The 72,089-nt window shown below is 45.9% G+C and overlaps 2 protein-coding genes across 2 annotated transcripts; one reads left to right on the top strand and one right to left on the bottom strand.

Moving 5' to 3' along the window:
• Positions 1 to 30,489: 30,489 nt before the first annotated feature.
• On the top strand, positions 30,490 to 35,433 carry LOC123046255 (copper chaperone for superoxide dismutase, chloroplastic). Its single transcript, XM_044469561.1, has 6 exons — positions 30,490 to 30,840; positions 30,933 to 30,956; positions 32,502 to 32,574; positions 32,670 to 32,804; positions 33,244 to 33,464; positions 35,043 to 35,433. The coding sequence occupies exons 1-6, from the start codon at positions 30,601 to 30,603 to the stop codon at positions 35,274 to 35,276; spliced, it is 927 nt and encodes a 308-aa protein (XP_044325496.1). The 5' UTR covers positions 30,490 to 30,600; the 3' UTR covers positions 35,277 to 35,433.
• LOC123046254 (subtilisin-like protease SBT1.3) lies at positions 35,344 to 38,130 on the bottom strand. The gene has a single exon (XM_044469560.1). The coding sequence runs from the start codon at positions 37,920 to 37,922 to the stop codon at positions 35,586 to 35,588; it is 2,337 nt and encodes a 778-aa protein (XP_044325495.1). The 5' UTR covers positions 37,923 to 38,130; the 3' UTR covers positions 35,344 to 35,585.
• Between the last annotated feature and the right edge of the window lie 33,959 nt (positions 38,131 to 72,089).

The following is a 72,089-nucleotide window of genomic DNA, read 5'->3' as shown; positions in this document are numbered from 1 at the left end:
CTAGCTGCAACTTCTTCGTCTTGGGGGCGACATCAGGAGGGAGGAGACCGCCCTCATCTTCAGGGTTCTCGACTACCGCAGCCTGGTAGGCGCGCTCGAGAGAGCACACCGCGTCTTTTTCCTGGCATGCGACCATGATGATGCCGCTGCTCCCTGGCATCTTAAGGACGTTGCAGCCATGGTGCGCCGCTACCATGAACTTGGCTAGTGCTGGGTACCCTAGGATGTCGTTGTATGGCAGGCGAATGTCGGCGACGTCAAAGTCGATGAGCTCGGTGTAGTAGTTGTTGCATTCGCCGAAGGTGACAGGGAGGCGAACATGCCCTATCGGGTGTGTGGAATCGTCAATCACTCCTGAGAATGGCTTGGTTGGCTGAAGCTGGTAGTATGGCACTTGGAGCCTATCGAACGTTTGAACAGAGAGAATGTTCAGTGCCGCTCCACCATCGATGAGAGTCTTGGTGATGGCCACATTGCTGATGACGGCTGAGAAGAGCATGGGGAGCATGCCGGCAGTGGCCGCGCACTTGAGATGATCTGAGGAGCTGAAGGTGATGGCGCATTTGGACCACCTGAGCCTCTCGCATCGAAGAAGCGGCTCCGCCTTTCTCATGATGCCAGCGCAGGACGAGAGGTGACTAGGCCTTGGTAATCGAGGCCTCTGCCTGGCTTCCCCCTTCCCCTGTACGCCCGCGCCCGAGATGAAGACGTGCGCCATCGCGCGGTTCCCAATGATGGAGGACGGGCTGCCATTGCCTTGCCAACCGTGCCATGGACTCACGCTGAGGGAAGCTCATGAGAGTTTGTGGTGTGGGCGGCGATGCTGCCCAATTCTTGGATCCGGCTCCCAAGGTTTTTCGCCAACGAGCTGCCTCCGAGGGGACCACTTGAGTTGTGGCTGCAGCATGCCGGGTGCTGCATCCTGGCCACCAGAGCTGAGGTCGAGGTGGTGCCCTCCGGAGACGTCTTCATGACCCGCAGATGGGGTTAGGTAGCCCGAGCCTGCCGCGCTGAGGGAGCCCTCACGATTCACTTCAAGTACGATGGTGCATCCACCTTGTTCTTCAAGGTCTTCGACGAGTAAGGCCAACGACTGGAGTGTTGCCCCGGAGGAAGCAGCCCATGGTGCAGCCGTGGGTGCTGGACCTGCTTCCTTCCCCTTTGGCGCCTCTTCCAGCGGCAGCGACGACTCCTGGGAATCCAGCGACTCTCCTGAGCCCAGCCAGTCTTTGAAGTCTAGCAACGACAACTACGTGCTGCCAAGCTCCCGCCATGGTCGGAGCGCAGCAGCGGCTGCCGCATGGCATCGTCAGTGACGCTTGATGGCCTGCTAGTAGCCTTCCTTCTTTTGCTTTCCCTGCGTAGAATGAAGACCAGCCCCCGTGGGGTTTGTAAGGAGCAAAGTGTGTTTAATACCAGCATTGTTTTCTTGATTCTATGATGAAGTCACGTATCCTAGTTCGGCACGACTCCCCACTTTTCTTTCCCTTAGACAGCGTGATGCTCTACGCCAGCAGGACCCAGTCCCCAGGTAGGCTTCAACCGTCAGTACACCAGGTCGCGATGCTGTGGTCAAGGCTAGGAGGTGAGCGGCCTGAGGTCCGGTGAGAGCTCATGAGACATGATGCTCACGAGGTCCCCCTTGGCGTGCAAGCAGCCGCCCAAGGAACGGAAAAGGGGAGTGAAGCCGCCAGAGTGGGACTGCGAGGTTGGGGCGAGCGGGATGTGAGACTGGTATCACAGTGCATACGACTTATCTTTCAGTAGTCCTATTGTGATTCGTTAGGGGGTGCCCACTCTTGTGTCTGTGGTGGTGTCATTAGGCGCGGCTCGCAACGACCACCCTCTCGCCTCGCTCGCCTAGGTGCTCTACGTCCTCGAGTCCCGGCCCTCGAGCAAGCTCAGCCGCCGCTGGTATGCCAAGTCGTGATGCCGTGGTCAAGGCCAGGGGGTGAGGGCTGGAGAGCTAGTAGGAGCTCCTGAGACGCGATGCTCGGGACCCCCCCCCCAACATGCAAGCGACTCGCGAGGTAAGCTGGTGATCATACGGACCGGCCCGTGAACTATCATCTGGTGAACCTGCATGTTAGATGACAGGAGAGGTCGCGAACCCCTGCGGAGCGTTCTATCCGCCCTAGGGCTCCTGGCGAAAGACGAAGGCACCAAGGACCTGGTGAGGTGGCGTGCGCGAGGCGGGTCGCGAGCCAGAGCTCGGTCCTTGGGTTTGTCAGCATTGCAGGGACGGACCCGAGCACAAATGCCATGCCGACATGAGTAGCCATGTAGCAAGGCGAGTGAGGGACAAGCCAGCAAATGTAGGGAGACCGCGAGGTGGTGAAGACTCGAGGCCGCAGAGTGATGATTATAGATAAACTCATAAAAGATGGTTAGACAATCCTGGTGAATGCAAATCGATACATGCCGCAGGGACGAACCCACACGGCTTGGTGATGATGCAGCCCGTGGGGCGCCCCCAAACTAAACAAACTAGAGAGATGTCACCTGGTACCGTCGTTGAAGGGATGTCGCGGTAGTAGAACACGTGCGTTGCTGGAGTTGTTCTTCATGAGCCGCCTTCGCCCCAAGCCTCAAGAGGCCCAGGGGCCCGAGAGGCTGCTGAAGATGCACCTCTATTTCCGCCAGGGTCGCCTGGTGCCTAGCGTCGCGAGCCGCCAGGGCGCCCCTTGTGCAGCGCTGGAATGCCTCAGCCACACCCGGTAGGCCGAAAGGCATGCGGACACAGCTGTGGGGTGGACCCTCGCATCGGTCGACACGAGACGGCCAGAAGAGCTGCCGAGATGTGGCCCTGTTGAGCCCTGGGATGTCGATGCATACGCATAACTCCTTACCCTCGCCAGGGCAGTGAGCCGCGCCTCGCGGCAGGCGGCGGTCGCCTTGCAGAACCCTTGCCTCTTGAATCTCCTCGATTATCTTGCTAATGAACTCCTGAACGCATGGCGCCTTCCGCCTGACACCTTCTACTAGGAAGCATGCGCTGAAGCTCGCCTCCACATGGTGCCGGAGTGCCTCCCTTGTGACTCTGGCTAGGTCTGAGGCCCTCCCAAGGAGAGCCCCCGATCCTAGCTTGAGGGGGGCATTGGGCATGCCTTCCTATGCGATAGGTGAAGGCGCCCCATCCGGGGACGCGAGGCTTAGCGCGGCGTCCTCGGGCGATGCTTCCTCGCAAGATCCCTGACCTAGCTGCAACTTCTTCGTCTTGGGGGCAACATCAGGAGGGAGGACACAACCCTCATCTTCAGGGTTCTCGACTACCGCAGCCTGGTAGGCACGCTCGAGAGAGCACACCGTGTCTTTTTCCTGGCATGCGACCATGATGATGCCGCCGCTCCCTGGCATCTTGAGGATGTTGCATCTGTGGTGCGCCGCAGCCATAAACTTGGCCAGTGCTGGGTACCCTAGGATATCGTTGTACGGTAGACGAATGTCGGTGACGTCGAAGTCGATGAGCTCGGTGTGGTAGTTGTTGCGTTTGCCGAAGGTGATAGGGAGGCGGACATGCCCTATCGGGTGTGTGGAACCATCGGTCACTCCTGAGAATGGCCTGGTTGGCTGAAGCTGGTAGTATGGCACTTGGAGCCTGTCGAACGTTTGAACAGAGAGAATGTTCAGTCCCGCTCCACCATCGATGAGAGTCTTGGTGACGGCCACATTGCTGATGACCGGTGAGCAGAGCATGGGGAGCGTGCCGGCAGTGGCCACGCACTTGAGCTGATCTGAGGAGCTGAAGGTGATGGCACATTTGGACCACCTGAGCGGGCGAGTTGCTTCGGGTGTGGGGAGCGCCACATTCACTTCACGCGCGAACTGCTTGAAGATGCGGTGAGAAGCTGGGGCCTGCGAGCCGCCCAGGATGCAGGCAATGGCTCGAGGCTCCTGGAAGCCCCCAGCCCCCTCGTCCTGGTGATGATCTTCGTTCCTTCTTGGTGGTGGAGGCAGTGGAGGAAGACCGGCATTGCCCTGAGGCCGATCCTCGCGAGGCTGCTCCCTCCAGGCGCCCTCGCAAGGTTGGCCCTGCCAACAGTCCTCCCGAGGATGGTCGCGCCACTCCTGGCGATGGTCACGTCCGTCCCAGTGTCCTCCACCTCGTCCACCTCCGTGGTCGTAGCCTCAATCATTGTGCTCGGGGCGTCGACCGAGGCGCCCGTCACGGAGGGCCATAAGCTCATGGCAGTCGTTGGTGTTGTGGTTGTGGACGTTGTGGAAAACGCATAACGGTTAGTTGCTCTTGGACGGCTCGGGGTGGTCGCAGCCACGCTTCATCTCTGGCTCGGCCGCGAGCATGGCCGGCCCCTTGTGCTTCACGTCCTTGGCCTTGGCCTTCTAGTCTTCGGGGTCAGCATTGGGGAGCTCGAGGAGGGAGAGGCGCCCCTCCTCAGCCCCTGCAAACTTGTTCACCATATTGAACATATCCAAGGCTGTGCAGAGGTCCTCGTGGATGGCGAGCTCCTCCTTCATCTTGACATCATGGACGCCATCAGTGAACGCTGAAATGATGGCCTCGTCCAACACCTTGGGGATCTTGAGGCGAACATTGTTGAAGTGATGGATATACTTCTGCAGAGTCTCTCCTTGCTGCTGCTTGATGCGTTGTAGGTCATCCGCGGCTGGCAAACGGTCGTGAGTGCCCTGGAAATTGGCGACGAAGCAGTCGCGCATCTCCTCCTAGGAAGAGACCGACCCGATGGGGAGATCAGGAGCCAAGAACGCACGTCATCCTTGAGAGCCATGGGGAACCAGTTTGCCATGATCTTCTCGTCGCTGTTGCCCGCCTTGATGCTCAGCTCGTAGAGCTGCAGGAACTCGGCGGGGTCGGCGGTGCCGTCGTAGCATGGGGGCAGGTCAGGCTTGAACTTGCTCGGCCAGATGACGTTGTGAAGCTCCGAGGTGAACGCGCGACATCCTGTTGTGGCCAAGGGGGGCCGTCGAGGAGGCGGAGCTTGGTCCTGGTGCACGCGCGCCTCCACCTCTTGTGATGGCACGCGGGCTTGACATGGGGGTGCTGGAAGCACGCGTGCTTCTCTTTGAGGCCGTTGCACCACCTGGCAGCTCACCTCTTCCCGTGCAGGCGCCTGGCGCGGCGGGTCGCGCCGTGGTGCCCCACGCCTTGGCTTGATGATGATGCCCTAGGATGGAGGTGGTGGAGGAGCCCCGTGAGCCACGTCGCCCGTGGCAACTAGCTGCTGAGGCAGTGGGTGGGCTGGTGCAGCGGAGCCCCTAGCCGTGCTCACGAGCTCAGCAATCCGCTCGAGCCACTCCTCGTAGAAGTTGTTGACCAAGCGGTAGCGAAAGAGCTCCCGCGCCATGAGCAAAGCAGCCTGCGCGTTCACCAAGCCATGACGCGCGTGGGTGGATGAAGCAGTCGAGGTCAATGACGGAGTGGCGGTGCGCCTGTCGTGGCGCACCGAAGGCTGCAGCAAAGAAGCTTGTTGCTCGTGGCCGGCAGGGCCCGTGGCGGCGTTGGCCACCGGAGACGGAGCACGACGAGCACAACCATCGCTCGTCGGAGTCGTCAGAGCAACGTAGGCGGCTACTGCGGCCTGGCGCTTGGCGGAGCCCGACATGCGTCAGCCATGAAGGTGTCGGAGTGACGGTGGATCGGTCGACGGAAGAGAAGATCTGGCGCACCCCTACCTGGCGCACCAAATGTCGGATTTTGGGTTCCGCAAACCCTTGAAAGGTTCGAACTCTGGGGTGCGTGCGGAGATCTCAACCTACCCAGCCTGCCTACTCGCAATCCTCCTAAGCCTAGCGCGTTGGGCTCATAGAGACAAGGAGACACGGGAGTTTATCCTGGTTCAGGCCACCTTGCGGTGTAATACCCTACTCCAGCGTTTTGGTGGATTGCCTCGAAGGGCTGAGGATGAACTAGTACAGTGGATGAACTGGCCTCAGGAGGTGAGGTGTTCTTGAGCTCAAGAGAGCTGGTCGAGTGGTTAGGTGAGAATGGATCTCTTCCCCCCCCCCCCCCCCCGATGTCGACTGGATCTGAACCCCTCTCTATCGTGGTGGCTAAGCCCTTTTTGTAGTGGCCTTGGTCCTCTTCCCAAATGTCGGCGGGAAGGGATCCCACACCAGCCAGATTTGAAAGGGGACAAGTAGTACATCCTATCCTGACTAAAGTGGTCTTCGCCTGCGAAAAGCCTCTTGTCGTGATGCTACGGTGGGCTCAGTGATGACCTCCATCCTGCCGTCCTGGCGGTCTTGGTCTTGTTGCACCAGAATGGAAACATTTGGCTGATTCCTCGGGACTCCGCGCCTGTGGCTTGCCTCCCTTGCACCGAAGAGGAAACTGGCACTCTGCGCCCATTAGAACCCTCCTGGCCTTGGTCGTCATGGCTCACGTCAGCTGAGCCTCGTGAGGTGCACCTTGCATAGAACTCTCCGCCCCTCGGGAGCCAGCCTGAGCAGGACGATCCCCTCAGGTGTCTTGGTGTCGTCCGCCTCACGAGGTTTGGCCCCTCGCGAGGGTCTTCAGTCATTGATGCTGAAGCTGGGCCGTACCAGGCCGTTGATGGAGCCACGTGGTGGGCTGCAGGCAGGCAAGTCTGAATACCCCCATATCCAGAACGCTGACAACTCGGCTGCCATGCTTTGAATCTCCTTCCTCCCAACATATTCCCCTTCTCAGGTGGACCCAGCAGGTCTCATACACAGACATATGGGACCAACCACATATCCATTTGTATTTCTTTATTTTGTTCAATCTTTCGTCCTCTTCCTATATAGCGGCTGGCCATCATAGCCTATGATGTTGGCCAGGCCATCCCTCTACTCCCACACATTGTCCAGCGGCGGCAGCTCCACCGGCCACCCTGCACCCGAACAAGTCAACCCTCGTACTCCCCTCCGCCTACGTCTTCCCCCGCTCAGGTTTGTTTGGTCCGCAGTCTCGACGTCGTCCTCCGCCTTGGTGCTCTCGCCATGGCACCGCTGTCAGTCGTTCCCAGCATGGTCAGCAAAACAAGAGGAATCGGGATACAACTGTTCATCGAGAGGCTAACAGTCCCGGGCCTACTAGGTCCATGGCCTAGGTTTTGTTGTTTAACATAGGCAGCTCATGACATGTTTCAACATTTTTTGGATCAAGCGGCCTCTGGGCCTCCCAACCTAGCTTGTCTATAACATCAGCAGCCCAAGTTATGTTTGTTTTTTCAAGACGACGTGCAACTCAGTTCTATTTTTCTATAAGAATGCAAAACTGAATCTATGTTTTCACTTCTATAATAGTGTGTGTGTATATATATAGAAGGGAAACAACTTAAGGTTCCGTTAAACCTGTCATTCATCCAACCATTTTATAGACCTTCCCACTTCCTTTATTTTTCGTTTTCATTAATCATATATCTGAATTTTCTCCCACTTTCTTTTTCGATGTAAACTGAGTTTTCTCCCAGGACTTTTCCCTAGAACCAACTCAACTGTCCCACGTCTAGCCTAAAAAAATACCCACGTCCTATTAACTCATCAAATTAAAATGATATTTTATTTCGTAAATTGAAAGTTCTTACAAAATAATAATACTAATTGTTTATATATAAGTTGGCAAGTTAACTCCTAGTGATTGCGTACATAAGCTTGCAAAGATTTTACTAACCAATGCAGTAATAGACGTGCAATCATGTGTTTATGTTTTTATAACATTTCTTCGTCCAGCCCAACATGATATTTTCACCCAGCCCAGCAAGTCCATGGATTTCGAGAAAATTGCAAATGGGCTTTAAATTCTACCATATATATAAACGGGATGCATAGATTTTACATCATTGTTTCACCCAGCCCACCAAATGGCCTAAAAATGGACTGGTAGACATGTGGGACAGTAGGTCGAAGCCTAAGCCAGGCATTGGATTTACATCCAACGGTCGGCATTCTTCTTCAATCTCTCGTCTTCTTCCCCCAGCGCTGCCGGGACCGCCTGCTCCAGCCTACAGCGTCCAACGGCATTGTTTTGCACGCCTCGCGGCAAAACGCTACCCTGCCGATGGCCAGGCCATCCCTCCACTCCACACCTCATGTTATCCTCTGCCGAGTGCACGCCCACCCCGCACTCAAACCAGTCAAGTTTCCTACTCCTCTCTGTCTGCGACTCCACTACCGCGTCTTCCCCATCTCCGGGTCGTTCTAGTCTGGGGCCTCGCCATCGTCCATCGCCTCGCTGCACTTGGCACAGAGTGGTCAACAAACAAGAGTCATTGGAAGAGGACTATACGTGAGAGCCTGACGACTGCGACCCATGAGGTCCATGGTCGCACGCAAGGAAAGCTCCTCCTTATTAAGTTGTTTCCTCCCCCTGATAGCTAGAACCCATCGTTTGTATCTTCGCATGGAAGGAAGTACCTCCTTGTTATGCAAAAAAAAAACTATTCCTCCCGATGACAGCTGTGACCCGACAGATTTGGTGGCTGACTTGTGGTCCTACAAAGCAGACGTGTACGCAGGGTTTTGTCAACTTAATCAACAAATGATTCTAGCAGCTGGACCGTTGGATGTTAATCCAATAGCCATGCTCCTTCTTCAACCTTAGTTCTTGCTCATGTCTCCCGTGGGCGGCAGTGCTGCCGCGCACCCGAACCAATCAAGTTTCCCACTCCTCTCCATCTGTGACTCCACTGTCGCGTCTTCCCCATCTCTGGGTCATTCCAGTCTGGGGCCTTGTCATCGTCCGTCGGCCTTGGTGCGCTCGGCACGGTGTGGTCAACGTGGTCAACAAACGAGAGTCATTGAAAGATGACTGTACATGAGAGGCTGACAGTGGGGATGCACCACGCCCATGGACGCATGCATGCAACTGCATCCTTTTTACCCTGAAAAATAATGTTTTCTCCCCTTGACTGCTGGGACGCACTAGCTACATCTTCGCACGCAAGGAAGTGCGTCCATATTATGGGAAAAAAATATTGATTCGCCCCTTGACTGCTGGGACCCAGCAGCTACATCTTCGCACGCAAGGAAGTGCCTGACAGTCGGGACCCACCTGGTCGAAGCATACGTAGGGTTGTCATTCTGGTCGCGAACGTGTACGTACATACTAGTCGATATAGAGGCACGCACGTGTCGTAGTAGAGGCGTGCACGTGTCGTAGTAGAGGCGCACACATAGCATGTACACGTATGTACAACGGCCAGGGTGCAAGAAAGTAAATACGGCCACATACATACATACAGGGGGGTCTCGAATGCCTACTCGCGCATACATACGGCCAGGGCTCGTGTACATGGCTGGGTCGAAATGGAGAAACTGCATCATCGTCGTGTTCATGGGGAGCCAACCGGCTGGGTCAAAATGGAATGTATCATGTTCATCAGGAGCCAACCGGCTTGGATGAAACAACCGATGGAAATGAGGCTTGGCGTACCGCAGAACGGAGGAAACAGCCTTGTGTTTGACCGACCACGGTCGAAACGGGATCCTGTTCATCGGGAGAGGTCTGGTGTACCGCAAAACGGAGGAAACATACTTCTCTTGGACCTCCTACGGTCGAAACGGGGTCTTGTTGATCGGGAGGGGTGTGGCGTACCAAAACGGATGAAACGGATTTGTGTTGGAGCGCTATGGTCGAAATGGGGGTCCTGTTCATCAGGAGGGGTGTGGCGTACCGCAAAACAGGACTCCATGGGATACTGTTCATCTCCACCGTCGACCACCTCCAGCCTCCACGGGCTACTGTTCATCCACCGTCGACCTCCTCCAGGCTCCACTTGCGACTGTTCATCCATGGGCTCCTGTTCATCCAGCCTCCACCGCGCGCTGGTCCACCGGCTACTATTCAACCAGCCCTCACCCCTCCACGGGCTACTGTTCATCCAGCCCTCCATCGGCTACTGTTCAACCAACCCTCCACGGGGTCCTGTTCATCCAGCCCTCCACGGGGTCCTGTTCATCCAGCCCTCCACGGGGTCCTGTTCATCCACCCCCAACTAGCTCGATCAATCGGGGGTCCTGTTCATCCAGCGGCAATACCATGGGGTCCTGCTCATCCAACCCCCCACCGGTAACTGTTCATCCAAACCCCCCAACAATGCTCACTGTTCATACAGAGGCGGCATCGATCGGCTTCAGTTAGCAGCAATAAAGAACAATCGCTTGATCGGGTTCAGCTAACAACCATCGATCGATCGCTTGGGTTCAGTAACGCGTAGCCGGCAGTACAATCGCTCGGTTTCAATAGGCGAACGCCTCGCTCGGGTTCAGTTAGGGCCCAACGCCTCACACCCATGTGTGTACGTGTACGAGAGAAACGCGCATCGCTCGGCCCCCGACCACCCACCGTAATCGGGAACTCCCCAATATTTTCCTCGCCCTTGCTTCTACCACGGCTTTTTCCGTCATGGACGACCCAAAGAATGGCATGCAGCTATGTCTCCTGCCCGCCCAGGACGAAAAGCCCATTTTATCTCATGATTTTTTGTCATAGAAGTAGGAGCCCACCACATTGATTTCTACTACGCAACCTTCTCCTTGTAGATGTTGTTGGGCATCCAAGTGCAGAGGTTTGTAGGATAGTAGCAAATTTCCTTCAAGTGGATGACCTAAGGTTTATCAATCCGTGGGAGGCGTAGGATGAAGATGGTCTCTCTCAAACAACCCTGCAACCAAATAACAAAGTGTCTCTTGTGCCCCCAACACACCCAATACAATGGTAAATTATATAGGTGCACTAGTTCGGCGGAGAGATGGTGATACAAGTGCAATATGGATGGTAGATATGAGTATTTGTAATCTGAAAATATAAAAACAGCAAGGTAACTAATGATAAAAGTGAGCACAAATGGTATTGCAATGCTAGGAAACAAGGCCTAGGGTTCATACTTTCACTAGTGCAAGTTCTCTCAACAAAAATAACATAATTGGATCATATAACTATCCCTCAACATGCAACAAAGAGTCACTCCAAAGTCACTAATAGCAGAGAACAAACGAAAAGATTATGGTAGGGTAACAAACCACCTCAAAGTTATCCTTTCTGATCGATCTATTCAAGAGTCCGTAGTAAAATAACACGAAGCTATTCTTTCCGTTCGATCTATCAGAGTTTGTACTAGAATAACAACTTAAGACACAAATCAACCAAAAGCCTAATGTCATCTAGATACTCCGATGTCACCTCAAGTATCCGTGGGCATGATTATATGATATGCATCACACAATCTCAGATTCATCTATTCAACCAACACAAAGAACTTCAAAGAGTGCCCCAAAGTTTCTACCGGAGAGTCAAGACGAAAATGTGTGCCAACCCCTATGCATAAGTCCACAAGGTCACTTGAACCCGCAAGTTGATCACCAAAACATACATCAAGTGAATCACGTGATATCCCATTGTCACCATAGATAAGCACATGCAAGACATACATCAAGTGTTCTCAAATCCTTAAAGACTCAATCCGACAAGACAACTTCAAGGGGAAAACTCAATTCATCACAAGAGAGTAGAGGGGGAGAAACATCATAAGATCCAACTATAATAGCAAAGCTCGCGATACATCAAGATCGTATCACCTCAAGAACACGAGAGAGAGAGAGAGAGAGAGAGAGAGAGAGAGAGAGATCAAACACATAGCTACTGGTACATACCCTCAGCCCCGAGGGTGAACTACTCCCTCCTCGTCATGGAGAGCGCCGGGATGATGAAGATGGCCACCGGTGAGGGATCCCCCCTCCGGCAAGGTGCCGGAACAGGGTCCCGATTGGTTTTTGGTGGCTGCAGAGGCTTGCGGCGGTGGAACTCCCGATCTATTATGCTCCTGGAAGTTTTTGGGGTATATGGATATATATAGGCGAAAGAAGTCGGTCAGGGGAGCCATGAGGGGCCCACGAGGGTGGGGGCGTGCCCAGGGGGTAGGGCGCGCCTCCCTGCCTCGTGGCTTCCTCGAAGCTTCCCTGACGTCTACTCTAAGTCTCCTGGATTGCTTTTGTTCCAAAAATAACTCTCCCGAAGGTTTCATTCCGTTTGGACTCTGTTTGATATTCTTTTTCTCCGAAACACTAAAATAGGCAAAAAAAAATAGCAATATGGGCTGGGCCTCCGGTTAATAGGTTAGTCCCAAAAATAATATAAAAGTGTATAGTAAAGCCCATAAACATCCAAAACAGGTAATATAATAGCATGGAACAATCAAAATTTATAGATACGTTAGAGACGTATCAAGCATCCCCAAGCTTAATTCCTGCTCGTCCTCGAGTAGGTAAATGATAAAAACAGAATTTTCGATGTGGAATGCTACCTAGCATATTTCTCAATGTAATTTTATTTATTGTGGCATGAATGTTAAGATCCAAATGATTCAAAATAAAAGTTTATATTGACATAAAAATAGTAATACTTCAAGCATACTAACAAGTAATCATGTCTTCTCAAAATAACATGGCCAAAGAAAGTTTATCCCTAAAAAATCATATAGTTAGGCTATGCTTCATTTTTGTCACACAAAATACTCCCATCATGCACAACCCCGGTTTCAGCCAAGCAATTGGTTCATACTTTTTAATGCGCTTCAGCTTTTTTCACTCTCACGCAATACATGAGTGTAAGCCATGGATATAGCACTATGGGTGGAATAGAATATGATGATGGAGGTTGTGTGGAGAAGACAAAAAAGGAGAAAGTCTCACATTGACGAGGCTAATCAACGGGCTATGGAGATGCCCATCAATTGATGTCAACATGAGGAGTAGGGATTACCATGCAACGGATGCACTAGAGCTATAAATATATGAAAGCTCAACAAAAGAAACTAAGTGGGTGTGCATCCAACTTGCTTGCTCACAAGACCTAGGACATTTTTAGGAAGCCCATCGTTAGAATATACAAGCCAAGTTCTATAATGAAAAAATCCCACTAGTATATGAAAGTGACAAAATAAGAGACTCTCTGTCATAAAGGTCATGGTGCTACTTTGAAGCACAAGTGTGGAAAAGGATGGGCAATGAATCAAGAGTGACATGTATGAAAAATTATGCATGGTGTCTTTGCCACAAATACGATGTCAACTACATGATCATGCAAGGCAATATGACAATGATGAAACATGTCATAATAAATGGAACGGTGGAAAGTTGCATGTCAATATATCTCGGAATGACTATGGAAATGCCATAATAGGTAGGTATGGTGGCTGTTTTGAGGAAGATATAAGGAGGTTTATGTGTGATAGAGCGTATCGTATCACGGGGTTTGGATGCACCGGCGAAGTTTGCACCAACTCTCAAGGTGAGAAAGGGCAATGCACGGTACCATAGAGGCTAGCAATGATGGAAGGGTAAGAGTGTGTATAATCCATGGACTCATATTAGTCATAAAGAACTCATATACTTATTGCAAAAGTTTATTAGCCCTCGAAGAAAAGTACTACTACGCATGCTCCTAGGGGAAGGGTTGGTAGGAGTTAACCATCGCGCGATCCCGACCTCCACTCATAAGGAAGGCAATCAAAAGAGCACTCCGTGCTACAAATTTGTTACACAACTTTTACCGTGCGTGCATGCTACAGGACTTGCCAACTTCAACACAAGTATTTCTCAATTTCATAATTACCCAACTAGCATGACTCTAACATTACCGCCTCTATATCTCAAAACAATCATCAAGCATCAAATTGATCATAGCGTTCAATGCACTCTATATGATAGTTTTTATTATAACCAACTTGGATGCCCATCATATTAGGACCAATTTTATAACCAAATCAAATACCATGTTGTTCTAAAAGACTCTCAAAATAATATAAGTGAAGCACTAGAGCAAATGACAAACTACTCCGAAAGATATAAGATAGATCAATGAGTAGTCAAATAATTGTGCAACTATGTGAAGACTCTCTAACATTTAAGAATTTCAGATCTTGGTATTTTATTCAAACATCAAGCCAAAATAAAACAAAATAAAATGACGCTCCAAGCAAAACACATATCATGTGGTGAATAAAAATATAGCTCCAAGTAAAGTTACCGATGGATGAAGACGAAAGAGGGGATGCCATCTGGGGCATCCCCAAGATTAGGCTCTTAGTTGTCCTTGAATATTACCTTGGGGTGCCTTGGGCATCCCCAAGCTTAGGCTCTTGCCACTCCTTATTCCATAGTCCATCGAATCTTTACCCAAAACTTGAAAACTTCACAACAGAAAACTCGTAAAGTCCGTTAGTATAAGAAAATAAATCACCACTTAGGTACTGTTGTGAACTCATTCTAAATTCATATTGGTGTAATATCTACTGTATTCCAACTTTTCTATGGTTCATACCCTCCGATACTACTCATAGATTCGTCAAAATAAGCAAACAACACATAGAAAACAGAATTTGTCAAAAACAGAATAGTCTGTAGTAATCTGTATCAAACGAATACTTATGTAACTCCAAAAATTCTGAATAAATTGGTGGACCTGAGGAATTTGTCTATTAATCATATGCAAAAATAATCAACCTAAAAGCACTCTCCAGTAAAAAAAATGGCAGCTAATCTTGTGAGCGCAAAAGTTTCTGTTTTTTACAGCAAGATCACAAAGACTTCACCCAAGTCTTCCAAAAGGTTCTACTTGGCACAAACACTAATTAAAACATAAAACCATATCTAAACAGAGGCTAGATGAATTATTTATTACTAAACAGTAGCAAAAAGCAAAGAACAAAAGTAAAATTGGGTTGCCTCCCAACAAGCGCTATCGTTTAACGCCCCTAGCTAGGCATGATGATTTCAATGATGCTCACATAAAAGATAAGAATTGAAACATAAAGAGAGCATCATGAAGAATATGAATAGAACATTTAAGTCTAACCCACTTCCTATGCATAGGGATTTTTTGAGCAAACAACTTAGGGGAACAATAATCAACTAGCATAGGAAGGCAAAACAAGCATAACTTTAAAACTTTAAGCACATAGAGAGGAAAGTTGATATTATTGCAATTCCTACAAGCATATATTCCTCCCTCGTAATAATTTTCAGTAGCATCATGAATTAATTCAACAATATAACTATCACATAAAGCATTCTTTTCATGATCTACAATCATATAAATTTTATTACTCTCCACATAAGCAAAATTCTTCTCATTCAGAATAGTGGGAGTATCATAAGAGACTTGAATACTATAAATTGTTTCCACATTAAAAGAGCAATGTTCAGAAAAAGGGTAATCATGATCATGACAAGTTTTATAAATATAATCATCACTACTTTTTATAGCATAAGTTTCATCAGAATAATCATCATAAGTAGCAACTTTGTTCTCATCATAATCAATTGAAACCTCTTCCAAAATAGTGGATTCATCACTAAATAAAGTCATGACCTTTCCAAATACACTTTCGTAAATATTATAAGATTCAACACCCTCCGAAATAGTGGGATCATTACTTCCTAAAGTTGACACTCTTCCAAACCCACTTTCATCCATATAACCATCATAAATAGGAGGCATGCTATCATCATAATAAATTTGCTCATCAAAACTTGGGAGGCTAAAAATATCATCTTCATTAAACGTAACATCCCCAAGCTTAGGACAAACATTAATTGCAGCAAATATATTCTCAAACATGTCATTATCATCAAACATAGCATCCCCAAGCTTGGGCCTTTTCATATCATAAGCATAATCACTCTCATCATTAATAGTATGGATAGCACCAATAGTATAGCAATTATCATCATCACAATGAGTAATAGGAGAAAAATCATTTGGGAGGGATACCTTTCTACCTTTGTTTCTCCGTCTTTTCTTTTTCTTCTTCACATCATGTGTGGGTTTAACCCTCTTTTTTAAGCTCCTTATTAATGAGATTGGTTGAATAGAAAGCTCCTCCTCGTTAGCTAATTCATCATAAGAAATAATAGGAGGATATTGGGAAGTCTCTTCCCTTTCATTAGTATTCTCTTCATCTTCTATTTGCTTTCTTTTCTTTATGTAATCAGCAATATAAGGATTTTCAATGCAATTCACCGCACAATACATATAAATTTCCTCTAGATCAATATCAAGGAATTTCTCAAGGTTATATTCTGGAATATGCTTAGTTATACGTTTCATTTCTTCATAACCCAAAAGCAAACTAAGTTCATTATGATGTATAAGGGAAATCAAGTCATCACAATTTTTGGATACAATTCGATCATGAAACAATTTACATTGGAGATTTAAATGACCATGTTCATTGCAAAGTTCACAAGTATGGCAAAGAAATTTTAAATTTTCAGCACAAAAATCTAGCCTTTCTTGTAACCATTTAGTTTCTAAATGCTTATGCCTCTTGCAAAATCGATCTTCCCTATGTGGTGTGTACTTGCAGACTCTATGCACTCCACAAAAGTTGACATGTTTATAAGAGACATTTTCATCATGACTAGTGCAATCATCATTAGTACTATGGATATTCAAAGAGTTCATACTAACAACATTGCAATCATGTTCATCATTCAAAGATTTTGTGCCAAACATTTTATAGACTTCTTCTTCTAGCACTTGAGCACAATTTTCCTTTCCATCATCTCACGAAAGATATTAAAAAGATGAAGCGTATGAGGCAAAATCAATTCCATTTTTTTAATTTTCTTTTATAGACTAAACTAGTGATAAAACAAAAAACTACAAGATTCGATTGCAAGATCAAAAGATATACCTTCAAGCACTCACCTCCCCGGCAACGGTGCCAGAAAAGAGCTTGATTTCTACTACGCAACCTTCTCCTTGTAGACGTTGTTGGGCCTCCAAGTGCAGAGGTTTGTAGGACAGTAGCAAATTTTCCTCAAGTGGATGACCTAAGGTTTATCAATCCGTGGGAGGCGTAGGATGAAGATGGTCTCTCTCAAACAACCCTGCAACCAAATAACAAAGTGTCTCTTGTGTCCCCAACACACCCAATACAATGGTAAATTGTATAGGTGCACTAGTTCGGCGAAGAGATGGTGATACAAGTGCAATATGGATGGTAGATATGAGTATTTGTAATCTAAAAATATAAAAACAGCAAGGTAACTAATGATAAAAGTGAGCACAAATGGTATTGCAATGCTAGGAAACAAGGCCTAGGGTTCATACTTTCACTAGTGCAAGTTCTCTCAACAAAAATAACATAATTGGATCATATAACTATCCCTCAACATGCAACAAAGAGTCACTCCAAAGTCACTAATAGCAGAGAACAAACGAAAAGATTATGGTAGGGTAACAAACCACCTCAAAGTTATCCTTTCTGATCGATCTATTCAAGAGTCCGTGGTAAAATAACACGAAGCTATTCTTTCCGTTCGATCTATCAGAGTTTGTACTAGAATAACAACTTAAGACACAAATCAACCAAAACCCTAATGTCATCTAGATACTCCGATGTCACCTCAAGTATCCGTGGGCATGATTATATGATATGCATCACACAATCTCAGATTCATCTATTCAACCAACACAAAGAACTTCAAAGAGTGCCCCAAAGTTTCTACCAGAGAGTCAAGACGAAAATGTGTGCCAACCCCTATGCATAAGTCCACAAGGTCACTTGAACCCGCAAGTTGATCACCAAAACATACATCAACTGAATCACGTGATATCCCATTGTCACCATAGATAAGCACATGCAAGACATACATCAAGTGTTCTCAAATCCTTAAAGACTCAATCCGACAAGACAACTACAAGGGGAAAACTCAATTCATCACAAGAGAGTAGAGGGGGAGAAACATCATAAGATCCAACTATAATAGCAAAGCTCGCGATACATCAAGATCGTATCACCTCAAGAACACGAGAGAGAGAGAGAGATCAAACACATAGCTACTGGTACATACCCTCAGCCCCGAGGGTGAACTACTCCGTCCTCGTCATGGAGAGCGCCGGGATGATGAAGATGGCCACCGGTGAGGGATCCCCCCTCCGGCAGGGTGTTGGAACAGGGTCCCGATTGGTTTTTGGTGGCTACAGAGGCTTGCCGCGACGGAACTCCCAATCTATTGTGCTCCTGGAAGTTTTTGGGGTATATGGATATATATAGGCAAAAGAAGTCGGTCAGGGGAGCCACGAGGGGCCCACAAGGGTGGGGGGTGCGCCCAGGGGGGTAGGGCGCGCCTCCCTGCCTCGTGGCTTCCTCGAAGCTTCCCTGACGTCTACTCTAAGTCTCCTGGATTGCTTTCGTTCCAAAAGTAACTCTCCCGAAGGTATCATTCCATTTGGACTCCGTTTGGTATTACTTTTCCGCGAAACACTGAAATAGGCAAAAAAACAGCAATATGGGCTAGGCCTCCGGTTAATAGGTTAGTCCCAAAAATAATATAAAAGTGTATAGTAAAGCCCATAAACATCCAAAACATGTAATATAATAGCATGGAACAATCAAAAATTATAGATACGTTGGAGACGTATCACACATCTATGATGATACTGGGTTTTGTCATAATTATCGTCATAGAAGTGTCATAAGTATGACAGGAAAAAAATTTGTTTGGCCCAAAATGCCATGGATGTGTCTTTTTTGTAGTGAATCAACACTACTAGCAACCCACAGGTACCAATCTGAGGTTTTGAGACCAAGATCGGAAACAAGAGATGAACTAGGGTTTGAGAGGAGATGGTGTTGGTGAAGATATTGATGGATATTGACCCCCTCTTGATGAGAGGATCGATGGTGATGATGATGGTGACAATTTCCCCCTCCCAGAGGGATATTTCCCCGGCAGAACAGCTCCGCCAGAGCCCTAGATTTGTTCCGCCTAGGTTCCGCCTCAAGACGGCGGCGCTTCATCCCGAAAGCTTGCTTATGATTTTTTTCCAAGGCAAAAGACACCATATAGCAGAAGATGGGCATCAGGGGCCTGCCAGGTGGCCCACGAGGCAAGGGGCGCGCCCGGGGGTAGGGCGCGCCCTCCACCCTCGTGGCTGCTGGGTGCCCCCCCTCTGGTGCTTTCTCCGCCCAATATTTTCAATATATTCCAAAACTGACTTTCGTGGAGTTTCAGGACTTTTGGAGTTGTGCAGAATAGGTCTCTAATATTTGCTCCTTTTCCAGCCCAGAGTTCCAGCTGCTGGCATTCTCCCTCTTCATGTAAACCTTATAAAATAAGAGAGAAAAGGCATAAGTATTGTGACATAATGTGTAGTAACAGCCCATAATGCAATAAATATCAATATAAAAGCATGATGCAAAATGGACGTATCAGAACATTACTCATTCATTTCTAGTATTGAACCTATGAAGGTTGAAGATGCTCTTGATGGTCTGGATTGGGTGAACTCCATGCATGAAGAGCTACACAATTTCAAGAGGAACCAAGTGTGGACGTTGATTGAAAAGCCCGATGAGAAGCACAATGTCATTGGAACCAAATGGGTGTTTCGGAATTAGCTAGATGAAGATGGACAAGTTGTACGCAACAAGGCTCATCTCGTCGCTCAAGGCTACACTCAAGTCGAAGGTATGGACTATATGGTGAGACATATGCCCCCGTTGCTAGACTTGAATCCATTCGCATCTTACTTGCTTATGCCAATCACCATGATATCACTTTATATCAAATGGACATTAAAAGTGCATTCTTAATGGTGAAATTGAGGAAGAAGTTTATGTTAAACAACCTCCCGGCTTTGTTAATCCCAAGAAACCCGATCATGTATACAAACTTCACAAAGCTCTTTATGGCCTTAAACAAGCTCCTAGAGCGTGGTACAAATGCTTAACTAAGTTCCTTATTGAAAAAGGCTTTGAGATTGGAAAAATTGATTCTACACTTTTTACTAAAAAGGTTAATGGTGAATCATTTGTGTGCCAAATTTATGTGGACACTACTGGAATCCACTTCTTTGTCGTCCGCCATGGTGGACGGCAAAGGCATGGATCACAGACGGCAAACTCCTTTGCCGTCCACCAGCAGACGGCAAACCGTCCGTCTGAACACGTGCCAGCAAGGCCTTCTTTGTCGTCCGCTTCCTAGAAACGGACGGCAAAGGATTGTGCCATCCGCCGTTGGTGGCCAGCAGACGGCAATGATTGTGGATGGCAGTGAGGTGGGGTGAGAGCCGTTAGGGGTTAACAGTGTGCTTTGCGATCAGCCAACGGACGACAAAGAGGCTACGGTCTTTGCCGTCCGCTGGCAGACGGAAAAGTGCTCAAACATGCCAGTCCCAGGAATCACAGGTGTCTACCATGTGGCATGTTTGCCGTCAGCTAGCTGATGGCAAAGAGCCTGTACAGCCCTATTTTTAATTTAATTCATTCAATTTGACAACAATTCACAGATATACACAGATATACATATATACACAACAAGCATATCCAACACACAAGTTTCATCATATATACATACATAACCAACACATATATAGTTCCATGCATCCTTACATATTACAAAAGTTTCACATTGTTCATCCAACACCGTTATCCATCCATCCATATATATAACAAGTTCCAACCATGCAAGTTCATTGATACAAAATAAAAGCACAAATGGAAAAGAAGCACTCCATCCATGCAAGCTTCCATGAATTAAATCAAATCTGCAAAATGATAAACAAGATGTTAGAAGAAGAAGAAGAAAATGAAGAAGAAGAAGAAGACTATAAGAAGTAAGCATACTTAAGTAAAATGGAGCTAACCTAGAATAAAATGAAGAAGAAGAAGAAGAAGAAGAAGAAGACTAGAAGAATACTAGAAGAATAAGAAGAAGAAGACTATAAGCTTATTATGTAAACTTGGTCATTTTGAGCTAACATAAGTAATTTTGGAGTTAACCTATAGGAAACTAAGTATATTAGAGCTAACTTATGTCATTTCGGAGAAGAAGAAGAAGAAGAAGAAGAAGAAGAAGAAGAAGAAGAAGAAGAAGAAGAAGAAGAAGAAGAAGAAGAAGAAGAACAAGAAGAAGAAGAAGAAGACTATAAGCTTATCGTGTAAACTTGGTCATTTTGTGCTAACATAAGTAATTTTGGAGCTAACCTATAGGAAACTAAGCATAATAGAGATAACTTAGCATATTAGAGCCAACTTAGGTAAAATGGAGCCAACCTAGCTAATTATGCCATCTTTGAGTGAACTAAGCATATTAGAGCTAACTTAGAGCTAACTTATGTCGTTTTGGAGAAGAAGAAGAAGAAGAAGAAGAAGAAGAAGAAGAAGAAGAAGAAGAAGAAGAAGAAGAAGAAGAAGAAGAAGAAGAAGACTATAAGCTTATTATGTAAACTTGGTCATTCTGTGCTAACATAAGTAATTTTGGAGCTAACCTATAGGAAACTAAGCATAGTAGAGATAACTTAGCATATTAGAGCTAACATATGTAACTAAGCATACTAGAGCTAAAATAGGTAACTAAGCATATTAGAGCTAACTTAGAGCTAACTTATGTCATTTCGGAGGAAACAAACCTAAGTATATATAGATCATTTTGGAGATTTGACATACCTCACATAGTTCAGTTCTCATTGTTCTTCTCCTTCTCCTTCCTCAGCCTGATGCACCAAGAGCGGCGAGGCGGTGGAGGCAGTGGGATGTAGTATTCTACCACAATTGGCATGGTCATGTCGCCCAGCTGTGAGACCGCCAGTGCCACCACCGGCGCGAGGTCATTGTCAGGCACCACCACCATCACGAGGCCATCTTTAGGAAGGACAGGCGCGACCATCTCTAGGTCATCCTCAGCCACCACCAACTCTTGCCCATGGTCAGCCACCACCATCTCTTGCCCTTGGTCAGCCACCACCATTTCTAGGTCATCCTCAACCTAATGCTCACTCTGCTCCTCTTCTTCCCCGCCACTCCAATTCAGATCATCCTCCTTGTTGTCTTTACTGCAGCCAGAATCCCTGCTGCTTTGGCTGTAGCAAGCGTTGCTGCTACTTTGGCTGTAGCCAATGTCACTGCTGCTGCTCTCATTACCTATCCAAATGCAACAATGACCGTTAATAATCGATGCGAGACAAATCTAAATGTAGAGGAATAAGAAGAGGCAAAACATACTGGCATCATCGTCGTCAGCGTAGCGCATGCGACACATAGTCGCGTTGAACACCTTCATGATGAGCATGGTGGCGTCGTCGTCGTACCTGAAGAGAAGGAAGTACCCCAGCCGCAGGTCCTAGGCACAGTAGAACTTCTCCCAGCCATGACACAAGTACATGTGGCCCTCCTTGATCACCAACTCCACGTCCCACAACCTGCGAAACCCGTTGCCGGCTTGTCACAGCTTCACATTATTTGGCGGATCTTCACCCAGCATGTTCATAAAAGTGTCAGGCAGCCTCTGCAGTTTGGTACAATGAGTGATGTAGCAAATAACAGAGTTATCATAATGAGATGGGTGAAGGGGAGATCTCTCCTTTTATATACCTGCCTCATGGATGATACTGAAGTCCCAAGTATGATACCAAAGAACTCGGAAGCATCCAACTCGTACTGCAGTGTGGCAGAGCAGAGCCTGCGGTGGCGGCTTCCCCCCATCTCTGATAAGCAGCAGAAGAGACCAATTAGTACCCTTACAACATTATCATACAACATTATAACATAAGAAATTTTGAGCAGAAGATAATCAACTACACCGAGTTATCATTTCTCATTCAAAAAACAATGCACTTGTGGACATATGATGGCTCTAGTTGATTTTATTAGTAGCACTAGTCGTCAAAAATGTTGAATTTAGTTGAATTTCATATAATAACTAATTTAACTTCTTTTGTTCAGCAAACTAGGCAACTAGCTAGCAGTATAAAAACATTCAACTAAAGAAAAGAAAGAAACTGCAAAACGTGGCGGAACCCTAAATAAGAAAGTATAAAAATGTGTCTTTTTGTTCTTCTTCCCCTCTTCTTCTTTTTTCCTCCTTTTCCTTTTCTTCTTATTCCTCTTCTTCCTTTTTTTTCTTCTTCTTCTCCTTCTTCTTCTTCTTCTTCTTCTTCTTCTTCTTCTTCTTCTTCTTCTTCTTCTTCTTCTTCTTCTTCTTCTTCTTCTTCTTCTTCTTCTCCTCCTCCTCTTCTTCTTCCTTTCCCTTTTTTATTTTCCCTTTTTTTCCTTCTTCTTTTCTAATATGTAAACTATCTAAAACTATTTATTATCTAAAACTATATCTAATATCTAAAACAGAAAAGAAAGAAACTGCAAAATGTGTCGGAACCCTAAATAAGAAACTATCTTCTTCTTCTTCTTCTTCTTCTTCTTCTTCTTCTTCTTCTTCTTCTTCTTCTTCTTCTTCTTCTTCTTCTTCTTCTTCTTCTTCTTTTCTTTCTTCTTCTTCTTCTTCTTCTTCTTCTTCTTCTTCTTCTTCTTCTTCTTCTTTCTTCTTCTTCTCCCTCCTCCTCTTCCTCCCTCCTCCTCCTCCTTCTACTCTTCTTCTTCTTCTAAATTAAAACTAAAACAAATCTAAAATAAACTAAACTAAAAATAAAACTAAAACTAAAATGGAACCAAAACTAAAGTAAAACTATAACTAAAATGAAAACTAAATTAACTTAAAAAATCTAAAATAAACTAAACTAAAAAAGGGGGGAAAGATTACTCACCGGTGGGTCGGGGTGGCCGGTGGAGGGGGAGGCCGCGGCGGTTGGGGCGGCGGCGGCCCATGAAGGGGGAGGCCGCGGCGGGTGGGGACGGCGGTGGCCCGGTGGAGGGGGGCGACGGTGGCGGATGGGGGGGCGGCGACCCGGTGAAGGGGGGCCGTGGCGGCCCGGTGGAGGGGGCAGCCGCTGCAAGCGACGGACGAGGGGCGAGGGGACGGCGGCGGTAGGTGGGGCGACGGGGCCAAGGGCGGCGGGTGGTGAGGCAACGGGGCGAGGGGCGGCGGCGGGCGATGGGGCGACGGGGCAAGAGGGCGGCGGGTGGTGGGGACGGCGGTGGTCTCGTCGGGGAGGCGCGCAGACAGAAAGAGAGAGAGAGAGAGAGAGAGAGAGAGAGAGAGAGAGAGAGAGAGAGAGAGAGAGAGAGAGGAAGGGACGGGGTGGGGGCAGCCGTTAGTTAGGTTAATCCCTTTGTCGTCCGCCCCCTTTGTGGTCCGCTAGCGGACGATAAAGAGTTGGCCTTTAGTTTTTTTAGGTGCTCGTTAGTGGGGCCCACCTCCCTCTTTTCCATCCGCTAGCCGACGGCAAAGAATCTTTGCCGTCAGCCAGCTGACGACAGAGATTTGGCCGATGGCAAATACCTTCTTTGCCATCAGCCAGTTCTTTGTCGTCCGTTTTATGTAAGCGGATGGCAAAGACCTTCTTTGTCGTCAGCCAGCTGACGACACAGAACTGGCAGACGGCAAATAACTGGATTCCAGTAGTGGGATGATATTATATTTGTTTCAACTAACCCTCATTTTAGTGAAAAGTTTGGAAGGATAATGTCGAAGAAGTTTGAGATGTCTATGATGAGTGAACTCAAGTTCTTTCTTGGTTTGCAAATCAAGCAAACTAAGGAGGGTACCTTTCTTTCCCAAACAAAGTATACCAAGGACTTATTCAAGAAGTTTAACATGCAAGAATGCAAAGGTATGAATACACCCATGCCTACTAGTGGACATCTTGACCTGACAAAGGATGGTGAACCGGTTGACCAAAAGGTTTACCACTCTATGATTGGTTCACTGTTATATCTATGTGCCTCCCGTCCCGATATTATGCTAAGTGTGTGCATGTGTGCACGATATCAAGCGCCCCCCAAAGAATGTCATCTTAAGGATGTGAAAAGGACAGTGAGATACTTAATTCACACACCAAAATTTGGCATTTGGTACTATAAAAGGTCTTCTTTTGATTTTGTTGGCTACTCCAATTCGGACTATGCCGGTGACAAGGTTGATAGAAAGTCTACTTCGGGAACTTGCCAATTTCTTGGTAGATCTCTTGTGTCTTGGTCCTCCAAGAAACAAAACTCGGTATCCTTATCTACCGCTGAAGTGGAATACATTACCGCCGGGTCATGTTGTGCTCAGTTACTTTGGATGATCCAAACTCTTAAAGATTATGGGATACATGTGAAACATGTTCCATTGCTTTGTGACAATGGAAGTGCTATTAATATTGTTCATAATCTCGTGCAACATTCTCGAACTAAGCATATTGAAGTTCGACATCATTTCATTCGAGATCATGTTGCTAAAGGAGATATTGATCTTAAACATGCTCGTACCGATAAACAATTGGCAGATATATTTACCAAACCGCTTGATGAGAAAGTATTTTGCCGTTTGAGAGGTGAATTGAACATCATTGATGCCTCAAACTTGGATTAGAAACTCCATTTGGATGCATGCAAGGCATGAGCCTATCTATGACTATTCCTTGATATTTCTCTTATGATGACGATCATATTTCTTGGATCTATACTTGTACCCTTGCATGTTATCTAACCCTTGTAGGTACTTGGATAAGCCCAATTCTATGAAATTGCAACTCACTCACATCCTAAGCAATCTCTACATCACCAAATCTCTACAGTATGGTGGTTGAAGACAAGGACGCATGAATCCTTTCAACATATCCTTTGGCAATTTCTATATATCAAATCTCACTTGATATCAAATTTCATGATTGTCATTTTGGATACACAAGTGCTCTTCCTTGCAAAACTAACCCATGTAGGTAGATGAACTCAAACTACAAGCGGTGCTCCAACTCTTGATGAACTACATCAACCTTGAGCATCCTACACAAGTTCAACTACATGATCAAGATCAACACCACCACCAAGGTATGTTATTCCATCTTAGAGAAGCTTTACCCCAAGTCATGGGTCAAAGCAACTCAAAAAGATGTGAATACATCAAAGTGCTTAAACGAAAAATGGCAAACCCATTTTGAGCTTAAACGATGAGTATGACCTATGATCAAGTGACTTCACTTGACTCCTAAGTCAATATACTCTAACATAGGTGACTTTGTCGCCGACCAATTCTAGATGAAGTTCTCTAGTGTTTCTCTGTGTTCTTGCATTCGTCTCTTGCATGTTTTTTCCCCTTTCAAAAAAAACTTCATCAGATTTCCTTTATTTTCTCTGTTATTTTCTACCTTTCCTGCATCTAATTCATTGCAAATTCTTTAGATAATTCCTTGCAAATCTTTGTGAGATCTTATTTTCCTAGTGAGCTGAGATGACAAAAAATTTCCTCTGTGTTGAACTCGGCCTCACTGATCTTTGCCTATCGGCTAGACCGAACCAACTCGGTGTCATTGATGTAAAAGAATCGGCGTTACCGATTTCACTACTGAGAAAACATTTTGCCATTGCAATTGTCATTTCATCTCCAGCTCCACTCGATGATTCTTATCCTCTACCCACATCACAATCTACATGATGCTTTGTCGTGTGACTCAAGGACCAAACCTGTTTGACTCATGCTCTAGAAGATCCCTTCTTGGAAATTGATGTCAAAGGGGGGGAGAGAGATCACATCAAAGCTTACCTTGTGGGAAAAAGAGACCCTATGGGAGAGAGAGACATCTTAGCTTTCCCAGATGCTTGGTGTCCAAAGAGGAGAGAGTCACATGTCTTTAAGAGGGGAAAGACATGTCAGGAGATGTTTCTTTGTGTCTTTGCTCTGATTTTCTATTACCCTATCTTCTCCCATTATCCAATATCAGATTCAGGGGGAGAAAGAGTTCATACCTTAGGGAATAAAATCTTTGGAATTCATTGCATATCTTTATTACTTGGGGACATGTCTATATCCAAATAGAGTACTAAGTACTCACTCACTACATGTCATCCCAGTCTTGGTACTCTTGTGGTTTCCTGTTCTTGCTCTGATTAATAGATGTTCTTGTGTTATCTAACCCTGTTTTCTCAGGTTCATCTCTTCCAAAGTCAGCTCAAGACCACAAGGTAAGTATATGCATCACACTCATGTGCATGATGATCTCTTGCTGATGTACATATTGTTTGCAAGAAGGACTCATGAACATGAAGGTACATTTTTGCATTTCACATCATTTTCTCTGATGCATATAAAAAAAGATACATGTAACTCATTGCTTGCTCTGACATGCTTATGCATCCACATGCTTTCATAATCTATCTTCACATGATTACATACATGTAGGGGGAGCTAATGCATGTTACATGTCTTTCCAAAGCTTTACTTGTTACTCTTCATATCTTTATCTAAAGCTTTGATGTATGTTGTCATCAATTACCAAAAAGGGGGAGATTGAAAGCACAAGTGATACATGTGTGATTTTGGTAATTAATGTCAACATATCTCTTGTTGGACTAATACTTTTATCTAGTATATTTCAGATGAGTTCAACATTGGAGTGGCAGGACAAGAGGATGTGGAACCCCTTCTAGATGCTAAGGACAAACATTGGCAAAAGCTAAAGACTCTTCTTTTCATTTTAGTGATCCAAGATCACATTGAGTCCATAGGAAAAGCCAATACTATTAAAAGTGAATGAGGTGTTGCTTAATGGCTTGCTTGCTCAAAGTGCTTAGTGATATGCTCCAAAGCCCTAAATCACTTTCTCATTTCCACATATGTCCAAAACCTAAAGTCAAACTCGGCCCCACCAATTTGATTCATCCGGAGCCACCGAGTTCATTGACATAGCCACTGCCAAAAACCCTAATCAGTTCGGTCTCACCGATGGGTTCTCGGTCTCACCGAGATGGCCCTGCAAACTCTCTGTTGCCTATTGCAATTATTTCAGTCTCATCGAGATATGTAGTAGGTCCCACCGAGTTTGCTTGACCAAGTCTCTATTTTTTTATTATTGAAATCGGTCTCGCCGAGTTCATGCAATCGGTCTCATCGAGATGAGGTTTTGCCCTAACCCTAGCACATCGGTCCCATCGAGTTGACCTTGTCGGTCCCATCGAAAGCTATAACATTCACATTTTGAACCAGATCGGTCTGACCGAGTTTCACTATTCGGTCCCACCGAGTTTGGTAAATTGTGTGTAACGACTAGATTTTGTGTGGAGGCTATATATACCCTCCACCCCCTTCTCCATTCATGAGAGAACCATCAGAACGTGCCTACACTTCCACTACTCATTTTCTGAGAGAGAACCACCTACTCATGTGTTGAGCCCTGTAACACCCCGGATGTAACTTTCCATAACTACAACTCCAACTCTTGCCTTTTCCGGAGATGCGTTATGATATCTCCTTCATGGTTGGGTTTTTGTCTTCTGTTTTGCATTTTGTTCATGTCAGGCATTTCATCTCATAGCATCATGGCATTGCATCAGCATTGTTTTCTTAAAACTCGCACCCGTTCGTAGTTACCGCGTTCCCCTTGCCTCCTTTGACCGTTCTGAGACCAACCACCCCCTTGCACATGATCGGCTTATTTCTCTGCACAGCGCATAGACCCCTCGCGCGCGTCCGAAACCATCTTCTGAACCCGACCCGCTCAGTCATCACCGTTGGATTCGTATCATCCCCAAACATCCGAAAAACATCTGCGTTTATTTGTTGGACTCCCCTAAGCCATTTATCTTCGACCGTCCGATTACGATCGGAGGGTAGAGATAATCCCTAACCTAACCTAACCCACTCACTATATATATTTGTCTAACCTGAGACCAAATCCCCAATTTCTAGGGATCCTCCTAGCTGCTGCCGCCACTCCTCTTGTCTCCTCCCACCTCGGGTTCTTCCCCGATCCAAATCCTCCCTCAAATTTCCAACCGGACCAACCACTCGTCGCCGCCCAAATTCCACCCGTAGGCAGCCAGCCACATCCTCATCGGGATCCCTCCCGATCCGCCCAACCAAATCAGCTGCCTTGCGGCGCCCTTGCCCTCAAGCTCCAACGGGATCCGCGCCCCTGGATCCCCTGCTTCGAGCACCTCCTCGAGCCCGACCATGCGCGCCCTCAAGCCCCTGCCACGGGCACCCGCGCAAGAAGCAGCAGTTCCCGCGTCTCCGGCGAGTCGGCGACCACGAGATAAGCCCCGCCGCCCTTCTCCTCCTCCTGTGGTTTCTCGGCCTTCCTCGTCCTCCTCCCTTTATTGTCTCTCCTAGCCACTCACCCTCTTGTTCCTCGCTGTCAGGAGACGCCATGGCCGCCCCTTGGTGCTTCACGTCACGCCCGGCCATCATCCCCAACGCCGGCGAGTTCCTGTTGCTTCCAGTACACCTCTTAATGATTCTTTATTTTATTTTTGAGAAATCTTAACAGTCTTGCTAAGTATCAGTCGGCTGAGACTTCGCTAAGTCACACTCGGTGTTATAATCGTGAGATCTTACATTAGGATCCGTGTAAAATTTTCTGTTCAGTGTTTTCTTTTTCTCTCTTGCATGTTATGTCACTTGATTGAGACTTGGTTAAATCTCAGTCGAATGAGATCTAGAAGAGCAACTAATTAACGAGCGCTCCTTTGGGAGCCTCGCAACCATCAGCTCCACTTGGCGCGCTCTCAGTCATTCGCCACGCGTCGCGCTCTGGACACTCCCTCTGAATTTTGTTTTTTATTTTTACGCACACGTTTTCGGATTTTTAAACGATTTTTTTTCGGTTTTCCACAGCCTTCATTAGGTTTTCGACCAAAAAAGTTTTTGAAAAAAAAATTGCACAAAAACACATTTTTTTTTCTTTTGCGAGAGTCACGGTTTTGCTTCCGCAAGAGGCACGGTTTTGCTTTCGCGAGAGTCATGGCCGTGCCTCTCGGAAATAAAAAAAATGCATTTCTACTTTTTTTTCCTTTCGCGAGAGTCATGGTTTTGCTTCCGCGAGAGGCACGCTTGTGCTTTCGCGAGAGTCATGGTTGTGCCTCTCGGAAACGAAAAAAACGTGTTTTCTAGGTTTTTTTCGTGAGAGTCACGGTTTTGCTTCCACGAGAGGCACGGTCGCGAGAGTCACGGCCGTGCCTCCTCAGAAATGAAAAAACGCGTTTTCTGTTTTTTTTCTTTCGCTAGAGTCACGGTTTTGCTTCCGTGAGAGGCTTTTGCGAGAGTCACGGCCGTGCCTCCTCGGAAACGAAAAAAACACGTTTTTTTCCTTTCGCGAGAGTCACGGGTTTGCTTCTGCGAGAGGCACGATTGTGATTTCGTCAGAGGCAGGAAAAAACCCGTGCTTTCGATTCGGTTTTTTCGTCCTTTTTTTCGTGAAAAAAAGTTCGTCAAAACCTATCAACATGGGATCTAGTTTTGAAGATCTCGACTCGAGGAATACGACGGCGAAAGCGATTCGAGATTTGGACGCACGATTTAAGAGATAAAACGTGTTGAATAAGCGGATCTACGTAAAAAAGAGAAACTCCCAGGTTGTGACAAGTGGCGCACATGCAGCGCGCCACTTGTCGCAACCTGAGAAAGTTGAAGTGATCTTCGTAATAAGTACTCCTTAACTAGTGATTTGGGAGACACATCCAAATCTTAGTTGTTCGTTAATGAAATTGGGGAGGAATCGTTTCCTTACAAAACCAACTGATTTTAAAGCCCAAGCTAGCCCAACTAAACCATATTCAAGCCAGGCCATGCTGAAGCAGTGGACAGGCTAGCCCAGCCCGGGAAGTTTCCCGAGGCCGCTGGAGCCTGGAGCGAGCAAAACCGAACGCAACCTGCTGTTCTGAATTCTACTGGAACAGCCGTCAAGTTCAGAAAAACTTGCAAAAGGAAAGAAGGTTCTCAATCCGAACCGGAGCTGTGGAAGCGAAGACTTGGAGAGTACAAAAGGCAGAGGCACAAATGGTGGGCTTCCTCCGGGCCTTCACCGCCGCATCCGCCGTGCCAGCAGCAGCCGTCGCCGCGGTCGCCCTCTCCTCCTCCTCCCCCTCTCGCTCCCCCTCTTCCAGGCTCCGCTTCCCCCTGCCTCCCTCCCTCTCCGCGTTCGCCGCCTCCTCGGCCTCCTCTTCCCCCGTGCGCGCGCCGACCGCCGCCCCTCCGATGGCCGCCGCCGCCACTGCCGATCTCTCTGCTCCCGACAAGGTTGGGCCGTGTCCTTATTCGATTTCCCTATGTGCTTGCCTCGCCTAGGGTCTTGCCTTTTGGTCTTATGTCTGCTTCCTCGTGTTTTGCAGGGCACCGCGCTTCCGGAGCTCACGGTAAGCTCCCCAAACAACTCAGGACATCATTTTGTTTTCCTTATTAGTCTGGCTGTGATTCTACTAGGGCAGGAAGGTAATTGGGAGGGCCGTACTAGTTATTGAGAGATTGCGTAACCGATTCAGTTGGTGCTTGAGATGTAGGCAATTCAGTTTAAAGAACATCGCTCTGGCCTCTAGGTCTAAATTATTTCGCCCCACGGTAAGCTGCTCGATGACGAGTGCTTGCAGTTGGTTTCCCAAGGATGCGTTGAACTCGCTTTCCCCTTTCTAGTATCCTTAGTAGTTTCAGTATGGGAACTTTGTATTTCCGTTATGTCAAAGTAATGGAAAGGGGTTATGCCCGGTTCAAAAAAAAAAAGCTTTATTGCCTGGGTAAACTGTTGTTGTCATTGGTTGGTGCTTTGCAGTTCTTCCTGGGCTGCTTATATATGACCATATTGGGAATTACAGCTATCAAGCAATTATTTAGCTTTTAGTGTGTTTGCATCAAAAAATAGCTTTTAGCATGTTGAATGTAATGGTTTTCCTTGTGGTGGAGGCTTGCTGTATTAGTTAATCAAAAGACTGTTGTGTTCACTTCTGTTTCATTGTTGACATCTTGCTCCTTAATTGTAGGGTACAGTGGTAGGGAATTTTAAATGGACAAATATTTCTTAATTGTACATGACCTGTAAAGATTGGATATAATTAATGGCAAATGTTAAAACTCTGATGTCATATTTTTAGCATTTGCCAGCTAACGTCCAGATTTGCCATGTGAAAACAGATAAATTTGCCATGCTGTTTGTGTAAGATTTGCCATACTCTAAAGTGAAAATTGCCATGTAGCGTGAAAATTTGCCATGCTACAGCGAGTAATTGGCTAATTGCCATGCTGCAGTGGAGTACCTGAGGGTGTCAGATCTTTACCCCTAAAAATCTGACGTCAGATGTATACTGAAATCCATAAATTTTGACCTAATTATCAAAATGCAGCAAATGCTGACATGATGATTCTTGAACTAGACATACGAACTATACAGAACCCGATCCCCAAGGTTTCCGTTTTGAATTTCTTGAGATGAGGTGCTATACTGCTACACCATATTTCTGAAGATCAATGTTTTTAGCAGTCATGACTTCATAACATACTGTAATTTCATCAAGCCAAGTTTTATTGTGCGACTGTAAGTTCTGTTACAAAATGAACATTTCGTAAGTCAGGAAATAAGGTGCATTGTCTAGAAAATTGCTGCCACATGGTTTTTTTCTCTCTCACAAAACTGGGGTTGTTTCGTTCTAATAAGACTCGTGTGTTTGAGGTTGACTCAGGAAATAAGTTGCACTGTTTGAAAACTCACTCTAGATAAAACCACAGAAGTTATTGTTTTGGAACTAATATTGAAATGGTCTCCCTGAAACTATACTTTTCACTTTAGCAACAAGCTTCCTTATACATTACCAAGGGAAAAGTAACAAGGCCTGCACATTTCTTCAAGATGTCAGTTTGATTTCTCAGTGCAAACACTTATTTAACAGTCTAATCTTTTTGTATGGCTGAAGACCGAATTCATGGTGGACATGAAATGTGAGGGCTGTGTCACAGCAGTGAAAAATAAGCTTCAAACACTTGAAGGTACAAATTTCTTAGTGCTCTATTGTATATGATCATGTGCATGCCTTCTCTTTCAACCATTTCCTGTTGGTTTTAAAAACTGTCTCTTACTACAGGAATACAGAACATCGAAGTGGATTTCAATAACCAGGTAGTTAGAGTTCGTGGGTCTCTCCCAGTGAAGCTAATGTTGGATGCTCTGCGTCAAACAGGACGAGATGCACGTCTGATTGGGCAAGGGAACCCAGATGGTTTGTGTTAATTTCTTTATCATTAGCATGATTTCCCCTCTAAAATCTTTCATATCAGCCTACTAACACAGATATTACTGTAAAATCTCTAATGCTCTGTCGTGGAGTGTAGAAATCAGTGCTTTTTAAATTTCGATACTAGGCTTTCATTCCTACAACTGTGTAGCCATTTGTAGCTTTGGTCCTTAAATAACTAACAGATGTGTAGAATTCTGAAGATCTTCACTTTTATTGTGATGCTATTCTAGATACATCTTGAAAATGCTTTTAAGCTGCAACATGCGCTGCTGAACTCATTCTGTTATCTGGCAAAGCATTAATTAAACTTTTGCATTGGCAAATGCTATTGTAGATCAATCGTCTGATTGCTGGCATGTTTAGTTTGTGTTCTGCACATCTGCTTTATATGCGAACTAATTGTTTGCCTTAACATTTGCAGATTTCCTAGTTTCTGCTGCCGTGGCTGAGTTCAAAGGGCCAGTTATATTTGGTGTTGTTCGTCTAGCCCAAGTTAACATGGAATTGGCTAGAGTTGAGGCTACTTTTAGTGGTCTATCACCTGGTAAACATGGATGGTCAATAAATGAATTTGGGGATTTGACAAAAGGTGCAGAAAGTACTGGCAAAGTATACAATCCACAGGATTATCTATCTGATAAGGTAATATTCCAACGCTTAGTCACTGCAGCGGTTGATAAATTATGTACCTATGACATGGGATGAATGGATATGCCTTGGGGTCCTCACCTGTTATTTCAACTTCCAAAGCAAAAGATTATAACAGAAAGCTAATCCTTGGGGTCCATTCTTTTTTATATTGTAGTATTACTACCTCCGTCCTGGTTTATTGGTCCTCATTGTATTCCGTGCTAAATTTTGACCATAAATTTATCTAACAAAATGTCCATGCATGTCATAAAAATTATATCATTAAAAACTATGATCAAATACGAATCCAACAATATAATTTTTGTTGACATGCATTAACATTTTGTTAGTCAACTTTTTGGTCAAAATTTGGCACAGAATACAATGGGGACCAATAAACCAGGACGGAGGTAGTACAATTTAGAAAGTCATGCGTTCTCAGAGAAGATAGTGGTGTCCATACTCCATAGCTTCTTACATCCACATTACGTCTTCTCTGACAGTTCTATCCCATATCTCATGCAGTTGCTTTCAACAAAATAAAATCTTCTAGGTCGGGCACAGTTGTATACTGTAATCTTTTAGGTGTCTATTATTCAAAACGTTTATTAATACGCCAGACAAATTGAATAAACTGAGTTAGTTTCTCATTGTAAGGCATATTGTTTTGCAGTTGTAATGCAGTTCTTCATACTTGCTCAGTTTGTATACCATCCTGCTATAGTAATGCAGTACGAGTCTGGAAATAAATTATTGAAAAATATTTTCAACTTCGGGTTGCACAAACAAGATAAATGTGTTGGTCTAAAACAGCAAACAGCAGCCACACTATTCAGCTCCACTTTTTGTTTTGTGCAACTCACAAATGAAAGCACTTTCCCATGAAAATCTGCAGATTCGTAGTGTATTCCACATGATTTTTTTTTGGTTGCGATTCTTTTGAAACCTGTATCACTTTTGTTTAGTAATAAAGAGATCACTTGGGCTCTGGAGCCAAAATCACCTATCGCTAGACTAGACCTGTTACTTATGTTTCCTTTTACAGGTCCACTTGGGCTCCACAGCCAAAATCACCTATTGCTAGACTAGATCTGTTATGTTTCCTTTTACAGGTCCTTTTGATCTAGTATGCAGAAAGCATTCATTGCATCTTCAATACAATGACCAGATTCACCAAACTAAATAGCTGCAAATATTGACACACTGGCGTTCCTGCCTTCTTCTGTATATATGCTGTAGCGCACATATGCTGTCAGAACATAACAGATCAGAATTGAACAACTGTAGCTCACCTCACTTCTTTCGTTAGATCTGTTGTATGATTTTACAGTGCATATATACCTGGTGAAAATGACAATTGATTGCAAAGTGAAGGCCAGGGTATGTGTAGCTGAGATTTGATGAATTTGAGCACTGGTGGGTAGTAACCATCCTGTTTTTGCCGAGTGTTCGATCCTTTAAATTGTTCTCTAAAATCGTTGGTAAAACTGAAAGACCGACTTCACTTAATATTGATTTCGACAGTACTGTTGTTTTGAACAATAGAGGTTCAGCAGCAAGTTAAGATGGCATGCACTTTTTATGAAACAGCTCCTTGGTGACCTGGGAACACTAGAAGCTGGAGAAAGAGAAGCCCAGTTTTCAGGATCAAAAGAGAAACTGAAAGTTGTCGACTTGATCGGTCGCTCTATTGCGCTGTATGCAACCGAGGACAGATCAGACGCGGGCCTTGCAGCTGCCGTTGTCGCGAGAAGTGCGGGTGTTGGGGAGAACTACAAGAAACTCTGCACATGCGACGGTGTCACCATTTGGGAATCGAGCTAAATTCGCCGCGATGGAGTTTTCCGCACCGCTGGGTCACCCCCAATATGTTGTACACACACAAATTATGTAAAAACAATCAACCATTTACTGAACATTTGGAATAAGCGTGAATACATTTGTGGAATAAAAGCTTGTTTTGAGTTGGAGCTTCACAACATCTTTCTTCCGGCAAGTGCTGCTCCTGTGCTGCTGGCTGCTGCTACGCAACTGATTCATCAACCTCGCTTACCAAGGGGCCAGGGCACAGCTGCTTCTGCTCCCAGACCCTCTGACTAATGCGGAACAACGATACAGTACTAGGGGAAAAGCTCACATTGGCGGCAGCCATGTGAGGACCAGGGGGCTCCGGACTACGTGAACGCCGTCGCTCCATGACAGGGCACCGTACTCGGGTGTCTTCTGAGCGGCCTTGGTCCTCACTGTAACCTTGTATGCGAGCTTCTGGTTTGCGCTGCTGAAGTGCAGGGTGCTCGGCTCGACGATGACGTCCGCGCCTTTGAACTTTGTGACCTTGACATGGTACGTCGATGACGGAGGACCGACGTTTGTCACGGTGCGGTGCACTGCCAGCGGGGTGGACGGCTGATCGGTGAAGACGGCGGAGATGGCCGGGTAGTTGAGGTCGCCGGGCGAACTGAAGCTGCCCTTGCATGTCATGTTGGAGTTCTTGGTGAAGCCCTTGAGCTGCGTCGGCGTCAGGTTCTGCGTGCAGAGGAACTCCAGGTACTCGTTCTGGCCAATGTCGTAGACCAGGCCTGGGTTGAGCGCTCGCACCGGGTGTATGTGGCCGGCCCCGTGCTCGAACGGCGTGGACGCATCGCCAGTCGCCGCGTCCTTGAGCACGTGGTAGGTGTTGTCGTGGACGTACGCGGTGGTCATCAGCGCCGACTTGATCTGCGCTGGGCTCCAGTCCGGGTGGCTTGCCTTGAGCAGCGCGGCCACGCCGGCGACGTGCGGGCAGGACATGGACGTCCCTGAGAGGATGTTGAACCCGACCCGGCGGCGGTCGCTGGCCAGGCTCGACGGGCTGGCGTCGCCGCTCCATGCAGCCAGGATGTTCACGCCGGGCGCGATGAGGTCCGGCTTGAGGATCTCCAGAGTCAGGTAGTTTGGCCCCCGGGAGGAGAACGCGGCGACCACCGGCGACGGCCGGATCCCGAGCTTGGTTCCGGCGAAGCTGAGTGTCGCCGTCGGCTTTGGGGCCGTCATGGTGTACTTCTTTGCCGCCACGCCTTCAGATTCCCCAACGGCCACGGCTGGCAGGAGGTGGCTGTCGGCGACGAGCTCCTCGCCGTTGGCTGCAGTGTTGGCGAGGATCATGCCGATGCCACCCGCTTCCTTGACAACCTGGCCCTTCTGCACCCGAGGACTGATGCCGCGGTCGCATATCACGATCTTTCCGGCCACGGCGTTGGGCTCCAGTGTCCCCTCGAGGCACATGGACCTGGGGTTCGGGATGCTCGAGTTGCCGCCCATGTAGACCACCGGGTACTGCTGCCGAGGCGAAAGGTTCTGCCTGCCCTTGTAAAGCGAGACGCCTGTGATGTTGGCGCCGTTGCCGAACGTCACTGTTGCCGGGAAGTCACGGTCCATGGTGCTCGCGCCCACCGTGGTGATCCACGGCGACAGGTTCGTCAGGCTTATCGGGTCCGGGCCGGCGTTGCCGGCCGAGCAGGCGATGAACACGCCCATCTGCATGGCCCCAAACGACGCAATTGACAGGCTGTCGCGGTAGTAGGGGGAGGCCCCGCCGCCGAGGGAGATGGAGAGCACATCGACGCCGTCCGACACGGCGCGGTCGACGGCCGCGAGGATGTCGGAGCTGAAGCAGCCGCCGGTCCAGCACACCTTGTACGCCGCGACGCGTGCGCGGGGCGCCATGCCACGGGCGACGCCGCGCGCGTAGCCGAAGAGGCCGGCGTCAGGCACGGGCGAGCCCGCGGCGGTGGCGGCGGTGTGCGTGCCGTGGCCGTCCTGGTCGCGCGGGGACTTGAGCTCGGTGGTCTCGTTGATGGGGCCCGAGGAGGCCTCGTAGCCGTTGTAGAAGATGCGCGCGCCGATGATCTTGCGGTTGCAGTCGGCCGTGGTGAAGCCGCGGCCGGTCTGGCACAGGCCTTTCCACTTGGCCGGCACGGGGCCGAGCCCCTTGTCGCTGAAGCTGGGGCTCTCGGGCCATATGCCGGTGTCGAGCACGCCGACGACGACGTCGTGGTCGGCGAGGCCGGAGGCCCAGATTCTGTTGCTGACCTCCGGGCCAATGCCCAAGAAGTCGGGGCTCCTGGTGGTGTGCAGCTGCAGGACCGTCTCCGGGAGCACGGCCAGCACGCCGGCCGCCTCGGCCATCCGCTCGGCCTCGTCCTCGTCGAGGCGAGCCGCGAAGCCATGGAAGGCCGTCTCGTAGTTGTAGACGATCCTCGCGTAAGCATCCTCCTCCTCCTCAGCTTCGATCTGCGCAGAGCTCACGGACTTGACCGTGGAGGCGTACCACTCGTGATGAAAATCGAACGAGCTCGGCTTCTCCGACGCGGCCATGTGGACGATGTAAGTCTTGGGGCCTCCCGCGCACGCAGAAATGCTCGCTTGGAGTAGAAGCACGAGCACCAGGCACAGCGACGGAGCCGTCCATCTCGCGCCGCGAGGATCCATGGCGAAGAGGCGAGGCCGAGGGTGAGAGGAGAGCGAGTATGGCGAGCTCTGCTTGCTGCTTATGAACGCTCCAGCAGCCCAGCTTTCGTGTTCGGGGTGGTGAGCTGTGGGGTTGAACCGTTGAACAGTGAGACTGAAGAGCGGTAATAAAATGCGGTGGCTGCTTCTGCCCGCATTGAAGCGAATTCATTTGGCTGCGCGGTGACCCTGCGAGGAGAGCTGTTGGAGTAGGTTTGCTTGTCACACACCACATTCTTCCATTTCTCGGAGATATTTAAGGAGGGGCCCCTTGACACCCGTGTCTTCTTCCTCTGCCCCAGCTGCAAGGCGTCTCTCTGTTCCTCAAAGGAAGACATTAACGCGGCGGATCTACTACCGGCCAGCGGCAACGGGCAGTAGGTTAGCGCATTGATTCGTCTCAGTGGACGGTTGCTCGGGTTCATGGGAGCGATTCATGTGCCACGTCTTTATGGCGCCACTGCTAACGGCAGGCAGTGGCACTGTATGCTTTGTACTGAGGGGAAAATTTGGTAATGACAAAATTGACAATGACACCACCTCCTTCAAGGAAAGGGATGCGACGCTTCTAATTATGTAGTATGTAAAAAGTTTCATCGGGAGCGTCGGATGAAGTATCTGACTTGACGGTACGGGCCATAAATTATTGGATGATGGACACTGGATCGTAGTGTCACATGAAAATCTGGCAGAAGTACAGAGCAGGATTTAGGTGTGCCTTAGATTGCACACGACACAGAATGTTTACAATCGTTCTCCAAACACAAAGTAAGGAAGCTAGGAATAAAGTTAATCCACATGAATCTTCTCTTAGTAAGACTAGCTTGGCCGGCATAAAGACGTGCCAATTGATTGGCTTCGCGCCATACATGAACCAAATCAAAACTCTGAAAACCACCAGAGATAGCTTCAATTTCCGTCAGGATGGAAGCAATTTCAGATCTTCCTTCACCCATGTTTTTCTGTTGAGAAATGCAATGCATAATTGGAAAGCTCTAGAGATATGAAGAACACTTCAAGAAACTTCTAGAATATCATGGAGTATTTCATGAGAAAGGATAAATATCCTGAAGAAGGTTCTAGAAGCTACATGAAAAACCATGTAGTGTGAAATATCTAGAAACTAGATTCTTGACATGAACACTCTAGAATAAACATTGGACATGCTTCATGGCAAACAACAGAGAAATCTAGAAATAAGATATTTGTATGGAGTTCTCTAGAATTGTGTTGTAGGGCTTGGATGGATGCCACTTGGCAAACATCTAACAGTGTTGTAATCCTATAAATAGGGGTGTCACCCCTCCCATGTGTGTAAGCAAGAAAGCAAGCAAGCTATGAAGTAAGAGCTACCAAGTGCGAGAGGTAAAGATTTCATAGTAGGTAGAGGTAGCCACAACTAAAGAGTTGTACAAGGTTTATAGTTATGATTATGAATAATAAAGGGTTGAGTTACCTTATCACAAGAGTGTGATATCCCAAATCTGTGAAGGTCCTCGAGAGTGCGGGTACTAGAGCCACCACACGCCGGGTTCTTACAGTTCATCTCAGAGCTGAGGTAGCCCTCAGATTTTAACAATTGGTATCGAGCAGGCGGTCATGGATCAAAGAGAAGAGTAAGAGGGAGTGTTGGGCACTTACATTGGTCGGTGAAGTCTCCGGTAAGGAGCGGGTGCTTACATTGATTGGAGTCACTAAGAGGCGCTGATGGGAGACTCTGTCAGAGCATAGTATGGGACTGTGAAGATTGCTAGTCTAGGACTAAGCGAAGGGCACAAGGCGTCAGTTGAGTTGGCAGATCTCATGAGCACAGAAGTTGCTTGAAGAGACTCAATAGCCACAACTATGGCTAGACAGACCCGCATGGAGTTGTATCTACAGGGCCATGACCTATGGGAGGTCATTGCAGGCACCGAAACTACTCCTCTAGAGAGTGCAGAAGCCTTGTGGAAGTGGCGCATCGAAGAAGGAAATACTATGTTCGGATTAAAGACCACCATTGAGGACCTAGTGGAGCATATTCGAGATGCGGAGACACCAAAGGTGGCTTGGGATACTTTGGCAAAGTTGTTCTCAAGAAAGAATGAGGTGCGACTACAGCTCTTAGAAAATGAGCTCATTGGTATCTCACAAGGCACTCTAAGCATTAGCCAGTACTTCACAAAAGTAAAGAATATTTGTCATGAGATATCCCAGCTTGATCCTGAAGAGAAGATAAGTGAGGCAAGGATGAGAAGGATCATTATCCATGACCTACTACCAGAGTACATGGGTTTATGGCCGCAATGAGAGGATGGACTACACAACCATCTTTGGTTGAGTTGGAGAATTTGTTGGCTAATCAGGAGGCGTTAGCTAAGGAGATGGGCGGGATCATCTTGAAAGAGGCAGATGAAGAGGAGGAGCTCTTTGTCAAAAGAAAGAAGAGTCCACTAAGAGGTCGAGAAGATGTGAAGGAGAAGTGGAAAATAAGTTAAAGGTGGTGCCCAAAGGAGAGCAACTACTCAGGGGGGGGGGGCTCAAAGAAGAAGATGAACATGACTTTAATAAAAGAAAGAAGATGAGGAAAGAAAGGCCATCTTGCTAGGGATTGTTGGCGTCCAAAGAAGCTCGGAAGAAAATGTGGCTACTACCATGAATGACGTCGTGGAGGAATGTCCATGTGAGGAAGAGTAGGATGCCGAGGAAGCAATTTGCATCGAGGATGAAGAAGTTTACTTCATGGAATACCTCACATCGTGTGGGCATCCATCAACTGGTGACGTGACCTATGAATAAACCAAAGGAAAATAAGAAGGGTGGGATGCATAAGGTCGCTTCTCCATAGAGGTGAACAATCAAGAACTCATTAGTGAATCTCTGGTCTTTGGTCATGATAGTGAAGAATACCCAGAAGTTCTCGCCAGTGGGAAAGAGGATACTAAGTTAAATGAGACAGAGCATGTACCCTCTAATGGTAACAAGTCACAAGAGCTAAAGCACAACAGACCTACAAATGGAGCATTGATTGATCAAAGAGATACACCGGTGCACGTCGAGGAGGAGGAGGAGGAGAACCTACAAGGTATGGATCCTCAATTCCTCATACACTCAAGGAGCTTGATATGATCAACATGGATTATATAGAGCATAAGGAGGAATTTTGGAGATCAAGGCCACCGAATATCAGGTACACTAATGTTGCACTTGCTCAAGTTATTTTACCATATGAAAATGAGTCAACAAATAAGCAAGTGTGGACAAAGGCGAAGAAGAAAAGTAAGTTGACAGGAAGTTGCATGACAGAAAACAATGGTGCAAACTAGTTGAAAGGAGAGTCCTATCCATGGCATCTAGAAAGTAACAAACTACGAAATGGCAGAGCCCATAAGATCCATGGACATTAACAAGGAGATGATCCACCAGACAAGTATTCATTGAGGGAAGTGTTGAGAAATGCAATGCATGCTTGGAAAGCTCTAGAAATATAACGAACACTTCAAGAAGCTTCTACAATATTATGGAGTATTTCATGAGAAAGGAGAAATATTTTGAAGAAGGTTTGACAAGGTACATGAATAACCATGATGGAGATATTTAGAGAAAACTCTAGAATTATGGAAATTCTAGAGTAAGATATTTTAGTGTAGTAGGAAATATCTAGAAACTAGATACTTGCCATGAACAATCTAGAATAAATATTGGGCATGGTTCATGGCAAATAGTAGAGAAATCTAGAAATAAGATATTTGTATGGAGTTCCCTAGAATTGTGGTGTAGGGCTTGGATGGATGCCACTTGGCAAACATCCAACGGTGTTGTAATCCAATAAATGGGGGTGCCACCCCTCCCATGTCTGTAAGCAAGAAAGCAAGCAATATATCATGAAGTAAGAGCTACCAAGAGAGAGGTAGAGATGTGATAGTAGGTTGTGACGCCCGGATAATTAAGCTACAGTAACCATCTACTAAGGATGCCACGTCACCATGATTACTGTTGTTAGTTTCGCGTTAGTTCGAACCGTTTCAAATTTAAAATTCTAAACAAGTCAAATGACAAAAGTTTTCAAAGGTCAAAACAAAAATGTTCGGGGGTTGCCAAATATTGCATAAGTAATTATGGTGTAGTGGGCACAATATTACAAAATACCTAAATGCCCTAAAATGAAATAAAACAGAAAGAAAATAAATAAAAGAAAGAAAATACAAAAGGGAAAAGCAAGCAGAAAAAAAAGAGAAAGACCCCCGGCTTCCCCTGGGCTTCGGCCCATTCCATCGCACCCGGCCGACCCAGGTGGCCCAGCTGCCACCTCCCCACCGTTGTCACCTTCTCCCCACGCCCCCCACTGTTCGTCCGACCACGCCCGCTGTCGCCGACGGACCAGCTCGCCGCCCCGCGCCGCTACAGGCCCCGGAGAGGATAAGGGCGCCGACGCTGCGCCCCCTCGGGCTCCCCTCCCCACTTGCCCCTCGCTCTCCCACTCACTCTCTTCCCCCCTTCCAGATCTGCGGCGCCCGAGCGCGCCCATGGCTGCGCCGCCGTGCTAACCACAGCCGTCGTCCTCCCCGCACCGCGCCAACGTGTCGCCGGTCTCCCTCGTCGCCCCCCTCGTCATCCCCGACCGACGATTCGAGCTCCGCGACGTCGCAGCGTCGTGGACGAGGTCGTCGTCTTCCTCCGCCTCGCCGCCGCTCCTCCCCAACTCCGGCGACGCCCTCTGCAGCTACTAAGCCGCCAAGGGCCACCGTGTTGCCGCTCGGTGAGCCCCCGCTCCCTTCCCTCTCTCTCTCGTCGCCGTTCGCTAGTTGGACGCGCCGCCCCCAACTTGCCCGAGCGCATCGCCGCACGCGCTCGTCGCCGGTAGCCATCCGGTGACCATTTGGTCCCGGGCTTGTGGCCGTTGTACTTGCACGCGTCCGTAGAAGCCTCCTGGCCGTTTAGGGTACTTGCTGCCGTGCCGCAGCGCCGTTTCCCTCTCGCGGCCGAACGCCGGCGTTCGCCCCGCTCACCGCCGGCGACGCTGCGGCCCTCCTCCGACCAAGCCACCACCTCCATTGAATGCGCCGCGGCGCGGGCCTTGGCATGGGCATAGCCCCGCTCCTCCCCGAGCCCCGTAGCGCGATTCCGGCCAACCCCGACGAGGGGGGCCGCCTCTGTTTGGGTCGCCGAAGTCGCTCCGGCGCCGACGCCGACGTGGCGCAGTGGCCCCTGCCTCTGTGTCGTTGACCAGCGGGTCCCGAGGGCCCCGTTGACTGGGTTGACCCAGTCAACGTGTTGACGTGGCAGCTACTGCCACTGACATGCGGGCCCCATGCCATAAAACAAATAAAAACAAATATATAAACTGCTAATTAATTAAGTTAATTAACTAAAACCTAGTTAGACACTGACTGTTGGGGCCCACCCACTAATTAACCCATTTAGTTAGACTAAACCCCTGTTAGTGACCCTGACAATGACATGTGGGTCCCACTGGACCCACCTGTCTGGTTTGACTGGTCAACCGACCAGTTGACCTGCTGACATCACTTTGATGTCATGCCTACGTCATCAGTCACTGTTTTGGATAATGTTAGAATTAAATAACTAATTAAAATCAGAAAATGATTTAAATCTTTAGAAAATCATATCTTTTAATCCGTAACTCGGATGAAAAAACTGTGTACATGAAAGTTGCTCAGAACGGCAAGGCGAATCCGGATACGTAACCTGTTCGTCCGCCACATACCCCTAACATATCAAACTCGCAACTTTCCCCCTCCGGCTCCTCTGCCCGAAAACGCGGAACACCGGGGATACTTTCCCGGTTGTTCCCCCCCTTCACCGGTATCACCTCATACCGTGTTAGGGCACCCCTAGCACCGTTACTTGTCATGTCATGCATCGCTATGCATCTGTTTGCTTAAGTATTTATTGTTTCTTCCCCCTCTTCTCTCGCTAGACACCGAGACCGACGCCGCTGCTACCCAGTACGACTACGGTGTTGACGACCCCACTCTCTTGCCAGAGCAACCAGGCAAGCCCCCCCTTGATCACCAGATATCGCCTATTCTCCCCTATACTGCTTGCATTAGAGTAGTGTAGCATGTTACTGCTTTCCGTTAATCCTATTCTGATGCATAGCCTGACATTGTTGCTACATCTGTTGATACCCTACCTGCAATCCTAAATACTTAGTATAGGATGCTAGTTTATCATCATTGGCCCTACATTCTTGTCAGTCTGCCTTGCTATACTATTGGGCCGTGATCACTCGGGAGGTGATCACGGGTATATACTATACATATATACATACTACAGATGGTGACTAAAGTCGGGTCAGCTCGTTGAGTACCCGCAAGTGATTCGGATAAGGGGGCTGAAAGGACAGGTGGCTCCATCCCGGTAGAGGTGGGCCTGGGTTCCCGGCGGCCCCCGACTGTTGCTATGTGGCGGAGCGACGGGGCAGGTTGAGACCACCTAGGCGAGAGGTGGGCCTGGCCCTGGTCGGCAATCACGGTTGCTTCATAATAACACGCTTAACGAGATCTTGGTATTTTATCTGAGTCTGGCCACTGGCCTATACGCACTAACCAACTACGCGGGAACAGTTATGGGCACTCGACGTCGTGGTGTCAGCCGAAGCCTTCTTGACATCAGCGACGAAGCGGCGCGCGCCGGATTGGACTGGAATGCCTACTCTTGTATAAGAGAGGCTAGGTCTGCTTTCGGCCGCCCTCACAACGTGCAGGTGTGCAATGGGCGATGGGCCCAGACCCCTGCGCGCATAGGATTTAGACCGACGTGCTGACCTCTCAGTTGTGCCTAGGTGGGGCTGCGACATGTTGATCTTCCGAGGCCGGGCATGACCCAGGAAAGTGTGTCCGGCCAAATGGGATCGAGCGTATTGGGTTATGTGGTGCACCCCTGCAGGGAAGTTAATCTATTCGAATAGCCGTGATCTTCGGTAACAGGACGACTTGGAGTTGTACCTTGACCTTATGACAACTAGAACCGGATACTTAATAAAACACACCCTTCCAAGTTCCACAGACAACCCGGTGATCGCTTTTCCACATGGCGACAAGGGGAGGATCGCCGGGTAGGATTATTCTATGCGATGCTACTGGAGATGCTACTTGGAGATGCTACTTGGAGGACTTCAATCTACTCTCTTCTACATGCTGCAAGACGGAGGCTGCCAGAAGCGTAGTCTTCGATAGGACTAGCTATCCCCCTCTTATTCTGGCATTCTGCAGTTCAGTCCACTGATATGGCCTCCTTACACATATACCCATGCATATGTAGTGTAGTTCCTTGCTTGCGAGTACTTTGGATGAGTACTCACGGTTGCTTTCTCCCCCCCTTTTCCCCCCTTTCCTTTCTCTCTGGTTGTCGCAACCAGATGCTGGAGTCCAGGAGCCAGACGCCACCTTCGACGATGACTCCTACTACCTGGAGGTGCCTACTACTACGTGCAGCCCGCTGATGACGACCAGGAGTAGTTAGGAGGATCCCAGGCAGGAGGCCTGCGCCTCTTTCGATCTGTATCCCAGTTTGTGCTAGCCATCTTATGGCAAACTTGTTTAACTTATGTCTGTACTCAGATATTGTTGCTTCCGCTGACTCGTCTATGATCGAGCACTTGTATTCGAGCCCTCGAGGCCCCTGGCTTGTATTATGATGCTTGTATGACTTATTTATGTTTTAGAGTTGTGTTGTGATATCTTCCCGTGAGTCCCTGATCTTGATCGTACACATTTGCGTGCATGATTAGTGTACGATTGAATCGGGGGCGTCACAAGTTGGTATCAGAGCCGACTGCCTGTAGGAATCCCCCTTCCAACTCCTTGGCCGAAGTCGAGTCTAGACATTGCAAAACTTTTACTAACATGGCTGTGTGCCTTATGGGCCCACGTCGCCATTGGGTGGTATTAGGATCTTTTACTCCTCGACTTTACTCTCGGACTCTTATCTCTCTTCTATTCGGGTTAAATGATTTTGCTAAAAACAAAACTAACTTTAGGTTCTCGAAAATACTATCTCCCGGAGAGCCCCTCACTCCCGATGATCGTTTGCTACACCAGAAGATTCCGAAGATACTCGCTGAAGTTCTCTCGAGACTTTGTGCCCACTTCTTTGGCAATTCCCTACCACCAATAAATCCTTATGGATAACTTATTACCCTTGCCATTCTTACATTCATCCCTAGATGCTCTTGTTATTACAAGATGCATCGAATTGTTCTTCAACTTTTAAGAATCTTTTGAGCCATTGCATTGCAGATCTTTGCCACATGAATACCCCCTATGGATAATTCCTCACACTTACCGAGTATCCGTTCTTTCACCGTTGTTCATGTGTTCCACAATGGTCTTTGAAATACTATTCGATCCTCCAAAAATCCTTAGTAGCTTATTGCTCTGCAATACTTGTCTGCTTGCATTGTGGATGCTTTCCATATGTCTGGCAATATTCGTTAGTATCCTTAGGCACCGTCATTTTGATCCTAGTGATTCAACATGAGTGCGAATGCACGCAATCATCAATTAATCCTTTTAAATTATCTTTCCGACTCAGACGTCACTTTAAATATGAGTTTGATCTCGACCTATCAAATTGTTGTCGACTTTACCCCTAAGCTTACTCAACTCATCCATCCTTAATCAGAGCGTTTGCTTCTAATTCTTTGATTTGGTAATCATAATTCCTTTATATGTGAGCTTTGAATTAGTCAGTTGCTTCTATAATCCAATGCCTTCGCATTGTTTCTTCCTCTGGTTGTGTGCCGATACTCACATCAGTTTCACTAAGGACCGTCGGATCCTTTGTTGAAATATCATCCGACAGTGTCCTTCGTATACAAAAACCTCGAGAAGTTCTTTCCCTAATACATAATGCCTTAGGTAAATTGTATCCTCTATTTTTGTCAACCATGCTCTACTATCGAGCTTGTGTTATTTACTATTGAAGCTTGTGGTATATGTTTCCACGATACCCTGACGGGTTGAATCTATGCCTTCCTTAATATGTGTGAACTCAAAAGTTTTCACGAGTCATACTCATCTGGTATTACACCAGGTAAAACTTTCAACACTAATGCCTTTATCAAAGCGAGAAGTGAATGGGAGGTTATACATTAAAGAAGTGGGAGTCGACCTTGAACCTTGCGTTCATGCCCATGGACACGATGTATAACTTATCATGGAAGCTGCTCGTAAAAATAGTTACCCCCTTGTTATAAGTTCATCCTGTATCCGTGGTTCGATCATTTATGATCGAGGTTTTTGACCATGTTCTCCTTTAAATACCATTTCTCGTGCAAGTTTAAGCACTTGTCTTCTGTAGAGTAATACCCCAGTCCAACCTCTACTTTGATTTTTCCTCGAGTATTACCCCCTGGTATCTCAAGATTATCACGGAACTGCATAACTTCTTATGAGTTGTTCATCAAGTGCTACATTCTCATTGATTCCAATTTTTCACGGGCTCTGAGTTATTTAACACTCAAAGACACCGATAACTGACCCGAGTCCACATCGCGATTAAGAAACTCTTGGTGACCTTCATTACTTACGAGTTTGAACTCAATCACGTCATTCCTAGCCTGCTTGGCTATATCCTTGTCGTGCCGATTTTAACTGTGCTACCTGGTCCTCTTCCCAGAGCATAATTTTTGACGATGAGCTATGCTTACGTCGATCTTTCCTCATCATATCATTTCGCTTTGGACAACAAGCTTGCTTTGGAGTTTGTGTCCTAACCGTGGTTCCAATAACCTTTTGCTTCATCATTCATTTGACTTGATGTCATCGTTGATCAATTACATCTTCGTGTAACCTCTCAACAAATGTGTCGTGATCATCATCAACCTGATGAGCTCTTCCAGGATATCAATCGGATTCATGATGATAAATACCATCCTTGCCTCGATGATTTGTGTTATCATCAACCACTTTACTGCCTTCCCTCCAACACAAACTTGTTCGTGTTTTGTGTTATACCTTGAGTTCCTTGCTACCCAGCATTGTTCTTCTTTACCTTGGAATATTACCACCTTTTATGTCAAGAATGTCGTGGGAATTTCACCACCTCTTAAGAATTCTTGGTATGGTGATACTTCTCACCATCACCATTCTTTCTTGGGTCCTCGTGTTGATTCCAACCAGGGTACCAACAAGTGAGCGGTGCTGTTTGGATTCCGCCCTTCTAGCAACCCTATTACTTTGAAGTTAATGGTCGACCGTTCATTCTTAGACTATTGATTATTGAATCACCATTCCAATGTTGGCCGTGCAACCCAGCCCATATTTCGGGTGCACCTTCCAGTCAATGTTTAATTGTGTATGTTTTCCTCCAGCATACATCATTAAGTCATTTGATCTGGCTAATGTTATCTCCTTGTTCACATAGTTGTGGAAATCCATCTTGTTGGAATTCTTGATGAATTGTCGCTGAGTCTATCAGCTAACTCCTCACTCTCTCCTTGGTTTATTGATGAACTCTTATTTCGGAACTCGCTTCCATAGTTCATTTCTCGAGAATCTGCAATGTCATCTCGTCTAAATTGCGTTGCACCTCTTTTCTCAGGCATCCTAAGTCTGAGGTATCCTAATAATAGTCATATCTGAATCTCGGTCAGATATGATGGGTGGAACATATTTTCAAGAGTTATAACATTGGTCCTTATATGACCCGGTAAGGTGATATCATGCCTAGCACCCCTGGCCGGAGGACCTATTGTTATAGTTTCCTTTTAGCAAGGTTAGCCATTCTTCCATGAGGAAATTGTAAGACTTATTCTATGAGTTGTTCCTGATGGATCCTTTGTGTATCCAAAGTCTTACCTTTACTTGACAACCATGTCCAGGCTATCCCGAAGCATGACTATGGTACTTGGAACATCCTTAAGAACCTTTGAAGCCCAATGCTAAATGTTTCTTGCTCAATTATCCAAACACCGTTGTATGGGTAATGTCATGAAATTTCTCTCCCCTACCTAAAGAGTTTTCTACATTATATCCCGCCAAGGATATCATGCTCTGCTTGTCCTTGGGAAGGGTATACCCCTGATATATGTGTTTAAACACATTTTCCATTCCATTGTTTGGTTTATCCTTTCTTGTGATCTATATGATCTAAGCAGTAATATTCTCCTACTTATGTATATACCTCGGTGTACAATTCTGTCAGCAAGACCCTGTTACTATTGTTGATGACATTTCGGTAGCCACCGATGGACGAGAACCTTGCCTATTGGCCCGCCTTGTTCAACGAGCAGGAAAATGGTTCTCTTCGTCCCTCGCCCTTGGTATCGATGTTGTTGCCGACATAATTAACAGGCTACCCTCTGACACGCCTTACTATCGTGACCGTGCAAGATGTCGGCCCCCTTCCTGCTTTCAACCACATGGTGGGCCCATAACCCACAGTTCCACAGGATCGAAACCTGACTCTCCTGTACACCCCCTGTTCTCAAGGTTGTTCCTCGCACGTGACATCGTATGTAATTCACGAGCCGCCTTCCTAGTGACCTATTCTGGTATCAGACGCAATACTTATTCTCGTTGCTCTGAACACCTTTCACGCCCTGTTTCAGGCATCAAACGATTGCCTGCCCGCTTGAAACTTCTCTTGGTACCTTCTTACTTGCTCTCGATTTCTTCTTAAGTTCAATCCGAGAGTTACTTTCCGCAACCTTCCCCGATGTTATCTACCAGATAGTCAACCTGGTAAGGCCCACCCTTCTCGAGCCTTCCCCCATATCCTTCCGTAAGTACGATGAAGATCCCGAAGACAGGATGACGACTTCATCATTTTGACCTGAAGCAGAAGTATGAAGGCATCAATATATTGGATTGACCTCTTCGAGAAGAGCAACCAACATCGAGAAGATCCGTTAGAATTTCGTAACCAATCTCTTCCCCTTACTCCCCTCCTAAATCTCGGGACGAGATTTCTTGTAGTGGAGGAGAATTGTGACGCCCGGATAATTAAGCTACAGTAACCATCTACTAAGGATGCCACGTCACCACGATTACTGTTGTTAGTTTCGCGTTAGTTCGAACCGTTTGAAATTTAAAATTCTAAACAAGTCAAACGACAAAAGTTTTCAAAGGTCAAAACAAAAATGTTCGGGGGTTGCCAAATATTGCATAAGTAATTATGGTGTAGTGGGCACAATTTTACAAAATACCTAAATGCCCTAAAATGAAATAAAATAGAAAGAAAATAAATAAAAGAAAGAAAATACAAAAGGGAAAAGCAAGCAGAAAAAAGAAGAAGAAGAGAAAGACCCCCGGCTTCCCCTGGGCTTCGGCCCATTCCATCGCACCCGGCCGACCCAGGTGGCCCAGCTGCCACCTCCCCACCGTTGTCACCTTCTCCCCACGCCCCCACTGTTCATCCGACCGCGCCCGCTATCGCCGACGGACCAGCTCGCCGCCCCGCGCCGCTACAGGCCCCGGAGAGGATAAGGGCGCCGACGCTGCGCCCCCTCGGGCTCCCCTCCCCACTTGCCCCTCGCTCTCCCACTCACTCTCTTCCCCCCTTCCAGATCTGCGGCGCCCGAGCGCGCCCATGGCTGCGCCGCCGTGCTAACCACGACCGTCGTCCTCCCCGCACCGCGCCAACGTGTCGCTGGTCTCCCTCGTCGCCCGCCTCGTCGTCCCCGACCGTCGATTCGAGCTCCGCGACGTCGCATCGTCGTGGACGAGGTCATCGTCTTCCTCCGCCTCGCCGTCACTCCTCCCCAACTCCGGCGACGCCCTCTGCAGCTACTAAGCCGCCAAGGGCCACCGTGTTGCCGCCCGGTGAGCCCCCGCTCCCTTCCCTCTCTCTCTCGACGCCGTTCGCTAGTTGGACGCGCCGCCCCCAACTTGCCCGAGCGCATCGCCGCACGCGCTCGTCGCCGGTAGCCATCTGGTGATCATTTGGTCCCGGGCACGTGGCCGTGTACTCGCACGCGTCCGTAGAAGCCTCCTGGCCGTTTAGGGTACTTGCTGCCGTGCCGCAGCGCCTTTTCCCTCTCGCGGCCGAACGCCGACGTCCGCCCCGCTCACCACCGGCGACGCTGCGGCCCTCCTCCAACCAAGCCACCACCTCCATTGAATGCGCCACGGCGCGGGCCTTGGAATGTGCCTAGCCCCGCTCCTCCCCGAGCCCCGTAGCGTGATTCCGGCCAACCCCGGCGAGGGGGCCGCCTCTGTTTGGGTCGCCGGAGTCGCTCCGGCACTGACGCCGATGTGGCGCAGTGGCCCCCGCCTCTGTGTTGCTGACCAGTGGGTCCTGGGGGCCCCGTTGACTGGGTTGACCCAGTCAACGTGTTGACGTGGCAGCTACTGCCACTGACATGCGGGCCCCATGCCATAAAACAAATAAAAACAAATATACAAACTACTAATTAATTAAGTTAATTAACTAAAACCTAGTTAGACACTGACTGTTGGGGCCCACCCACTAATTAACCCATTTAGTTAGACTAAACCCCCTGTTAGCGACCCTGACAATGACATGTGGGTCCCACTAGACCCACCTGTCTAGTTTGACTGGTCAACCGACCAGTTGACCTGCTGACATCACTCTGATGTCATGTCTGCGTCATCAGTCACTGTTTTGGATAATGTTAGAATTAAATAACTAATTAAAATCAGAAAATGATTTAAATCTTTAGAAAATCATATTATTTAATCCGTAACTCGGATGAAAAAACTTTGTGTATGAAAGTTGCTCAGAACGACGAGAAGAATCCGGATACGGAACCTGTTCGTCCGCCGCATACCCCTAACATATGAAACTCACAACTTTCCCCCTCCGGCTCCTCTGCCTGAAAACGCGGAACACCGGGGATACTTTCCCGGTTGTCCCCCCCTTCATCGGTATCACCTCATACCGTGTTAGGGCACCCCTAGCACCGTTACTTGTCATGTCATGCATCGCTATGCATCTGTTTGCTTAAGTATTTATTGTTTCTTCCCCCTCTTCTCTCGCTAGACACCGAGACCGACGCCGCTGCTACCCAGTACGACTACGGTGTTGACGACCCCACTCTCTTGCCAGAGCAACCAGGCAAGCCCCCCCCCTTGATCACCAGATATCGCCTATTCTCCTCTATACTGCTTGCATTAGAGTAGTGTAGCATGTTACTGCTTTCCGTTAATCCTATTCTGATGCATAGCCTGTCATTGTTGCTACAGTCTGTTGATACCTTACCCGCAATCCTAAATGCTTAGTATAGGATGCTAGTTTATCATCATTGGCCCTACATTCTTGTCAGTCTGCCTTGCTATACTATTGGGCCGTGATCACTCAGGAGGTGATCACGGGTGTATACTATACATATATACATACTACAGATGGTGACTAAAGTCGGGTCAGCTCGTTGAGTACCCGCAAGTGATTCGGATAAGGGGGCTGAAAGGACAGGTGGCTCCATCCCGGTAGAGGTGGGCCTGGGTTCCCGATGGCCCCCGACTGTTGCTATGTGGCGGAGCGACAGGGCAGGTTGAGACCACCTAGGAGAGAGGTGGGCCTGGCCCTGGTAGGCGTTCGCGGTTGCTTCATAATAACACGCTTAACGAGATCTTGGTATTTTATCTGAGTCTGGCCACTGGCCTATACGCACTAACCAACTACGCGGGAACAGTTATGGGCACTCGACGTCGTGGTATCAGTCGAAGCCTTCTTGACGTCAGCGATGGAGCGGCGCGCGCCGGATTGTACTGGAACGCCTACTCTTGTATAAGAGAGGCTATGTCTGCTTCCGGCTGCCCTCGCAACGTGCAGGTGTGCAATGGGCGATGGGCCCAGACCCTGCGCACATAGGATTTAGACCGGCGTGCTGACCTGTCAGTTGTGCCTAGGTGGGGCTGCGACGTGTTGATCTTCCGAGGCCGGGCATGACCCAGGAAAGTGTGTCCGGCCAAATGGGATCGAGCGTGTTGGGTTATGTGGTGCACCCCTGCAGGGAAGTTAATCTATTCGAATAGCCGTGATCTTCGGTAACAGGACGACTTGGAGTTGTACCTTGACCTTATGACAACTAGAATCGGATACTTAATAAAACACACCCTTCCAAGTTCCACAGACAACCCGGTGATCGCTTTTCCACAGGGCGACGAGGGGAGGATCGTCGGGTAGGATTATGCTATGCGATGCTACTGGAGATGCTACTTGGAGATGCTACTTGGAGGACTTCAATCTACTCTCTTCTACATGCTGCAAGACGGAGGCTGCCAGAAGCGTAGTCTTCGATAAGACTAGCTATCCCCCTCTTATTCTGGCATTCTGCAATTCAGTCCACTGATATGGCCTCCTTACACATATACCCATGCATATGTAGTGTAGTTCCTTGCTTGCGAGTACTTTGGATGAGTACTCACGGTTGCTTTCTCCCCCCTTTTCCCCCCTTCCTTTCTTTCTGGTTGTCGCAACCAGATGCTGGAGTCCAGGAGCCAGACGCCACCTTCGACGACGACTCCTACTACCTGGAGGTGCCTACTACTACGTGCAGCCCGCTGACGATGACTAGGAGTAGTTAGGAGGATCCCAGGCAGGAGGCCTGCGCCTCTTTTGATTGTATCCCAGTTTGTGCTAGCCATCTTATGGCAAACTTGTTTAACTTATGTCTATACTCAGATATTGTTGCTTCCGCTGACTCGTCTATGATCGAGCACTTGTATTCGAGCCCTCAAGGCCCCTGGCTTGTATTATGATGCTTGTATGACTTTTTTATGTTTTAGAGTTGTGTTGTGATATCTTCCCGTGAGTCCCTGATCTTGATCGTACACATTTGCGTGCATGATTAGTGTATGATTGAATCGGGGGCGTCACATAGGTAGAGGTATCCACCACAAAAGAGTTGTACCAAGTTTATAGTTATGAATGATAAAGGGCTGAGTTACCCCATCACAAGAGTGATTTCCCAAGTATGTGAAGGTCCTCAAGAGTGTGGGTACTAGAGCCACCACATGACATGTTCCTATAGTTCATCTTGAAGCTGAGGCAGCCCTCAGATTTTCAACATTTTTCATAGGTCAACAACACCTTTAGTGTTCATTTCAATCGCCGAATTCTGAATCCTTATATCACAAGCTAGACTTACTCCATCCCTCACTACATAGGCCTCCAGCGTCAGTGCACTTGGTGCTTGCTGAACCCAAAGATCTTGGGCAAGGACCAAGGCTCCATCATGCCACGAACACCCGCTCATGTACCAACAGTACGATCTGTTTCAAGGAACCTTGCATCAACATTAACCATCATCATATTCAAATAGTGGTCTCTAGTGAGCACGTGAACCGACAACTGTAGTAATTTTCTCCTTTCCAGTAATTGAAAGATCCATTGTGACATCAATGATCTTTGTACGCTTCTCATGCGGTGACCAAGGTGGAGCAGCATGCCATCTACAGCATCAACGTCGATGAGTCTTGGCAGCTAGGTGCAACAGGGTCTCGACGCTGGATACCGCTTGATAGGCGTGAGCAGGAGACTAGTGCTATCCGGCGTCGTGGTGGCGTCGACGGCATAAGGGTCTTGCAAGATTAGTTCATTGCTTGCTCCTGAAGATGGAACTGCGAAAGAAGGCAATGAAGATTCTACAACATGCACACATGCACGTGCGATGCATGTTGAGGGTTTGCTAGACCGGTTGATGCTCCTGGGTAGCCAGCGGGAGGCTTGGTGAGGCATCGGATTTCTTGGTGTGTGTAATGTGTGGTTAGGCAAATCATCAATCTTGTAGGTAGGGCAACAATTTTCACCAGGAAGGTGTCTTTGGGTTTATCTATGCATTTTTTTGTAAGGCCTTGTTGAATAATGCAATAAAAATGAACGTGTGCATCGCTCGATGAAGAGGCCAGGGGTAATCCTCCTTTTCAAAAAAAAACTTGACTGAGCTAGCAACCAATGGTTCCCTTTCGCCATGTTCAACTGCGTTCTGGGAAGACCAAAATGACCAGGATCCACATAGAATGAAGGGTGCCTTCTTTGTTTTAACCAAATCATCATGATGCATATCAATAGCCCAGGCAGGTCCCACCTGTGGCAGTTTTACCACTGTCATATACATAATTTGATCCTAGAAAACCTTTGCCCAGGTGCATTCGAATAGTGTGTGGGCAATGGTCTCTGCTCTTCCACAAGAATGATAGAACTCGGTAGGCTTGATATGTTTACTATGAAGGAAAAAATGACATGGGATAAATTTCTTGATTACCCTCCACAAAAAATTATGAACCTTAGGTGGAACCAACATTTTCCATAGTCGTTTCTAGTGACTATTACTAGCTGCAGACAAACTAGATGCAATTGAGTTCGGTTTCCTTGCCAAGATGGCACGATAAGCATATCTGGCAGTAAAATTGCCATGTCTTCCCTATTGTCGTGCCCACATATCCTCCTCTAATCTTCCCAATGGAATAAGTTTGATCATCACACTGCCAACAGGAAGGAAATTTGATTCAAGGGCTTCGGTATTCCAATCACCTGATATAGGATCAATGAGCTCCTCAATTACAACCTTGTGGTCGACAGTAATCTGACAAGGGATAAGTAATTTTCTGCCCCTAGTTGGGTCACACTCGGTAGTTTTACCCCTAGGTTCCAAAACCCCCTGGTTTTGTCCAAGCCGCTTCCCTCCTCTTATGCTTTTGTTCTTTGACCGTTTGACCATCACTTTGAAAACTTCATAAAAGATTCATACTAACTCAGAAAAACTTCAAATAAGATATGAAAATGTTCGAAAAAAATCACCTATATGTGAATGTTATTTGCATTCATGAAAAAAGTGTTGCAAAGTCCCCATCTCAGTTTGAGCTCGTATGATCTCAGCCTGAACTGTAGAAACTAAAAAAATGAAAAAAAAATCTAATTTTCTTGTGGCAAACATTAAAAAAAATTGAGTTCTTGTAGAGTTTCATCGGGGTTGACATTCATGGAAATCGTGGCAAAAACAAAATCAACACTCCAGAATGCTTTTGTTTTGGATCATTGATTTTGCTTTCTTCCACGGCTTCCACGAATGTCATTCCGTGATGAAACTTGGCAAGAGCTCAAAACATCATACCATAAAAAATATAGAAGTTTTTGATTTTTTTCTTCAAAAAATTAGATTTTACTGTTTATGCTAAGATCATATGAGCTTGAACTAACATGGGGACTTTCCAACACTTTTTTCATGAATGCAATAACATGCACATATAGGTAATGTTTTTTTTGAACAATTCGATATCTTATTTGCACTTTTCTAAGTTATTATGAAGTTTTCAAAGTGATGGTCAAATGGTCAAAGAGGAAAAGCATAAGAGGAGTGAAGTGGCTTGGGCAAAACCAAGGGTTTTTGCAAACTAGGGGTAAAATTGTCGAGTGTGACCCAACTAGGGGCTTAAAATTAATTATCCCATCTGACAATGTGTCGGTGTACTAAAGTAGGAGCACTCCTTTGTACCCCTCTACCTGTGCACGGGCAGTCAGAGGCACGCCTACAGCCATACTTAAAGCAGGGCAGGGGCAGGGAAACAAAGACACAAGGTGGCCAAAGCAGCGCCAAGACAGAGACATGGAGAGCAAGAGGGTGAGGTGGGTTCCCCAGCAAGACCTTTGCCGGGGCGGCCTCCACGGCCCCGACAAGGACCTTGCCGGGGCAGCTTGCCCATCCCCGACGGGGCGCACCACCCTCGAGCCTGAAGCTTCCAATACCAACAACCACATTGGAACCAAGGCCCGGGAGGCGCCTCCATGATGGCATGTAGATCTTTGTGAAGACAAGAAGCACACAGAGTTGGATGAGGGTTAGAAGACGATGATACCTCTCCAACGTATCTGTAATTTTTGATTGTTCCATGCTATTATATTACCCGTATTGGATGTTTATGGGCTTTATTTTACACATTTATATCATTTTTGGGACTAACCTACTAACCGGAGGCCCAGCCCGTATTGCTGTTTTTTGCCTATTTTAGTATTTCGAAAAAAGGAATATCAAACGGAGTCCAAACGGAATGGAACCTTCGGGAGCATGATTTTTGGAACGAACGTGATCCAGAGAACTTGGAGTGCAAGTCAAGAAGCAATCGAGGCAGCCAGGAGATAGCAGGGCGCGCCCACCCCTCCTGGGCGCGCCCCCTGTCTCCTGGGCCCCACGAGCGGCCACCGACGTACTTCTTCCTCCTATATATACCTACGTACCCCGAAAACATCCAGGGAGCCACCGAAACATAATTTCCACCGCCGTAACCTTCTGTATCCGCGAGATCCCATCTTGGAGCCTTCGCCGACGCTCCGCCGGAGGGGGAATCGACCACGGAGGGCTTCTACATCAACACCATAGCCCCTCCGATGAGTGTTGAGTAGTTTACCACAGACCTTCGGGTCCATAGTTATTAGCTAGATGGCTTCTTCTCTCTTTTTGGATCTCAATACAATGTTCTCCCCCTCTCTTGTGGAGATCTATTTGATGTAAACTCTTTTTGCGGTGTGTTTGTCGAGATCCGATGAATTGTGGGTTTATGATCAAGTTTATCTATGAGAAATATTTGAATCTTCTTTGAATTCTTTTTATGTATGATTGAGTTATCTTTGCAAGTCTCTTCGAATTATCAGTTTGGTTTGGCCTACTAGATTGATCTTTCTTGCCATGGGAGAAGTGCTTAGCTTTGGGTTCAATCTTGCGGTGTCCTTACCTAGTGAAAGAAAGGGTTGCAATGCACGTATTGTATTGTTGCCATCGAGGATAAAAAGATGGGGTTTATATCATATTGCTTGAGTTTATCCCTCTACATCATGTCATCTTTCTTAATGCGTTACTCTGTTCTTATGAACTTAATACTCTAGATGCATGCTGGATAGCGGTCGATGTGTGAAGTAATAGTAGTAGATGTAGGCAGGAGTCGGTCTACTTGTCGCGGACGTGATGCCTATATACATGATCATGCCTAGATAATCTCATAATTATTCGCTTTTCTATCAATTGCTCGACAATAATTTGTTCACCCACCGTAATACTTATGCTATCTTGAGAGAAGCCTCTAGTGAAACCTATGGCCCCCGGGTCTATCTTTTATCATATAAGCTTCCAATCTACTTTTATTTGCATCTATCTTATAAAATACCAGAAATATATTTATCTTATCATACTATCTCTATCAGATCTCACTTTTGCAAGTGGTCGTGAAGGGATTGACAACCCCTTTATTGTGTTGGTTGCGAGTTCTTTGTTTGTTTGTGTAGGTGCGTGGGACTTTTGAGGAGCCTCCTACTGGATTGATACCTTGGTTCTCAAAAACTGAGGGAAATACTTACGCTACTATTGCTGCATCACCCTTTCCTCTTCAAGGAAAACCAACGCAAGCTCAATACGTAGCAAGAAGGATTTCTGGCGCCGTTGCCGAGGAGGCTTCCACCAAGTCAAGTCAAGATTCGACCTCCCGCCAACGTGCGATTTCTGGCGCCGTTGCCGGGAAGGTCTTCGCTCAAGTCAATACATACCAAGTACCCATCACAAACTCATCTCCCTCACATTTACATTATTTGCCATTTGCCTCTCGTTTTCCTCTCCCCCACTTCACCCTTGCCATTTTATTTGCCCTCTCTTTCCCAATCTCTCTCTCTCTCTCTCTCTCTCTCTCTCTCTCTCTCTTTTGCTTGCCTTTTTTTCTGTTTGCTTGTGTGTTGGATTACTTGTTGACATGGCGCAAGATAATACCAAATTGTTTGATTTCTCCAATACCAATAATAATGATTTCCTTAGTACTCCGATTGCTCCTCTTAATGATGTTGAGTCTTGTGAATCAATACTGCTTTGCTGAATCTTGTTATGAAAGATCAATTCGCCGGCCTTCCTAGTGAAGATCTCGCTACTCATCTAAACAACTTTGTTGATTTGTGTGATATGCAAAAGAAGAAAGATACGGATAATGATATTGTTAAATTGAAGTTATTTCCGTTTTCACTTAGAGATCGTGCTAAAGTTTGGTTTTCGTCTTTGCCTAAAAATAGTATTAATTCTTGGAACAAGTGCAAAGATGATTTTATCTCTAAGTATTTCCCTCCCGCTAAGATTATCACTCTTAGGAACGATATTATGAATTTTAAACAACTTGATCATGAGCATGTTGCCCAATCTTGGGAAAGAATGAAATTGATGATTCACAATTGCCCTACTCATGGTTTGAATTTATGGATGATCATACAAATTTTTTATGCCGGCTTGTACTTTGCTTCTAGAAATCTTTTAGATTCGGCCGCGGGAGGCACGTTTATGGAAATCACGTTAGGAGATGCTACAAAACTTCTTGATGATATTATGGCTAATTATTCTCAATGGCACATCGAAATATCTTCTAGTAAAAAAGTGCATGCTATAGAAGAAATCAATGTTTTGAGTGGAAAGATGGATGAACTTATGAAGTTGTTTGCTATTAAAAATACTCCTCTTGATCCCAATGATATGTCTTTGTCTACTTTGATTGAGAGTAACAATGAATCTATGGATGTGAATTTTGTTGGTAGGAATAGTTTTGGAAACAATGCTTATAGAGGAAACTTTAATCCTAGACTGTTCCCTAGTAATTCCTCTAATAATTATGAAAATTCCTACAATAATTCTTATGGCAATTTTAATAAGATGCCCTCTGATTTTGAGAATAGTGTGAAAGAATTTATGATGTCTCAAAAGAATTTTAATGCTTTACCTGAAGAAAAATTGCTCAAAGTTGATGATTTTGCTAGGAACGTTGATAGACTTTCGCTTGATGTTAATTCTCTTAAACTTAGATCTACTCCTCCTAAGCATGATATCAATGAGTCTCTCAAAGCCATGAGAAATTCCATTGATGAGTGCAAGGAAATAACCGCTAGATTGCGTGCTAAGAAAGATTGCTTTTGTAAAGGCGTGTTCTTCTAGTTTCCATGAAAATAATGATGAATATATTAAAGTTATTAATGTGTCTCCTATTAGATCTTTGTTTTGCAATATGAATCTTGATAATAATGGGACTGGAGATGAGTCAACCTTAGTTAGAAGGCGTCCCAAGAATTCAGAGTTTTTAGATCTTGATGCTAAATTTGGTAAAAGTGGGATTAGAGAGGTCATGACTTTAAATAGTATTGAACCCACTATCTCGGATTTCAAGGAATTTGATTATGATAATTGTTCTTTAGAAAGTTGTATTTCCTTGTTGCAATCCGTTGTTAATTCTCCTCATGCTTATAGTCAAAATAAAGCTTTTACCAAACATATCATTGATGTCTTGATGCAATCTTTTGATGAAAAACTTAATTTGGAAGTTTCAATACCTAGAAAACTTAATGATGAGTGGAAACTACTATAAATATTAAAATTAAAGATCATGAGTGTTTTGCTTTGTGTGACTTGGGTGCTAGTGTTTCCACGATTCTGAAAACTTTATGTGATATTCTAGGTTTCCATGATCTTGATGATTGCTCTTTAAATTTGCACCTTGCGAATTCCACCATTAAAAAGCCAATGGGAAGGATCAATGATGCCCTCATTGTTGCAAATAGAAATTTGGTGCCCGTAGATTTTATCGTTCTTGATATAGATTGCAATCTTTCTTGCCCTATTATTCTTGGTAGACCTTTCCTTAGAACGATTGGTGCGATTATTGATATGAAGGAAGGGAATATTAGATTCCAATGTCCATTAAAGAAAGGCATGGAACACTTTCCAAGAAAGAAAGTTAAATTACCTCATGAATCTACCATGCGAGCTACTTATGAATCAAGTGCCAAAGATGGCACTACTTAGATCTATCTTCGCTTTTATGCCTAGCTAGTGGCGTTAAACGATAGCACTAGTTGGGAGGCAACCCAATTTTCTTTGTGTTCTTTGTTTTTGTTCCTGTTTAGTAATAAATTTTGCATCTATATTCTGTCTAGATGTGTTTTTATGTTTTAATTAGTGTTTGTGCCAAGTAGAACCTATAGGATAACCTATGATGATAGTTGATTTGATTCTGCTGAAAAACAGAAACTTTGCGCTCACAAGAAAAAATTCAATAAATGACAGAAACGTGATTTTGCATTGATTATTTTTGCTTCTGATCAATAAACAAATTGTTGAGTACTTCCTATTTTGGTAGGATTTTTAGAGTTCCCGAAGTTTGCGTTAGTTACAGATTGCTACAGACTGTTCTGTTTTTGACAGATTCTGTTTTTCGTGTATTGTTTGCATATTTTGATGCATCTATGGCTAGTATTAAGTGGTATGAACCATAGATAACTTGGAATACAGTAGGTTTAACACCAAAATAAATAAAGAATGAGTTCATTACAATACCTTATGTGGTGGTTTTGCTTTCTTTCACTAACGAAGCTTATGAGATTTCCTGTTGAGTTTTGTTTTGTGAAGTTTTCAAGTTTTGGGTAAAGATTTGATGGACTATGGAATAAGGAGTGGCAAAAGCCTAAGCTTGGGGATACCCATGGCACCCCAAGATATTCAAGAGTAGCAAAAATCTTAAGCTTGGGGATGCCCCGGGAAGGCATCCCTAAAGGAAATATGCCCTAGAGGCAATAATAAAGTTATTATTTATTTCCTTATTTCATGATAAATATTTATTATTCATGCTAGAATTGTATTAACTGGAAACATAATACATGTGTGAATACATAGACAAACATAGTGTCACTAGTATGCCTCTACTTGACTAGCTCGTTTATCAAAGATGGTTATGTTTCCTAGCCATGGACAAAAGAGTTGTCATTTGATTAACGGAATCACATCATTAGGAGAATGATGTGATTGACTTGACCCATTCCGTTAGCTTAACACTTGATCATTTAGTATGTTGCTATTGCTTTCTTCATGACTTATACATGTTCCTATGACTATGAGATTATGCAACTCCCGTTTACCGGAGGAACACTTTGTGTGCTACCAAACGTCACAACGTAACTGGGTGATTATAAAGGAGCTCTACAGGTGTCTCCAAAGGTACATGTTGGGTTGGCGTATTTTGAGATTAGGATTTGTCACTCCGATTGTCGGAGAGGTATCTCTGGGCCCTCCTCGGTAATGCACATCACTTAAGACTTAAAAGCATTACAACTAATGAGTTAGTTGTGAGATGATGTATTACAGAACGAGTAAAGAGACTTGCCGGTAACGAGATTGAACTTGGTATTGAGATACTGACGATCGAATCTCGGGCAAGTAACATACCGATGACAAAGGGAACAACGTATGTTGTTATGCGGTCTGACCGATAAAGATCTTCGTAGAATATGTGGGAGCCAATATGAGCATCCAGGTTCCGCTATTGGTTATTGACCGGAGACGTGTCTCGGTGATGTCTACATTGTTCTCGAACCCGTAGGATCCGCACGCTTAAGGTTTCGATGACAGTTATATTATGAGTTTATGAGTTTTGATGTACCGAAGGAGTACGGAGTGCCGGATGAGATCCGGGATATGACGAGGAGTCTCGAAATGGTTGAGACGTAAAGATCGATATATTGGACGACTATATTCGGACTTCGGAAAGGTTCCGAGTGATTCGGGTATTTTTCGGAGTACCGGAGAGTTACGGGAATTCGCCGGGGAGAAGTATTGGGCCTTATTGGGCTATACGGGAAAGAGAGATGGGCTGCCTAGGGCAGGCCGCGCGCCCCCCCAAGGCCTAGTCCGAATTGGACTAGGGGGAAGGGCTGCGCCCCCTCCTTCCTTCCCTTCCCTCTCCCCCTTCCTTGACTCCTACTCCTACTACTTGGAAGGGGGGAATCCTACTCCCGATGGGAGTAGGATTCCTCTAGGGCACGCCATAGGGGCCGACCCTCTCCCCCTTCCTTGACTCCTACTCCTACTACTTGGAAGGGGGGAATCCTACTCCCGATGGGAGTAGGATTCCTCTAGGGCACGCCATAGGGGCCGACCCTCTCCCCCTCCTCTCCTCCTTTATATACGGGGGCAGGGGGCACCTCTAGGGACAACAACAATTGATCCTTGAGATCTCTTAGCCATGTGCGGTGTCCCCCTCCACCATATTCCACCTCGGTCATATCGTTGCGGTGCTTAGGCGAAGCCCTGCGTCGGTAGAACATCATCATCGTCACCACGCCGTCGTGCTGACGGAACTCATCCCCGACACCCTGCTGGATCGGAGTCTGGGGATCTTCATCGAGTTGAACGTGTGCTGAACTCGTAGGTGCCGTACGTTCGGTACTTGGATCGGTCGGATCGTGAAGACGTACGACTACATCAACCGCGTTGTCATAACGCTTCCGCTTTCGGTCTACGAGGGTACGTGGACACACTCTCCCCTCTCGTTGCTATGCATCACCATGATCTTGCGTGTGCGTAGGATTTTTTTTTTGAAATTACTACGTTCCCCAACTATTCCATCTTTCGTCTTTGTTCATTGGTAACTTTACTTGGAGCTATATTTTTATTTGCCACATGATATGTATTTTGCTTGGAGCGTCGTGTATTATATTAGTCTTTGCTTTTTAGTTTACCACAATAATCCTTGCTGCACACACCTTTTGGGAGAAGCCCACTTGATTGAATTTATTAGAATTTGCTATGTGCTTCACTTATATCTTTTGAGCTAAATAGTTTTTGCTCTAGTGCTTCACTTATATCTTTTAGAGCACGATGGCGGCTTAATTTTATAGAAATTGCTAGTCTCTCATGCTTCACTTATATTATTTTGAGAGTCTTTTAGAACAACATGATATTTGCTATGGTTATAAATTGGTCCTAGAATGGTAGGCATCCAAGTTGGGTATAATAAAAACTACATAGGAAGTGAATTAGATGCTATGATCAATTTGATACTTGATAATTGTTTTGAGATATGGAGGTAGTAATATTAAAGTCATGCTAGGTGGGTAATTATGAATTTAAAGAATGCTTGTTTTTAAGTTAGCGAGTCCCGTAGCATGCACGTATGGTTAAAGTTGTGTAACAAATTTGAAACATGAAGTGTACCTGGCTTGTGCATCCTTATGAGTGGTGGTCGGGGACGAGCGATGGTCTTTTCTTACCAATCTATCCCTCTAGGAGCATGCGCGTAGTGCTTGATTTTTGATGACTTCTAAATTTTTGCAATAAGTATATGAGTTCTTTTGACTAATGTTGAGTCAATGGATTATACGCACTTTTACCTTTGCACCATTGCTAGCCTCTTCGGTACCGTGCATTGCCCTTTCTCACCTTGAGAGTTGGTGCAAACTTCGCCGGTGCATCCAAACCCCGTGATACGATACGCTCTATCACACATAAACCTCCTTATATCTTCCTCAAAACAGCCACCATACCTACCTATTATGGCATTTCCATAGCCATTCCGAGATATATTGCCATGCAACTTTCCACCATTCCATTTATCATCATGACACACATTACTTTTGTCATATTGCCATTGCATGATCATGTAGTTGGCATCGTATTTGTGGCAAAGCCACCATGCATAATTTTTCATACATGTCACTCTTGATTCATTGCACCATCCCGGTACACCACCGGAGGCATTCATATAGAGTCATATCTTGTCCTAGTTTCGACTTGTAATTCATATGTTGTAATCAATGAACGTGTGATGATCATCATTATTAGAGCATTTCCCAAAAGAAAAAAGAAAAAAAAGGAAAAAAAAGAAAGGCCAAAAGAAAAAATAGAAAGGCCAAAGAAAAAAAGGAAAAAAAACAAAAAAAACAAGAAGATAAATAAAAGGGGCAATGTTACTATCTTTTTTTCCACACTTGTGCTTCAAAGTAGCACCATGTTCTTCATGTAGTGAGTCTCATATCTTGTGCTTCAAAGTAGCACCATGTTTTTCATATAGTGAGTCTCATATGTTGTCACTTTCATATACTAGTGGGAATTTTTCATTATAGAACTTGGCTTGTATATTCCTACGATGGGCTTCCTCAAATGCCCTAGGTCTTCGTGAGCAAGCAAGTTGGATGCACACCCACTAGTTTTCTTTTGTTGAGCATTCATTTATAGCTCTAGTGCATCTGTTGCATGGCAATCCCTACTCCTCATGTTGACATCAATTGATGGGCATCTCCATAGCCCGTTGATTATCCTCGTCAATGTGAGACTTTCTCTTTTTTTGTCTTCTCCACACAATCCCCATCATCATATTCTATTCCATCCATAGTGCTATATCCATGGCTCACACTCATGTATTGCGTGAAGGTTGAAAAAGTTTGAGATTATTTAAGTACGAAAAAATTGCTTGGCTTATCATCGGGGGTGTAGAATTTGGGAACATCTTTGTGTGACGAAAATGAAGCATAGCCTAACTATATGATTTTGTAGGGATGAACTTTCTTTAGCCATGTTATTTTGAGAAGACATGATTGCTTTGATTAGTATGCTTGAAGTGTTACTATTTCTTATATCAATATGAACTTTTATTTTGAATCATTTGGATCTGAACATTTATGCCACAATAAAGAAAATTACATTGAGAATTATGCTAGGTAGCATTCCACATCAAAAATTCTGTTTTTATCATTTACCTACTCGAGAAAGAGCAGGAATTAAGCTTGGGGATGCTTGATACATCTCCAACGTATCTATAATTTTTGATTGTTCCATGCTATTATATTACCCCTTTTGGTTGTTTATGGGCTTTATTTTACACATTTATATCATTTTTGGGACTAACCTACTAATCGGAGGCCCAGCCCATATTGTTGTTTTTTGCCTATTTCAGTATTTCGAAGAAAAGGAATATCAAACGGAGTCCAAACGGAATGAAACCTTCGGGAGCATGATTTTTGGAAGGAACGTGATCCAGAGGACTTGGAGTGCAAGTCAAGAAGCAATTGAGGCGGCCAGGAGATAGAGGGCGCGCCCACCCCTCCTAGGCGCCCCCTGTCTCTGGGGCCCCACGAGCGGCCACCGACGTACTTCTTCCTCCTATATATACCTACGTACCCCGAAAACATCCAGGGAGCCATCGAAACACAATTTCCACCGCCGTAACCTTCTGTATCCGCGAGATCCCATCTTGGAGCCTTCGTCGGTGCTCCGCTGGAGGGGGAATCGATCATGGAGGGCTTCTACATCAACACCATAGCCCCTCCGATGAGTTGTGAGTAGTTTACCACAGACCTTCGGGTCCATAGTTATTAGCTAGATGACTTGTTCTCTCTTTTTGGATCTCAATACAATGTTCTCCCCCTTTCTTGTGGAGATCTATTTGATGTAAACTCTTTTTGCGGTGTGTTTGTCGAGATCCGATGAATTGTGAGTTTATGATCAAGTTTATCTATGAGAAATATTTGAATCTTCTCTGAATTCTTTTATGTATGATTGAGTTATCTTTGCAAGTCTCTTCGAATTATCAGTTTGGTTTGGCCTACTAGATTGATCTTTCTTGCCATGGGATAAGTGCTTAGCTTTGGGTTCAATCTTGTGGTGTCCTTACCCAGTGACAGAAAGGGTTGCAAGGGACATATTGTATTGTTGCCATCGAGGATAAAAATATGGGGTTTATATCATATTGCTTGAGTTTATCCGTCTACATCATGTCATCTTTCTTAATGCGTTACTCTGTTCTTATGAACTTAATACTCTAGATGCATGCTGGATAGCGGTCGATGTGTGGAGTAATAGTAGTAGATGCAGGAAGGAGTCGGTCTACTTGTCGCGGACGTGATACCTATATACATGATCATGCCTAGATAATCTCATAATTATTCGCTTTTCTATCAATTGCTCGACAGTAATTTGTTCACCCACCGTAATACTTATGCTATCTTGAGAGAAGCCTCTAGTGAAACCTATGGCCCCCGGGTCTATCTTTTATCATATAAGCTTTCAATCTACTTTTATTTGCATCTTTACTTTTTGCATCTATCTTATAAAATACCAGAAATATATTTATCTTATCATACTATCTCTATCAGATCTCACTTTTGCAAGTGGCCGTGAAGGGATTGACAACCCCTTTATTGCTTTGGTTGCGAGTTCTTTGTTTGTTTGTGTAGGTGCGTGGGACTTTTGAGGAGCCTCCTACTGGATTTATACCTTGGTTCTCAAAAACCGAGGGAAATACTTATGCTACTATTGCTGTGTCACCCTTTCGTCTTCAAGGAAAACCAACGCAAGCTCAAGACGTAGCAGACGATGAGCCTCGACAAAACCTTTGTCGAGGGCATCCACGAGACCTCCGGCAAGATCCATGCCGGGGACGACCACGGTGCCGCGGCAAGACCCTTGCTGGGGGCCCCGGTAAGGCCCTTGCCAAGGTCATCCGCGGAGCCACAACCAGGCCCACATTCACCAAGGTTCCACCGCCACTCCCATGTAGCTGCCAGCGCACAAGCTAGGCAGGCACCTGCGTGTCGACATGAGGCTTCCAGGCCAACTCAGTGCATGCCTACGTGGTGGCATGCAAATCTTCGTGAAAGCCCTACCATCGCGCCACCTCAGTAGCCTGCCCACCTACATGGCGCTGACCGCCTCGCTGGCCTGGGCGCGTGTCGAAGCAGGGCGTGGCGATGGTAAAGTGAGGGGGACACCTAAGGGGCACATTAAATGCGTCTTCTCCCGTAATGGCTAAGCGATAAGCTTAGCCACTGTACACCGATGCCACCTCCTGTGTGCCACTGTGGCGACCCCCTTGACTATAAAAGGAGGCTCGAGGCATCCAGGAGAAGGATTCGGACCCATGGACAAGTTACACTCATCGTAGCTAGCTCAAGAACTCCAAGAACACTCAAATAGACACAAAAGCAGGACTAGGGTATTACGCATCCTCGCGGCCCAAACCTGGGTAAACAACCCGTGTGCTTGTGCTGATTGCTAATCCCGCTCTTCTCGCGACCCTGTGCCCCGCAACCGTTGTAGGGATTCCCGTGATCCCATAGGTGTCATTCCCACCGACACAATGGGTTTGTAGTTCAAGTTTCTAGGAATACAAGGATCCTCCCAAATCCGAGTATCCACACCATCCCCCAATTCTTTTAATGAGACCATGGCCGACGACCACCCTCCCATACAGGATAGCACGCCAAGTGTGAGAGGAATTCCTTTTTTTGTGGCTTCCAGAAAATGTGTGTCATGGTAGTACTTCCCTCTTAGAGTTTGAGCACATCAAACCCATTAAGCTACGCGTCAATGGCGCCTTCTCGCCATGTACACGTCGGATTAGCTACCGGCCAAAAACGATTGGTGATTTGCTTCCTTCGCTGCCCCACTGGGTCACCATGTCGTTCGTCTCATCCAGTAGAAAGTGAAAAAAACAGAGAAAGACATTGCCCAGCCGCTGCTTCCCATCCCTCGATTCCTCTCCCTCCTCCTCCTCTTCCGCCGTCGCTGCCACTGGCAACCTTCCCATAGCCGCTGCCACCACCTACACCCTCCCTCACGGCTGATGCTCCCACCCCATCTATCCTTCCTTTACCTTGTCCTCACCATCGATGACCTCCTCCCCTCCCCCTCTCCCCAAGTCGAGCAACAGGTCCGGATCCAACGCAGGCTCAGATTCGGCACGCCCACAACCCTGGTTCCTCTTGAGGACACCATGGACAAGATGCTCTAGCCTTGGTGATGCAGCCATGGACAAGGTGCCCTCCCCTTCTCTTCTATGTCTTTGTGTGTGTGTGTGTGTGTGTGTGTGTGTGTTGGATTTGATTCGATTCGATTTGGAAGTCAGAGAAATATGAATTAAATGCACACTACCTGTTTGATGAAATGCAGGTTGTTGTGGCAATGCCTAAAATAGCCACTGGATTAGATTGCTATTTTAACTAATCCCTCTTCAGCCTCTCAGTCATGTTCAAGTATGAATATTATTTCCCCTATGTGTTACAGCAGGTCATGGCATAATCTAATTAATGGCATTATGGCAGGACTCATGTGGTCGTCGATTACAAGGGTGTCTCCAGGGGTTAAAAAAGTTGCGTTCTTACAGATTTGAGTGAAAGTAATTCAAAATAGGTAAGCAAATAAGCCATGTTTCTTCTTTGCTGCTCTAGCTGTCATGTGCCAATAGTTATTTCCGTCCCACATGCTACTGGTTGCCTATTTGGATTATATTCATGATCTATGTTATATTGTACCGATAAAACCTTGATGAAATTTAAGAAGGCATGTGTTACGGACCCTCCTCTCTTTCTCGACGTCAGACCACTACCTTCATTTTGTCGAGTAGCTGATTGTTTCTGTCTCCATGGCTGTGATGTCAAGGATCATGGAGACCAAGGTCACCACATTCTGTTGCAGGTAGAAAAATGACTAAGATCCTTGTATTTGGTTATTTTTTGGACTTACTGGCCTATATATTCATTTCTACGTTGCTCTGCGGAAGTCATTGTTGTTTTAATTACAATGTGTGTTTTATTGGAGCAAGAGGCCGGAAGGGATCTTATACTACCATGAGCGTTTTCTTCAATCATACCAAAATGCATAAAAAAATATAGATGTGGCTGTTGGCATGATTTAGATGAGAAGCTGCGATCTTTTAGGCAGTGGGCGCTGGAGCAAGTAGTGAATTGCTTAAGTAATCATTTACTTATTCTGTTTACCATCCCGACAAAGATATGGGACGAGCGCGAGCTTCCCATACTTATTTTTAGGGTTAAAGCATAGCTTTATTATGATAACGGGTTTGGCAGATCGCCTAAAATAGCTCCGACCACTGGCACCGATACATCCATGTCCCACAACCCGGGTTCATTCACGTTACACTCATAGCCCAACTTTAGTAAGATGAATCCAGTCTTTTTGTGTATCATTATTAGCTTCGTATTGCAATAACCCCCTAATAATATCTTTAATTCCGAGTAATCATATTATTAGTCTATTTTCCTGGAAGGTACAAAGGCTAAGGTAAGGAATGATTTTAGTAAGGAGGTTCAACCTGGGAGAGGTGCCCATAGCTACTCGAGAAAAAGGGGTAATCACTATAAAACAAATGATATATTCCAATGTTTTATAGTGGTGACTGTCCTGTTAGGTCTTTTAATGTTTCAGTAAGGAACTCAACAGTTTTATTGGGATATGAAGTTGCATATTCTTTAATCTACATGCTTGCTAAACACCATATTTTTTATTTCATTTTTAGCCCGACAGTAGGCAACCTTACACGATTTAGACCCCCCTTGAACTTCCACGTTCTAGACCCAACCTGCTGTAAATATGAATGTGAGATGGCATCGCATTGTCACTTTAGTGACAAATTCCTGAACATACTTTGATTACCTGAACTTTGTTGAAAATATTTCTTCTGTTATCAAGTCTCTAACTAGGCTTGTTAACTATGTTGCTGAATTTTTCTTATTTTATAGTAGACTCACATGATTGCCTAATGCAAATTATACAACTTTAAAAACACCTCAAGGAATTGTTATTTGTGATTGTAGTTGCTTCCAAGATGGGTTGAGGTGATAACTGAATTCTATTCTACTGCAGATCAGATTTCACATTCACTTATATTTGCATAGGACCAAGGATAGTTCTCTCTATGTTGTATAGTACCACTTACAAATGTATATTCTGTGAAAGGAAGCAGATAATTTAAATGGTGCAATATAACAACGAGCTTATTCATTTTGTTTCTCTTGCGTTGTTCATCTATAATATTCTAGTGTTACTGATGACCATGAATTGTCCTCTGCAAAGCGTTGTGGACTGCAATGGATACTTTTTATTGATTAGTAACATTGTGTTTCATGGAATTGAGCAATAGTTGCAAATCATCATTTCTGAGCAAAGAATTTGAGTCCAGCTGCAAGCTCTGCTTCGTTTTTAACGTTATTAGAATTATGAGTTTCTTATTGGCCACTGCAAGTAATAGTGTTGTTATTATATTTAGCTATTAGAGATTTTGTTACTGAAGTTGTAGATGAACTGTCTGATATTATATTTGTGGGAATCTTTTCTGTACCAAAAATGTGACCTTACATTACTCTTCATTGGAAGTGGATAACCTCCAGTCTGCAATTATGATTCTACATGCACGTTCAATCTATTGGATGTCTGAGTGTGTGTCGCAAAGCGATATTCACTGATGGAAATGTATCTTCGAGGGCATAGGATCAACTTGTGCCGGCTTCTCGTGTTGCTATAGTTTTTGAGATGTGGATGGATCATACAATTGTTGTCGAGGTGAGTTAGATTCACTTTTGCTTCCGATTTCAAATCAGACTCGGTTGTCTCCCATATCTGAATGATACCAAGGGTAGTTTCTTCTCCTAAGGAGGCCTACTAATGCCACATCGAGATTACTCCTACATTGTTAATCTAATATCCTACCATTACATTTTTTTTTGTTTTTGAGTTCCCCAAATACCAAAATTATAAATTCATCAGCCATTTATTTTCTTCTGATAATATAATCAATCTATACACATAAAAGGTTTAGCATTGCCGTGCTCATAATATTTTGAAGTTTTATGATTCTATGTTAAGTTTTATTCTCATGTACATTGCGATATGTTTTGCAGTCGCACGGTCTTCCTAGGCAGACTTAGATGACATAAGCATGTTCATCACACTAATTGTTCTTGATAGAGGAGTCTGCATTTCTTCTTATATTGTGCCCTCTTTTGTTTTTTCATGCTGCCAAGAGTAGTCCTCCGAGCAGCAAGACGGTGAAGAGGGGATGTTTTCTGCAGCCTCTGTGAAGTCGAGCTATGTTTCTTTTGGCTGTTCATTTTTACGCAAGTACTTTGGTGTTGCAATGTTTGTGTAACCTCATGGCTAAACCTGCTCAGGATCTAGTGGTGGTTTCTTCTATGTTCATTGTTAATATGTGAGTTATACGTCATCAAAAATATATCATTGGAAAGTTCATTGAAATATGCATCCAATGGCATGCTCTTTGTGGCATATAACTCACATTTTGAGTTATTTAGGTCACAAAACATCGATAAAACTATAAATCACATTTTAATACTTGTTGGGATTACACCTATTAGTTGCAGTTCATAAGCTATGTTGACCGGACTACTGGTTTCTTTTCTTCCATTATTATGCTATATGAACCTGGTGGCCAGCGGCAAGTTATAGCAAGAAACAAGGCTTCTGTTAGGCGAAGTTAATTAGGTTGTACTACACACTGAGTGTCTCCATAAGAATCTAGATAAAATGCCATAAAAGGTAGATAGGGCATAGTCTTGATATAGTTTCGTTAAAAGATATTCCAATTGATATTTTGGTTTGCACATGCTTATGATTATTTTCTTCTAACTACATCTTAATAATGC

The sequence above is a fragment of the Triticum aestivum genome, chromosome 2B (assembly GCF_018294505.1).
Source record: "Triticum aestivum cultivar Chinese Spring chromosome 2B, IWGSC CS RefSeq v2.1, whole genome shotgun sequence".
Taxonomy (NCBI): Eukaryota; Viridiplantae; Streptophyta; class Magnoliopsida; order Poales; family Poaceae; genus Triticum; species Triticum aestivum.
The sequence above is the reverse complement of the archived record's forward strand: the minus strand, read 5'-3'. Positions and strand labels throughout refer to the sequence as shown.

Coding starts and splice junctions, on each gene's coding strand:
- LOC123046255 (XM_044469561.1), top strand. CDS start 30,601: ATGGTGGGCTTCCTCCGGGCCTTCACCGCCGCATCCGCCGTGCCAGCA. Junction 32,805..33,243: donor TGGGCAAGGGAACCCAGATG/GTTTGTGTTAAT, acceptor TAACATTTGCAG/ATTTCCTAGTTTCTGCTGCC. Junction 33,465..35,042: donor AGGATTATCTATCTGATAAG/GTAATATTCCAA, acceptor TTTATGAAACAG/CTCCTTGGTGACCTGGGAAC.
- LOC123046254 (XM_044469560.1), bottom strand. CDS start 37,922: ATGGATCCTCGCGGCGCGAGATGGACGGCTCCGTCGCTGTGCCTGGTG.